Source organism: Musca domestica, unplaced genomic scaffold, assembly GCF_030504385.1.
Source record: "Musca domestica strain aabys unplaced genomic scaffold, Musca_domestica.polishedcontigs.V.1.1 10, whole genome shotgun sequence".
NCBI classification, from domain to species: domain Eukaryota; kingdom Metazoa; phylum Arthropoda; class Insecta; order Diptera; family Muscidae; genus Musca; species Musca domestica.
In genome coordinates, this window is record NW_026712115.1 from 8,624,507 (window position 1) to 8,696,595 (window position 72,089).

At 33.7% G+C, this 72,089-nt stretch overlaps 1 long non-coding RNA gene across 1 annotated transcript; it reads right to left on the reverse strand.

Annotated features, from left to right (window-relative positions):
- Window positions 1-2,406: 2,406 nt before the first annotated feature.
- LOC109613543 (uncharacterized) lies at window positions 2,407-44,404 on the reverse strand. Its single transcript, XR_002195058.2, has 4 exons — window positions 44,212-44,404; window positions 43,871-44,151; window positions 26,646-26,705; window positions 2,407-2,814 (listed from the first exon to the last, which is right to left on the reverse strand). It is a non-coding gene; the product is annotated as an uncharacterized LOC109613543 (long non-coding RNA).
- Between the last annotated feature and the right edge of the window lie 27,685 nt (window positions 44,405-72,089).

A 72,089-nucleotide genomic window follows, 5' to 3' on the forward strand; every position in this document is an offset into this window, starting at 1 on the left:
AGGTCGCATTTATTGCCCGATCCAGATGAAATTTTGCAAAGATCTTTTGTTTGGCCCAAGGACGAACCCTATTGAAATCGGAGATAATCGGTCAAAATTTAGATATAGCTCCCATATATATCTTCGTCCGATTTGCCTTTTATTGTGCACCAAAGGATTAATATCAGCCCGAATTGTATGGAATTTTGCATATACACCCAAATTAGGCCTGAAAATATGTATGCCAAATTTGATCGAAATCGGTTCAGATATAGCTATAGCTCCCATATATATTGTTCATCCGATTTGTTATTTTTGTCCACCGCTTCCGTAATATGCACTATGCAACAACAATATTTGGGGAAATATATCAAATACAGCTCAGAAATACATTTGCTAAATTTTATCGAAATCGGTTCAGATTTGGATATAGCTCCCATATATAACTTCGTCCGATTTACCTTCGATTGTACACCAAAGTCTAATATTTGTCCAAATGGGATGGAATTTGGTACTTACGACCGAATTGAGTCTAGAAGCTAGTATTTCAAATTTGGTGAAGATCGGTTCAGATATAGCTATAGCTTCCATATATATTATTCATCCGATTTGTTATATTTGTTACCCACGGTTCAGATTTGGATATAGCTCCCATATATCTTTATCCGATTTCAAATTAATTGTGCACCAAATGGGCAATACAATTCCTAATTTAAAAGATACAAATGCTTCGGCATATTTAGTCCTTTGAATTTTAAATTATAATTATAATCATAGGGTGTATGATTGAATTCTCCCATAAAAACTTAAAATTGTTATGTGGAGCTCTACTTAATTAGCAAAGTGGTGTAGGGTATCATAAAGTCGGCCCCGCCCGACTTTACGACTTTCTTTACTGGTTCTGCCTACAATTGGGCTGCCATATAATGTGAGCTGTATCGTGATTTCAATAGACAGACGTACAGACAGATAGACAGACGGACATCGTTTAATCGATAGAATTTTATGCTGATCATGAATATATGGCCCACGACGAATATTTAGGGATGTTACAAACGGAATGGCCTCATTTTCAAGGTGGAAGGTATAAAACTCCGCTGAAAATCATCAAAATACCGAATATAGGGAGGTACCGTTATATCAAGGCTATACGAAGACCTGGACCTGCATAGACAATTTTCTGCCATTAAAAACTCTAAATACGAAATTTAAAACAACTCCAGTGGATAATGTAGCTAAATCATCGAAATACCAAGTATTGGGAGGAACCGTTATATGAAGGCTATGCGAAAACGTGTGCCAGCATACGCAATTTTTTGTCATAGGTTGCAGTATCCATTATAAATACGAAATTTGAAACAACTCCAATGAATAAATCGTCAAAATATCGAAAATCGGCGGGTACCGTTGTATGTGGGCTAAATGATATTGTGGACCTATATAGACATCATCAAAGGAGGGTACCGTGGGACTATACAATAGTATAGCGATGGACCTGTATAGACAATACTCTTCCAGGGGGTAAAGTACTCCGAAGGAACTCCTTTTGTGGATTTTCAGACAATTCCATTGAAAATGTGGCTACAATCTTCAAAATACCGAATGTGTGTGTGGGGGCTATACGATATCGTGGACCGATATAGCCCACCTACGAACTTGACCTGCCTGCAAACAAAAGACTGATCTGTGCAAAATTTTAGCCTCCTTTATTAGATTTGACTTTTGATTACATCAAATGGGCAGACGCACGGACGGGCAGGGCTAAATCGCCTTAGAATTTTACGCTTATAAGGAATATACATTGTTATGTCTAAAATTATTATTTCGATGAGTTACAAACGGAATGAAGAACTTAATATCCTCCACACTATGTATGATATGGTGGTTTAATTGTTCAATAAACCTTAAATAAAAGCCAATAAATCTAATACGAATGTGTCAAAATTCCATTCCATAATATCCAATTAAAATAATTCCGCTATACCATGTATATGAAATGATTTTAAACAAAAAAAATCGTATTTTATATGTATTTTTTATTCATTTTTCCGTTGCTGCATATTCTGATTGACATTATTATATTCGGTACTTCTCATCGACTAATGAATGGACGATAAACAAATTGCTTACAATCTATATGTCGTAGTTGTTCTCTACGGGTCTGTCAATCTATTCACATTATTTTCAATGTTCTTCTGTTGCTGCTCCTCCAGCTGCTGCAACTCAATCTCGTTTGTTTCGTTTCGTTTCCAATTCAATTAGTTTTGTTTTGCTGCGATACAACAATGGCTAATAAAAATTCCCCAGCGTATTAATTTGTAAACTGTGAAGTGGAAACAAGCATGCAGCAAAACAGAATACAAACGAACGAGAGAAACAGCGAAATTTGTAATCAGATTGTTTTACATTTTGATTGATATTCTCAAATGATTATTAAAATTTTATTACAGCCGTATTTGGTAAATGAAATGTCACATTTGTTGGCATTGATGTAATTGCATGTGAGTATATGTATGTATGTATATGAAGATAGTTTTTGCAATTTTTTTTTACCTACCATTATAAGATGGGACATGGCCCATAATGGGTTGGTAGGTCGATTTGAAATGAGAAACGATTCGTCTGGATTTAAAGTTATTTTGAATTTTCCAACCAAATTAGATTTTTTGAAGCAGATTTTGCAAGTTCAGCTAAAATTCAGCGACATGTGTATCGGTGTTTTGAACTTCGGAATTTGGCACGTTCCCCTATCTTCAACACTTTTGGACATTTTAGAAATAAGTTTCCTCAGAATCCGTTCATTTTAGATATATAACTTTTCTGTGTTATCATTTCCTAGAAATGGGTACATAGGTTTTTTAGCTTTTTATTAAAATATGTTTAATGTTTGTTTCATTTAATGTTTTAAAATATGGCTAAATTGCATATATTTCGCATTGATCTTAATATCGAATTGCATAATTTTATCTCTTCTCCCATTCTATATATATTCCCACCATCTATACTAAATTTAGTAGCATTTAGTACAGTTCTTACACTTAAAACACATTTCCATAACCTATTTAGTACACTTATAGTCCGAAACCTAGTCTTATCTCAGCCTTACCCACCAACATTGACCCACATGTAAAATTTCAAGATTCTAGCTTCATCCGTTTCGCATGGGCGTTGATGATTCAGTCAGTCAGTTATTTCACTTTTGTATCTCAACACTTCACACCAATTCTGACTTCAACACCAAAATTAAGAAATATATCTCTGTACAATCAATAGTAAATCTTGTGTCATTTATCAACTTTTGTATTCTTGTAATGCTTATTCCCGAAAACAGTTCCAAATTTCAGGACTATAGGTTTGGCCGAAACCAATTTGTACCAAACTTAGTACCATTTGGTGCACATTTAGTACCAATTTCCAAAAGTTCTTATATAACCCAATCATAAACTCCTACAGTAATTTTTATTCTAAATTTCAGCAGTACGGCCCTATTTGTTGACCCTTATCCAAATAATACCTAATTTAGTACCATATAGTACACATAAATACGAATTTCCAAAACTTTCCTACATACTCCTATCCTATTCTTAAAATTTTTCAAAACTACCTCCATACCATAATCATACAATCCCATAGAAATCTTACTTCCAAATTTAAGCTCTATCGGATCACCACAACTCCTGCCAACTTTTGAACGATTTAGTAACAAAATTTCCAACACAACCTGTATCATACAATCGAATAGAAATCTCATTTCTCGATTTCAGGCTTCCAGCCCTACCGGTTCAGCCAAAATGTATTAAATCTAGTACACATATGTACGAATTTCCAAAAATTCCCACATACGTCAAACATACAATCCCATAAACATAATATTTCCAAATTTTACAATTCCAGCTCTACCGATTCACTCAATTCAATTTGTACCAAATTTAGTACCATTTAGTACAAATAAGTACAAGTTTGCAACACAACTTGTATCATACAATCCAGTAGAAATCGAATTTCCCAATTGCAATATTTTGTTCAGCCAAATCCAAAATGCACCAAATTTTGTACACATAAGTACGAATTTAATACACAAAACTTCATTCATACCCCAACCCTACGCTCCAACAGTAATCTTAACTCCAAAATTCGGGATTCCAGCCAGATTTAGTACACCTAAATACAAATTTTCAAGACTACCTTCATATATTATTCCTATACTCCAACAAGGATACCAGCTCTATTGATTTACACAAATTGTACCACATTTTGTACGATTTAGTACACATTTCATAATTTCCTACATCACTCAATCGTATTTCCAAAGTTATGGATTTCAATTCAACCGGTTCACCCAAAATTTAAATTGTACCAATTTAAGTACCATTTTGTACACATAAGTTCGAATTTCCAAAACTACCTAAAAAAGTAATCTTATTTCCAAATTTGTATAGTCCAGTTTGACCAAATTTAATACCATATAGTACTTTTCGTATAAACACTTCCAAAATTGAGTCCTTCGAACCTACCTTGATTCCTATTTCAAATTTCAAGCTTTTAGCTCAAACCGTTCACATGCTACGAAATGGTAGCAAATGTAGTATATTCTAATACTTTTGGTACGCTAAATGCGAATTCTCTTTGTTATATCTATCATACATTCCATCAGTGACCCTCATTCCAAAGTTAAGAGCTCTAGCTCAACTAGTTCGTCAAATGCAAAGGTTGCAATAGTTAGTTCCTTTAGTAACGTTTTAGTAAGAATTTGCAGCTTATCTGACACTTGCGGATCATGAGTGACCCTAAAATTTTAAGGTTCTAGCTCCAGCCGCTTCATCTAAGCGTTGATATTTAAGTCAGTCAGTAAGTCAATTAATTTACTTTTTTATTAATATAGATATTTTGATTGGCTTTATGGAGATGGTACCAATATTGCCCATTTTAGTACCGAGTCTCAGGTTTGGGCAATACGGACTACTTCCTTCCATTTTATATGAGGTATATGTGAGTTTTTTGTTTTTGTGAAAATATTATTTTTTTTTTTTTTTTTATTTTTGGGGGGGGGGTCGTTGTGGTCTAAGTCCCTGTTTGCTTTGCTTCACTTCTAACACACTCATAAGTGATTCGACTGTAAATTACCCTAATATTTATTATCAAAGATATATTGCTCTTCATACAATACATAATATATGGACATCCTCGTTCGCAAACAAACCTTCCATCCATTCATTCCCTGGAATAATGATCTTGATTTCAAAATACTCAAGCCATTTGTAGTCTTTCAATTTCTATTTCACTATCACGACATCATCAATTCTTGCTATAAAATGGCCAACACAACAATGTTGCAGAACACTTAACAGGACCTATATGTAAACGAAAATCCCAATGCATACAAACAGCATCATAAAGCAAATCATCATCAGTTAACACACAAAGGACGACTAATCTTAAAGTATCCATTGTTCTACTTCATCGTCGTCGTCTTCTCATCTCCTTCTACATTTGGGGCTCTTCCTCACTTAACTGAGGAATTAGAGAAAATTGAATGGAATTTAAATAACGTTCGGCATCTTGTTATTTCCTCTCAATTCTCGACTTGTCCATGGTCCACAATTAACAATCTGTAGGTTACATCATTTCATCGTCAATTAGTAGGCCCTTGGAGCAAACGCTCACACACACAGAGATATTGGCCATATAGATATGGATTTGTACGCATTATCTGCAACATTGTAACAAAAAGTATTTCTATAGAAATTATTAAGTGATTTTCTGTTGTCGTCGTTGTCGTTCTAGATCCAAATCGAAATCGGTTGGCAGTAAAATCAAACAAATGTTTGTGGTACATTTTGCTTTGGTTCTTCGCAAAGACAATGTTTGTTTGGTACACTAGGCAGTATCGAAATGAAGGAAGAAAAAAACAATAGTCTTTCCAAACTACAAATAAAACATGTTTTTTTTTTTGAAAAATTATGTTTTGAAAAAAGTATAATAAAATAAATTATGTTCTGACACAAGTAGAAAATTCAGAGAGAGAGAGAGATTGTGGAATAGACTTTTTGTATACGTCCTATGTTAAAATGTTATTTTCTATTCTATTTTAAAGCAAAAATCCCAAAGATTGATAATAGTTGATAGATATAATATCCGCGATGTTCCTTTTCGAGAAGAAAAAAATTCTGGGCGAGAAACATTAAGAAAACTTAATTTGATATAAAAAACAACCTCTTAATATTTGTTCTAATATATGTATAGAAAAAAAACCAGTAAAGAAAGTCTTAAAGTCAGCCGGGGCCGACTTTATGATGCCCTACACCACTTTGCTAATTTAGTAGTGCTCCGCATAACAATAAAAAGTTTTTATGGGGGAATTCCATCATAAACGTTATGATTATAATTATAATTTAAAGGTCAAAGGACTAAATATGCCGAAGCATTTGTATCTTTTAAATTCTGAACCGATCTCGATAAAATTTAGCAAATGTATTTCTGAGCTGTGTTTGATATATTTCCCCAAATATTGTTATTACAGAGAGCATATTACGGCAGCGGTGGACAAAAATAACAAATCGGATGGTAATAAATGCGAACTGTACTTTGTTTACAAAATTACGTGGACAGACGGACGGACATGCATAAATCGACTCAAAATGTGATTCTATGCAGATCATGAAAAGGAACTATGTGTCTATCTCGTTTCCTTTTGCTTGTTACAAACAAATGCACAAAGACATAATACTCTGACCACCTTGTGGTGTAGGTTATAAAAATAAATCAGTAACGAGAGGTCAAAAGTCGGACGGGGCCGACTTTCTGATACCCTACACAACTATGCATATTTACCAGGGTTACAAATAAGCATTTATGTTGGGAATTAATGTGAAGTTGTGTATTTCCAACTCTGAATCGATCTCCACAAAATTTGAAGAAGACTTTTGTACCCCTCTTCCCAAATAACATTACTATAGAGCGCATAATATTTCTTCGAGATAGATTATGTAAAAAAATATATATCGGAGCAATGGATATATTGGAATCGAGGTTCAATAAATGTCGCATTTTCTTCAAGCATAAATTCAGCAGAATTTGAAAAAAATATATCCAATTTGGGTTGATATTACATATTTGGTGCACAATTAACATCAACGTAAATATATGGAAGCTATATTCAAATCTAACCAGATTTCGATAAAATTTGGCAGAGGTATTTCTGAGCTGCATCTGATTTCTAGTGCCAATTATCATTGTCGTGGAGTACATATTACGAATGTGATGGACCAAAAACACCAAATCGGATGTAACACAATATTGGGCTATAGCCATTTCTCAACCGATTTTCACCACATTCGGTCGTATGTGCTTAAATACATCAAATGTTGGCTTACATATATACACCGAAGGACACACCGAAGGACGGACGGAAATGCATAAATCGATTAAAAATACCCTGTACCAAAGGATGGTTTTGGGTACAATGAACATTCATCAGAGTTCCTGATTACCTTCAAATTGTCGAAGTAGTGATCCATTTTGGTTCAAAGATAATCCAATTATTAAGATGTGCAGTTTGCTCGATATCGGATACCCCCTAACACCAACATTGTAAATCCCGATCACCGATTGCACACAAAAAAAAAAAAAATACAGAAGAAATACAACAGATTATGAAAGTATGAATGGATTAAATAGACATAATAGAGGGACCCTTTTATATTTTTTTTTTTTTGTATTTTCGGTTTATTCCTTGGAATCCTTACATTTTAGAGTCACAGATTCTTTGGAATATTACAGGTAAAAGCAGTCAACAAAGAATTAGCAAAAGTAGTAAAATGCACTAAATTTGGAAAAAGGTAAGCTAAGAAATTTGATATGAGAATAAAGTTTATGAAGTAGTTAATTAATATAAGGAAGTTTTTTTTGGAAATTGTATTAAGTGTTACAACTGTACTAAATGTTACAAAATTTAGTAAAATTTGGTTCTGGGTGAATAGAAAAACGTGGAATGTTAAAATTTAGTATTGGGAATATTGGATATTTTGGTATTGGGATAACTTTGTATGTGATGCTTTTAGATAAGGAGTCGAATTGTTACTTAGTTTAATATATGTGTAGGAATAGGGCTGAATTTATGAATTCTTCTCTCAGGGTAACCGTGGGCTAGACAGAGAACATTTGTTGGAATTGCGTGCTACATAGTTAAAGTATTAACTTCGGTAGGAAGTGTAAGAATAGAACTGGAAACATTATATATTTCCATTAGGATCACTGTGGGTGTGTAGCTTTCATATAAGTAGGTCGATTTGAAAATTCATACTACAATGCAGACGAAAAGTACTATATGTTACTAAATTTCATACATAGATCAGGAAAAGAGCCAGAAAAGAGCATTTTGGTATTAAAATGATTGAGAAATGTATATATTTATTTTTTACGAAGAAGGAAGAAATATACAAAGCTAAACATACTTTTGTACCCATTTTTACAAATTTATTTGACAGAAAAGTACGATTTTTAAACTAACTATTTTCGATGTGTATTGAAATAATTCGTTCAATTGATAACATGAAATTAAGAAATAGTGCTCTGTTATTATTGGGAGTAGAAGATTCATCTATATATATAAAAATCAAATGTTGTTTGTTGGTAACGGAATCAGTTGAGAACTGCTGGACCGATTTGCATAATTTTTTATACAAACGTTCGTAATACCCCAAGTTAGGTTTTTAAAGAAAAAAATATTGACCACGCCCACTTTTACGCCCACTATTTCGATTTATCTAAAATCCTTATATTTGCCGAAATAATGAAGATATCGCGTTGAAAATTATTACACGAGATACTGTTGACTTCCCATCAAACCCTAAGTAATTATTTGGGGGCTGAGGAAAGAAAATTGTGTTAGTTACTACGCTTATAACTTAAGAACCGCTGGACTGATTTTACCGATTCATACAAATTCGCCAGGAGACAGGCCGAAAAGGATAAAATCCAAAAAAAAAATCGCGTAAAAATGTGATATATTAATATTTTCATTTTGACTTTTGAAATGTACAGTAGTAATGTTTTATTGTGCATGATTTTTTTCCATTTTGACTTACTTTTTCTAATGTACATTTGTAGTGTTTTTTATACTTTATTTTTGAATTCGAATATTAATACCAATTTATTTAATTGACTTGATTGTTTGAGAACTGAAATTGAAGGCGGGTTACATGGAAGTGTAGTACCGAATTATGTGGTGGAAAACGAAACGGAATAGATGATATCGAAATAGTTTAACGCGTTCATACCAAAGTTAAAAGATAATTACTTTTTCAAAATCGGTAAAAAACCACAAAAAAAGAAAATGATTACAAAAATGCTCAAATAGGGAAAAATGAAAAAAATATTTCATTGGAATCGAATTTTATAATAATAGTACATTCTATCGACAAACTTCGCAAGGACCTTTAAACTTCTGCTGTAAAAACTCATCGAACAAAGTTTATCATATTGAATTCAATCGATTTTTGTAAACAAAATAAAGAATTATTTTCACAATATAAAGGTAAGTTATATTAGGTACTACGCTTATAACTAAAGAACGGCTTGACGGATTTTGACAATTCGTACAATTTTGGATTGGTATCCTGGCAAAAAAATCGCGGTAAAATATGCCAACAAAATGTGAATGAAAAAATCTTTTTGATGTGATGTTTTCAATTTAACATACTATATTGAAATTAACATTTTTTATTATTTTGAATTCTGAAGCATAATATTGAAAATGAAATGAGTGACCTACTTCTTTCATATGACAATAATCCGTCCAACGAGAACTCAAAAAATGTAATTCATTTGGACTACAATCAGGGAAATACTGAATATAAAGGGTGCAAAATGAACATTTAGTGAAAAAAGGATTTATATCCTTCCAGAAATTCTTCCTAAACTTTCATAATATCTTAATCGCTTCTGCAGGTCATGATATATGACCCTCGGTTAAGGGTACAGCCCGATTTCGAGTATAGTTTACATTTTAACCATATTTTTCATACTCATCCCATCCTCGCAAAAAATGATCACGTTTTGGTATAACCATCATACGATTTAAGCAATTTTCCGTGACTTGGATTTATTTTTCATTTTTAGGCCTTTATTTGGTACCTTTGTTTCTATGGGGGTAGAAACCCTCTTCTCACGAAATTTTAAATTTTCGGCGTAGGGTCCATCTTGGACATCACATTCATCCATTGATTTGAATTTGTAACCCCCAAGATAACACCGACGATCTATTATAATTTTTTGCTATGAATGTTTATTTCTATTTAGAAATTACTATGGAGTTATTTTGCTTATAATAAAAACTGTGCAGCATTAAAGACTAAATGTTCGGGTCGGCAACGCGGGCCGGGCCAGCTAGTTGTATATAAATTCCTTTTTCCGCATCGAAATGGGGGGCATTTACAATTTAAAAATAAAAAATAAATATTTTTATACCATCCACCAAAAAAGGTATGGAGGGAATATTAAGTTCGTCATTCCGTTTGTAACTCATCGAAATAATCATTTTAGACTCAACAAAGTATATATATTCTTACTCAGCACAAAATTCTAAGACGATTTAGCCCTGTCCGTCCGCCTGTCCGTCTGTTGTAATCACGCTACAGTCTAAACGAATTAAAATAGGAAGCTAAAATTTTGCACAGATCTCTCAGGCAGGTCAAGTTCGAAGATGGGCTATATCGGTCCACGATATCGTATAGCCCCCATATAACGGTACCCCCGATATTCGGTATTTTGATGATGTTAGCCACATTTTTTAATGGAATTGTCTTAAAATCCACACAAGTAGTTCCTTGTCTATACAGGTTCACAATATCGTATAGCCCCCATATAACTGTACCTCCCGATATTCCGTATTTTGATGATTTTGGCCACATTTTTCAATGGAATTGTCTGAAATTCCACAAAAGGAGTCCCTTGTGGGCATTTTATCTCCTCAAAAAGAATTGTCTATATAGGTCCACGATATCATATATGCCCCATATAACGGTACCCCCCGATATTCGGTATTTTGATGATTTAACACACATTTTTCAACGGAATTGCCTGAAAATCCACACAAGGAGTTCCTTGTGGGTACTTTATACCTCGGCAGAGAATTATCTATATATATATTGTATAGTCCTCATATAACGATACCCCCGATATTCGGTATTTTGATGTTTTTAGCCATATTTTTCAACGGAATGGTCACAAGGGGTTCTTTGTACACAAGGGGTTCTTTGTGAGCACTTTACCCCCCGACAGAGAATTCTCTATATAGGTTAACGATAACGTATAGCTCCCATATAACGGTACCCCGCGATATTCGGTATTTTGATGATTTTAGCCACATTTTCCAATCGTATTGTCTGAAAATCCACACACGGAGTTTTTTGTGAACACTTTACCCCTGAAACGGAATTGTATATATAGGTCCACACCATCGTATATCCCCCATATAACGGTACTCCCCTATATTCGGTATTTTGATGATTTTAGCCACTTTGTCCAATAGAATTATCTGAAAATCCACACAAGGAGTTCCTTGTAATTACTTTACACGCAGACATAGATTTATCTTTCTAGGTCCACAATATCGTATATCCCCCCATATATCGGCACCTTCCTATATTAGATATTTTAAAGATTTTAAAAGAATTTTTATTGGATTTTATAATTTTTTTTTTTTTTTTTTTTTTGAAAATTTTCTAATTTGTTCCAAATGGTGGAGGGTATTCAAAGTTCGGCCCGGCCGAACTTACTGCTTTTTTACTTGTTTTAAATAAAATGTAACGAGCTTGGAATAAAATGTTCGAATTACAAGTTACATATTTCGAAATCATCTGAAAAGGAAGTAGTAATAATAAGTTAGTTTTGGCGAAACTAATTTTAGATATTAATTATAAAGAATTTAGAATTGTTATAATAATCAATGAATGCCAAATGTCAGTTTACAGCAAAACTTGGTACATATATAATAAACCAAGTTAAGTTACCTTCTGACTCTTAATTTTATTTTTACTTTGCCTCAATAGGATTTTAATTCAAACAAGAATAAGAAAATTTATTCTTAAACTTTAAGATATGCGATTTTATTAACGTTCATTCAGTTTTCTGTTGCAATGACAGGAAATGCTGACGGCCAAGCTGTAGTATCGCACCACTCATCAATGCAGATGCCGAAATGACAATGCTAATATTCACATCAATAACCAGACAGGATATAACATTCTTCGATGATGGTATTACATATGAGTAGGTAAGTAAAAGAGCAATACAGGGTGGTGCAAAATAAAATATATAACAAGTAAGAAAATTTTCTTTTAAATTTTACTTCCGGCCTCTCGTTTCAGCAACCCATTTTACTAAATAGAAAACTAAATTATTCAAGTTGTACAAGTTCTCATCACTACCAGTAAAAATTAGCAACACGAAAGCATAATTGTTGCAATGTCTAAAATGCATTTGTTCTAAACAACTCAGTAGATTTGGATCTCTTCTATTATCTAATATACTTTTAGATCTCTACGTCTATTATATCATCTATGTCTTTAAAATCTTGTTAAGTTTGTCTAAACGATTGCCTTTGGAGCTTGAAAGAATAAATACACATTTCCATCTCCTTAGAGGTCACCCTGTATGATATTACGATAATATATGTGAGGGCTCGATTCGATTTGCCCTTATGCATGTCTAACGATAGCATTGGATTATGACAAAGCTTTTGGGACACAACTATAAAATAAACGAGTATGGGGAGACACTTTAAGTCCCTTAAGTGCAAATAGCAATAGAATGGTACAAAAAAGTGGTAACAGTGCACAATGTCATGGATTTGTATAAAAAAAACGGATACCGTCAAAATATTTTTCATGTCGCATTTGACTAAGACGATTAAAGAGTTGGCGATATATTTCAAAATACTTAAAGAATTGTGAAAATTTGTTAACATTTTGAAAGTGCCTGATATTTGACATGGACTCGATTGGTTTCAATTGTGTGATCAGGAAAATTTTTCTGTTTTTGGTTCATTTGAACCCCTAATTATTTTGCGATTATTTCCAAATGCAAGAGCTTCAACTGTATTGCCAAATTTAGACAAATCTTCTCTACGATATTTGCTTATATTCGTCAACGAAATCAGCATAAAAAGACTGAAGTTCGCCTTTTGTGTATTTTGGATGTAAATTATTTTCAGCGTTTCGGTAGAATGGAAATATTGTTATTTTTTCATACAAAAGTAGTGGTCCATTCAACCCGCTGTCCTAAACTCTAACTTCATGCCAGATTTCGTGTACTGTGTATTTAGATTTCTATTTGTGACCTTTATAACAGCTGCAAAATCAGATACATTTTTAGTTGTTGGTCCGTTTCAACCCCTAAATATATTGCGGACATCTGTGAAAACAATATGCCTAGCCCTTCTGAGCCTAACCCTACCCTTGTGAAAATTTTCGTGAAGATCGGACGATAATTGCAATCTGTATATAATTACCCCAACCTGTGTTGTAAGGTGAAAAGTTATTACAAAATGTATACTTCAATATTATAAGTCAAATTGAAAAAATCGCATGCGATAAAAAATCTGAAAAAATTAAAAAATGTCACATAATATACTACAAAATCTATATAAACATCATTATTGGCATTTTTTATGCGTTTTTTTTAGATTTTATTCTTTTGTGCTACGAGGGCATTCTGAATTGACAAAATTTGTCATCGGTCCAGCAATTTTTGAGATATAAGCCATCTAACTAACATCCCTTTTCTTGGTATATGCACATTGTATATATTTCGCTATATATGGCCGATATATTAACTATCGGCATCTACGTAACGGTCAGGATTGACCTGTCCGTCTATTTGTGATTTTGCCGGGATTAAAAATATTCCCGATTTAATGGAAATTTTGACTTTTATTTAACACAAATGTTATGGTCTATTTTACCCACTATATATTACCCGATGGCCATCAAAATTGGAAGGCTTCTGCCCAGCCCAAAGCTCTAGCCCCATGCTAAATTTCGCGTCGATTGGTGTATAATTGCGACCTGTAGAGCAACTGCAAAATTATGATATTTTTCAGTTTTTGGTCATTTCAACCCCTAAATATTATGCGATCATCTCCAAAAGAAATGGGGTTCTATTCTGATCCTAACCCCACCTACATTTTGAATTTCGTGAAGATCGGGCCATAATTGCGACCTGTAGAGTGATTACAAATTAACATGGACAGACGGACAAACGGACAGGCGGACGGACGGACATACATAGCTATATCGACTCAGCTCGGCGAGATAGGAAGATCCATATATACTTTCCTATGTGGGAAACCAATATTTCGTGGTGTTACATATTTTTTGGCGCAATCAAACTTATAATACCCCCAACACATAGTGTTATACCCTACAACAAAAATATCTATTGTAGGACGATATCAGGCATCTTTGGGTTTTGGGTTTTTGGAAATTCGTACGAAAAGAGTACATGAGAGTATTAAAATGTACTCAAATTTGAATACGTTGTGTTGGGTAATTGAATGAGCTAGGATTTTAAAATTTGGAACGAAAGTCACTCATGGAATGGATTTTTTGAAATTCAAACTTTAAGGTTACGAAAGGTTCTAAAATGGTACTAAATTTCTAAAATGCTACCATTCCATATTATGGGAAGGGATAAAGCTTGAATTTGGTATGAGAATGAGGAAAGTAAATTTGATATATGAAGGTGGTTTCGGCAATATATACTAAGTGAGCGAACTTTACTAAATGGTACGAAATTTGGAACAGTTTGGTTTAGGTTGAACAGATTAAGCTGAAATTTTGAAGTTTTGTTGGTTGGTGGTAGGTTTGGAAATGTGTAATAGAAGTGTATGAGAAGTACTAAATAGTGCTATATTTGGTACAATTTAGTATTGGGTGAAGAGGCATTGCTTGCAATTTGAAATTTTGTATTAAGGTCGCTGTTCGTGTGTAGCCTTGCACTATAGAGGTGGTCTTGGAAGTATGTATTATAATTGTACGAAAACTATTAAATGGTACTCGATTTTATCTTGATTGAAGGGATAACGATAGAATTCTGTAATTTAATTTAGATATCAATGTTGGCGTCTTTGGTTAAGATATGGACATGATTTCGGAAATGTTTACTATAATTGTTCGAAATCTACTGAATGGTAATGTATTTTTAAATTGGGTGCAGAAATGGAACTAAAATCCCGAAAACTGTTAATTTAGATATAGATGTGGGCTTAAAAAATGATTATACGCATTTCGTTTTTCGAAAATACTAAATATTTCGAAATTTAATATAGAGGTATTTGGTGTTGCGATCTGAAGGCGGTTCTACAAATGCGTACTATAAATGTTCGAAAAACACTACATTAATCACTGTTGTTGTCAAGGATGAAGAGATGTAGATATGCGTACCAAATGCTACTAAATTCGGTATTGGTTAAAGGGATAGGGCTGAAATTTTGAAAATTGATAATTCTAGGGTTTACATATAGAGGTGTAGAAATAGTTTTGGACAGAAAAATTGGATGTGGGTCCATTGTGAAATAGTTAAATATTTTCCACGGTAAACTTCAAAATGAAAAATTTTGAAAACTTTTCGGTATAAAAGGTAAACATTTTCTTTCCGAGAAAGAAAAACTTGAATTATGTATATTCTTACTAAAGATTTAGTACCATGTATGAAGTTTTCATTAAAAAATGTGGTCAATTTGAACAAATTGTGCATTTTGAGTATTAACCAAAGACATAAAATGGTAAAGACTAGACAAAATGCATTTTGAGCAAATGGTTTGTTCCTATACTCTCTAGATAACAGCACATGACAGGACCATGTTAATATAATAACCCTATTTATAGATCAAAAAGGCAAACAAAAGATTGAAAAATTTAAAATTTTGGTTTCAAAATTCTATTCCATAGACTTTCCCAGTTAATTGCATATTGCCTAAGAGGTTTAAATAGCTTAACATTGCTAACTATGTTGTTACGATATCGAAACAACAGAGGTATTTTTACAGGGTTGCCATATCTTGACTCTGTCTTGTCCCATCTTTATACTTCTATGTCTTTGTATTAACTAATAAAAGAGCACCTAAGATCGGCAGGGAACTTTCAATACCTTCCACGATTTAGAAGGCACCTGAAAAACTTAAAAAAATGTCGTCAAAAAATACGGTTCAAGTGAAAACCGTTATATGGGGGCTATACGAAGACGAGGATCTGCATGTCATAGGCTATAGTATCCATCAGGACCTTAAAATACGAAATATAAAGCAATTTCGTTGAATAATTTCGCTATTGTCATGAAAATGGCGAAAAAATGGAAGTGCCGTTATATGTGGGGTACACGAAGACGTGGTCCTGGTTTAACAATTTTTTGTCATAGGTTGTAGTATTCATTAAGACCATCAAATACGCAGTTGGTAACAATTTCGGTGGATTATGTCGCTAAAATCATCAGAATACCGAATATCGGGAGGTACCGTTTTATGGGGACTATACGAAAACGTGGATCGACATGACCAATTTAAAAACTTAACCTGTCTGCTGTCCTCTATCTGAATTGACAGACACACAGACAGACGGACATAGCTAAATCGACATAGAATTTTTAACTGATCGAGAAAAAATATACTTCGTAGTGGACCTACTGGGGGGGGGGGTACCAGAAGGAGTAGATCGATATCTACCATCTTCACATCAGATCTTGTGTTAGCAGAAATAGTGGAATGTGTGAAGTTAAATATAATTCGGCTGCTTATTTCGATTTTTATGAGAGACATAATTATTCAAAATTTTGACCCGTTTTGGGGGAGGTACCAGAAGTGGTGGTCGAATATATTCCGTTTTCATACCAGAGCTAGTGTTACTAGAAATAATGGGGTGTGCGAAATTTGAAGAAACTTGGTCTCTTATTTTACATTTTTTTAAAGTTATGATTATTCCAAATGTTGACCCTTTGTGGGGGAGGTACTTGATGGAGTGGGCCGATATTGTCCATTTTTGCACCCGACCTAGCACTAATATAAATAATAGGATTTGCAAAATTTTAACAAAATTTTATGAGGTAAATTATTCTCTATAGACATTTTGATGTTTTGTAGGGGAGGTATCAGAAGGGCATGGACCGATATTTCCCATCTCTGAACATGATCTATGTTTGACAATAATATTAAGATAGACCAAGTTTTGGTCAAATGGGATAACGAGAGTTTTCGTGTGCACCAGCCAGACAGACGGACGGACAGAAATGGATTTGGTTCAATGGGGCCTATGGTGTGAAACCATTATTTCGATGAAGCACTTTTCGGCAGTATCAAATGATATATATCCTCTTTAACCATTTGGCTGAGGGTATTTGAGGATTTTTGGAGATATCATAACCGCATTCAGACATAAGAATTGCTTCCATTTTCTGGAAGTCTTTTTTTTTTCCAAATTATTATTTGTTTGTGGTGTCCGATTGGGACATCTGAACCAATACTGTGGAATCAAGCCATTTTTGATCCAAATCCGAATACGGAGTTGTGTTTTTTAACGACTCCGAAAACAAATTTCTAATTATTCTTTGAAAACTGTTAGTTATTCTACTTCCTCGTCGATTTATATTTATATTGGTCTGAAAAATTTACCTTTTTTAACCCACATATATGCTGAATAGATGACCCTCAACGTACTATAAAATTGGAGTCCAACCCGTATTTCTAAATCTTGGACCTAGAATAAAAATATATATATTTTTTGTTTTTTTTTTATTAGCTTCAGAAATATGGTTAGAAAGGGTATTCAGGGTGAGCTAAAAAAATGCAACGCCATAATTTCTACATTTTTTTAAATTTAATGAAAGAAAGCACAAATGTCGGAAATAGAATAAGTTTAGATTTGTTCGAATCGGTTATCTTTGGCACGAATTATGGCCTTCAAACGGCCACGTAGACAATCTTCTGTCATAGGCTGTAGCATTCATTACGAACTTCAAATGCGGAATTTAAAACATTTTCTGTAAGTAATGTCGCTAAAATCATCAAAATACCGAATATCGGGGGGTACCGTTATATGAGGGCTATACGACAACGTGGATCTGCATGGCCCATTTTCAATACCAAAAGTACTGCAGGCATAACATACATTGAGTAAAATTTTATCAATCTACTTTAATTCGTTCGGAAGCTAGAGTGTTTTCTACTGACGGATAGACGGACGGACATCACCAAATCGACATAGAATTTTATGCTGATCAAGAATATATATACTTTATGGGGTCTAGAATGTATATTTCGAGGTGTTGCAAACGGAATGACAAACTTAATATACCTTCATACTATGATGGAGGGTATACAAATTACCCTATAGAAAGAGAGATGACCATCCGAATAGTCAAACTTTGCAAAGGCTTACATTTCAATCAGTGATGATAACTAGGGAAGAGTGTTTTATAGGTAGGTATATGAGGCTAAATATTACTAAAAAACTTAGTAGAAATATTTTTTTAATAACAAATCATAGCGGATAACATTTTTCTAAAACATTGGAGCCCTTTAAAGACATGAACTACTCACCTAAAACCATTAACTTTATCTGGACATTTTAAGCTACTTAATTTTTATACCCTCCACCATAGCATGGAGGGTATATTAAGTTTGTCATTTCGTTTGTAACACCTTGAAATACACATTTTAGACCCCACAAAGTCTATATATTCTTGATCAGAGTAAAATTCTATGGCGATTTAGCGATGTCCGTCCTTCTGTCCGTCTATCCGTCTGTGGAAATTACTCTAACTTCCGAACGAATTTAAGTAGGTGGATAAAATTTTACCCAAATGTATATTATGTCTGGACTGGACCTTTGCTCAATACGAAATTTCGATCTTTATGCGCTCCCATTTGAATGAAGTAAACATGGCATTACCCATTTTGAGTACTCACAACCCATTGTGCCGCAGCCGTTCCAACGACAATAATTTCTGTAATCCCTTTGGTGAGTTTTTGATGTGAACGGCTGTTCGAGTGTTGGTTGGAGAACAATTGTCATTTTCATATTCAGAGGATATCTTTTCACAAAACTGCTACTACTGGTGGTAGTGGTGGCTGGTGCACTGGACCATTCAATTCCTTCTGTCCGTCCCCCCATCTGTCTGTTTGTCTCTCAAAGTGTCCTAGTGTCTGACTGTTTGTCTATCTGCCAGCATAAATTCAGTTTTACATTTTACATAAATGTCACTCAAATATTTTTATTGCACTTGATGATGATACTCCTAACTATTTAGGATGTTGCCGGTCGGCTGGCTAGCACAGCTCAGACAGTCATCCTGATGGACAATACTCTTCATTTGCTTGACGCTGCTTTTTTTACTATGCTTTGAGCAGGGCGAAGCAAGATAAAGAAACAACAGCAACAAACAAAACGAATTAATTTAAACGCTACAAAGGAAGCTTTGAAAATCAAAAGAAGTCGAAGGAGTAGAGAATGCGAAGAGAAGAAGGAAGTTGGCATTTAGTAAGGGGTTTAGTATCGTTATCGTTACTAATATGATTTAGTTTAACTTAAAACGGACGCAATTTTAAAGATACAAGTTGCATTACAATAAATTTTGCGTTATGGGAACAAGTTGAGTTTAAGTTAAGAGGAAAGAGGAGGGAGAGAGGGCAATGCAGTATAAGTAAGGCTTATTACTTATTAAAGACATTTTAAATTATAAAGCAGAGATGGTGAGCAAGTGGGTTGCTAACCAGCGATCAATCTCATTACCATGTAATGGATTTATTTAGTATACATGTATTTAGGCAAAATTAACTGCTTACGAAACAGCATACAACCCCCTATATATTTTGAAAATATTGGAATTTAGAAAACTGGAATTATTTGGCCTAGTAATTTTAGGAATAACTCCTAATATTTTAATTTCGATGGAGTCCATAGTCTCTTTCCTTCTGCTACGAACAACATTTAGTAGACATTTTGGATAATGACCCGTTGTCATAAGTGGAAGTCCTCTACTATAGGATATATTCCTGACAGCACTCTGACTGATTCTTTTTATTATTTTTAAAACGCTCTGTCGAATCTCGAAAGTAAGCCATTTATTTTGGAAATTTAAGGTTACATTTGGCAATGTAAAACTTAACTTAACTTAGCTATACATGAAAGAGTAATGAAATAATTAACTAACTGCACGAGGATCAAACTTTGTGTGTAGGTGTGATAAGGCTACAAAAAGTACTAAAATGTACTAAAAATTTATTACTTTGTATTAGACAATCGGAATGAGCTAGAATTAGAGTCACTGATGGAGTGCAGGATAGATGTTCCAAAGGGTTTTTGGAAATTCGAACTTTAAGGTTACAAAAAGTTCTACAACAGTACTAAACTTCTGAAATGGACCATTTGGTAATATGTGAGCGGATAGAACAAAAAACTTGAAATTTGGTATGATAATCAAGGTTGGAAACTTAGTTTGATAAATATAAAAGTGGTTTTGAATATGTGTACTAATTGTGCGAACTGTACCAAATTTGGAACAGTTTTAGTTAAGGGTGAACGGACAAAGCTGGAATTTTTAAATTTTGTATTTGGGTCCCGGTTAGAAGCAGGTTTGTGATAAAGCAGTGGTTTAAGAACCAATGTACTACAAGGGCACAAAATGTACTAAATAGTACAATATTTGGTACAATTGGGTATTGGGTGAACAGTTAGTGCCTGAAATCTGGGAATTGGTATAAGGGTCGCAGTTTATGTATAGCCTGTACATATGTACGTGATTTACGAAATGTGTACTTTATTTGATGATGAAGGGATGAATTGGGTGAAGGGATAAAGCTGCAATTTGATGTTGAGGTCTCTGTTGGTATCTGAAATTGAGACTTGGGAAATTTATATTATAATTGTACAAATACTAAGAACTAAATTCTGTTAAAATTTGTGTATTAGGTGAACTGATAGTGCTTGAAATCTGAAATTTGTTGAAATCTGTTGTTACATGCAGGTGGTCTCAGACATATGTACTAAATTATACGTAAAATACTGAATGGTACATAATTGGTATTAGGGAAGGGACAAAGATTCTTAAATTTGATATTTAAATTACTGGTGGAATCTGTGTTTGACATTTGGCTGTGGTTTGGAATTGCGTTCTCTATGTGTACAAAAAGTACCAAGTGGTATTAAATTTGGTTTTGGGTGGAGGAATAGGGCTGAAATTCTCAAATTTGATATTGAGGACATTGAGGTTAGTATATGTGATTGAGGTATGGAGGTTGCTGTGGAAATGTGTAATATAACTGTACGTGAAGTAATAAATTTGGCATTAGGAAAAGGAATAGACCTGAAATCCTGAAATTTGATATAGATGTCACTTTTGTTGTGTACTATAATTGTTCGAAAGTCCTAAATAGTTATATGTTTGGTACAATTTGGTATTGAGGGAACAGATAGTGCTTGAAATCTGAAATTTGGTAGCGGTTCATGTGAATCCTGGACATATGGAGGTGATTTCGGAAATGTGTACTTCAATTGCACGAAAAGTACTGAATAGTACTATATTAGGTCTAATAGAGATACAATATTGAAATTTGATATTTGCATTAATGATGGTATCTATGTTTGGGATTTGGAGGTGGTTTTGAAATGTGTCCCACATTCGTATCAAAAGTACTATGGTACTAAATGTGGTATTTGGTGAAGTGATAGGGCTGAAATCCTCAAATTTGACATTAAGGTATCTCTTGGTATTTGGGATTGAGGTATGAAAGTGGTTGTGGAAATGTGTACTACAAGTGTACGAAAAGTACTAAATTTGGTATGGGGTGAAGGAAGAAACATGAAGTCCTGAAATTTTGGTATAGATATCACATTTGGTGTCTGTGGTCATTGGAATTATGTACTAAATAGTACTATATTTTGTACAATTTGGTACTTAATGAACCGATAATGCTTGAAATCTACAATTTGGTATTGGGATCGCTGTAATATTTGGTCTAAAAGATATACAATACTTAAAATTGATATTTAGATTACTGCTAGTATCGATTTTTGAAATTTGGTGGTTATTTGTAAATGCATCCTACATTGGCTCGAAAAGTACTAAATGGTACTAAATTTCGTATTTGGTAAATGGATATGGCTGGAATCCTTAAATTTGATATGAGGTATCTGTTTGTGTGTGGAATTGAGATATAGAAGTGGTTGTACTAATGTGTACTATAATTGAACGAAAAGTGACAAATTGTACTAAATTTGGTACTAGTGAGGAATATAGCTATAATCCTGAAATTTGCTATAAAAAAGTACTAAATGTTACTAAATTTGGTATTGACTAAATACATAGAAACTGGAATCCCGAAATTTGATATTGAGGACACTGTTGATGTCTGGTGTTGATTTTTGGTGGTGGTTTTGTAAATGCGTGCTATAATCGTTCCAAAAGTAGTAAATGACACTAATTTTGAACCGCTGTTGGCGTCTAGGTTGAAGAGATTTAGGCTGTGTTGGATATGTGTACTAAATGTCACTAAATTTTGTATTGGTTTAAAGGATAAAGCTAAAGTTCTGAAATGTTTACAAATGGAGGTGTTGAAATAGTTTTGGACAGAAAAATTGAAAATGGGCCCATTGTGCAATGGTTTTACTAACATTATCCTCGGTAAATTTTGAAGACTTTGCTGTAAAATTTAAACATTTTTCTATTATTTCTACGAAAACAGAAAAGTTGAAAGACTTGAGAAAATCTAAAAGGCTTGAAGGTCTAAAAATTTTAGTACGATGTATTATGTTTCGATAAAAGAAAACTGTGAATCTGAACAAAAATGAGCATTTAAAATTTTAAAACGAAATTCTAGAACGAATCTAAACTTTTGAGGTGGACTCTTCGCTGATGAAGTAGCGGGCTCTTAGTAGTAAAATATAAAAATAGCAACCCTCCAAATTACATTATTAAATTTATTTATTATATTTAATAAATTCTACCTTATATTTTCCCTAGTTTCAAGGTTCCTCCCTTCGTTGAGCAAGACAAATGGTCATTTTACGTAATCCCCTCCCCCCCCCCCCCCCACACACTTACAATCCCAATTCCTTAAAAGGGAATAACAAATTTGTTCATATTCTTATCTAAATAATTAATAATCCTTACGATTGTGAACATTGTATCCTTCTATAATAAGTTAGACGTATGCAAGCAATTTTGGGTGGAAAATGTATTGCTGTAAGCCACAACAGCGCAACAAAGTTGCTTCTTTTGCAAACAAAGAATTTTGACGTTTATTCCGGTGCAGGTTTCTGTTTTGGATTCCACTTCAAAAACAAAAAAGAACAACAAGTCTATACACCAAGGGGGAAGTCTCAATATAATACCAAAGCATTGAAAAATTGCTTTGAGATGAACATCACACTCCGGCACAGCCACAGCTTGATTGCATTTAAAAAGATACAATATTTCTAAAACAAAGTTGCAGCAATATTCAGTTTTTGTTTCTTCTTTTTTTGGTTCGAAGGTACTGACTGTTTGGTGTCTTTGTCGAGAGGGCATTCAACACACACACACACACACCAATGCACTACAAAAAATGTTATGTCCGTACCAGAATTGAATTGAATTTTAAAAGCATTGAGTGAGTTATTCTTAGCCTGGTCACTCTTAGCTGTTATTATTACACCAACAAACTCCCCTCCATGTCAGGGCTTCTTCTGTTGCTCCTCTCATCGCTTGCTGTTGGTGGTGTTGCAGTCAAAGATTTATAATTAAATATGAACATTACCTACCTGCAAAAACAAAAAGCAAACCAAAACCAAGAAAAACAAAACGAAATCATGTACAACACGTAGAAGGAACAACACTGAATTAATTGCAACTTAATTCGTGCTTTGCCGCAAACGAATTTGTTGGCCAACAAATTTGATGGGGTTTGATGGTGAAGGTTTGTTGTGTCTCTTTTGACATCGAACTTTCAGTGTTTTGTTTTTGTTTCCTTTATTTTTGGAGGGTGAATAAATATTTTGCCACATAAAGATTTATGTTTTCTTTAGAACTTCTCAAATGTATGGCGTAACACTTTTTGTTATATAAGCGGGACAAGAATATAAATCATCTGAATATTCTTAAGAATTCAATAGAATTGTCTGGTGATTATGATTTATTTGATCATTCTTTAATAATATGTTATTAACATAATTTTTTGAGAACAAAACAAAATATTATCCTCATTTCTGCAGAAATATAAAATGTTGTTATTGTTCAGTAGAACATAAAGAGTAATATACTTGACATGTTTTTTTTTAAGAAAATCGACAATTTTCATGTACACAACCAAAAATAAAAGAACAAAAATCATACAGTCCAACAATAAGGGACCCTACACCACTATGCACATTTAATAGATCTGTCTGTAACAATTTAAAGTTTATTTTGGGAATTTGTACCAAGTAAGTCATCATTGAACCTTGTGAAACCTCTAAATCTAAATGTCATTGTAATAGAGTGTATGTTATGATCTTTTTAGGAGGCATACATATAAATCGGAATTTGATCGGAAATTGTCTGACTTTATTTTTTGGTGATATGATCCAAAATTGAACCTAATAAGACGAACGTATTTAACAAATGAAACATATATATTTTTTAAAAAATAGCTGTACTATTCCTACCCTTTTAGTATCATATTCAGGCCTGCTTAAAACTATATTAACTTTGAAATCTTTGTAATCTAAAATACACAATTATATGCGATCCATACAAAATAGGATATCAATATTGACTTTTTTTGACAGAGTGGAGTTATATCCTTCAAAAACCTGAATCGTCAGTTTGACTCGAAAAATGGAGGCTGTAATTGAAAATCTTTTGCTTGAAAAAAAATCCTATTAAACATACAGATCAGGTTGCAGCGCCACATAAATGTTTTGCTGGGCTTCAGATGATTTCTGATTATAGCAAATTTGAAATGTGTCAATCTCTTCCACAAGAAAAATTTCAATTGTTCCTATACTTCCCATATCTCCAAAGATGGTGAAAGTACGAAAAAATAGACACCTGACAGCTAGAATACAATATCGACGAATTCAAAGTAGTTCTTGAGTGATCGTTCATTTCTTTTTCGTCTTCCTGCTCCAGATACACGAAACAACACGAAACTTTTTATATATAAGTAAAAAAGCTGTAAGTTCAGCCGGGCCGAGTGGTGGCGGGTATCAAAAATTTGGCAATTTTCCAAAAAAAAAAAAAAATAATAATATCCGTTATAAAATACCGAATGTATCCGTTATATTAGGGTCTATAAGACGACGTGGACCGGTACAGGCAACTTTTGTCATAAGCCATTACAATATTCAAATGCGAAAATTGCAAACAAAAGGTGAATAATGTAGCTAAAATCATCAAAATACCGAATATAGTAAGGTACCATTATATCGGGGCTATACCAAAACAGGGACTTGCACAGACATTTTTCTGTCGTAGGCTGTAGTATCCATTAAGAACTTCAAATACCAAATTTGAAAAAATTCCGGTGAATAATGTCGCTAAAATCGTCAAAATACCGAATATCGGGATGTTCCGTCAAATTTGGGGCTAAACGAAGACGTGGACCTGTTCGGACAATGTTTTTTCTTAGGCTATGGTATCTAATACTCACTTCAAATAGCAAATTTGAAACAATTCCGGTGAATAACGTCGATAAAATCATCTATACGAAGACGTGAACCTGCAAATCCGATGAATAACGTAGCTAAATTTATCAAAATATCGAATATTGGGAGGTGCTGTTATATGGGGCTATACGATGGCGTGGACTTGCACCGACAATTTTCTGTCATACGCTGTCATACTTGAAACAATTCCGGTGAATAACGTCGCTAAAATCATCAAAATACCGAATATCGCGATGTTCCGTCATATGGGAGCTAAACGAAGACGTGGACCTGTTCGTACAATATTTTGTCTTAGGCTATGGTATCTAATACGAACTTCAAATAGCAAATTTGAAACAATTCCAGTGAATAACGTCGATAAAATCCTCAAAATATCCAATATCGGGAGGTGCCGTTATATGGGGGCAAGGTAAATTACAGCAAATGCAGACATGGAAAATCTAATTTGAAATGATATACCAAAATACCAAAAATAGGAAGGAACCATTATATGGGGTCTATACAAAAAGTGGACCTACATGGCTAATTTTTAATACCAAAAGTCCTGCAGACACAATATACATTTGAGTAAAATTTTATCAACCTACTTAATTACGTTCGTAAGCTAGAGTGATTTCCACAGACGGATAGACGGACGTACATCGCTAAATCAACATAGAATTTTATGCTGATCAAGAATATATATACTTTCGATTTACAACTGCACCTGGTGCATTTATTTAACTAATGGGGCTTGACGTATTCAAGTTATATATTTAAATTAAGAATTATATTTGTATACGTAATAGAAATTTCAGGAAGTATTCATCGGGAAAATGCTTTTTATTGAGATACTTTTCGATTGAAATGAATTGTAAATATGTAAACATATTTAAACTTACTCTATAAAAACACATGTTTTTGTTCATCGATGCGTGCAGTTTCATAAAGGAAAATATTTTTTAATTTAAAAGATAAATAAGAAATTGTACTTTGTCAATAAATCTGACTTACCCATGTCATCATGATTCGTATCTCGAGAATGAATGATGATAATATTTCACAGAAACTCACCTGCAAGAAACATTTTTTAACGATTACTAAATTTTAATTTACAACAAAACAAGTGCAAACATTTTACTCATACGAAAAAGCTATGCTTCCCAACTTCTTCATCAGTCATTGACCCTTTGCGCTTAGTCCCTTGCTCCTTGCTTTCCTCCTGTGTCCATCCAACTAATTACATTTTCATTGTCCATGCAATCAAACCATAAAAATGACAAATAATGGCTCAAAAGGGATGCAAAACAAAAGCAATTTAAGTGAAACAAGCCGCAAGGCTACTTCAAAGGCTACTTAAAAACATCAACAAAAACAACAGCCATAGCCATAGCCACAACAAGTGCTGCCACCACTACACCAGCAGTAGCAACTCCGACAAGAATAATTAAAATTTTGTTAAATTAATTTGAACATTTGCTCCCTTCTTTTATTTACGTTCGAAACCAACAAAACTAAGCAACAAAAGTGCCAAGTCCGGAGTTTCTTTGAGTGGAAGCCTTACATCGGAGACTTGCAGTTTGAGCCATCACCTCCTTATGCATGTGCTTGGGTTGGCAGTTGAAACACCTCTTAAAATCCAAAAGTAAAGTACAACAATTGCTATAGACTGACTGACTCGACATTGCTTTATTCATAATTGCCAGTCCCCCTTGTCAGCCGTTCGCCAGATAATCACATAAAATGTTGAAACGTTCATTTAATTTTTATTTTGTTCTTCCAAGTAACTTTAACAATTAAATAGTGTTTCAAAAGGTGTTTTTTATGAGGCTATCATCAAGCAGGACTATACAACGACACATACATAAGCTGGTCTACGAAACATTGAATTGGGGACGTCTTTAACGGTTGATTATATACAACTCACATTTTACCCGAATTTTTCCAACTTTCAGTTCTAATGGCGACCTTTTAACATAAAATATAGGTTTACTTTGGCACACATTTTTGCACTTCTTTAATTTTTTTAAAATAAATTGGACAAAATCTCTAAGCAAAACCTTCATATATCGTACTAAGTTTTAAGCTGCATCAGTTCGATAAAACCTCCTTCATATTTAAGTTTTTCTTTATCGAAAAGTGTATCTTTCTTTGGTTGTTAAGTTTTCTGAAGAACATATTAGTTAAACCATGACACTATGGTCCCACATCCAATTTTTCTGGCCCAAAATTATTTAATGTTTTTATAATAAAAATTGGCCACCATCATATCTAAATCCTTGAAACCTACAGAGGCCTAAATATCAAATTTCAGGATTAAATCCATCCAAATCCACCTCATTCTCTCAAAACTATATACCAACAGTAGCCTCCAGACACCAACAGAGACTTCGATACCAAATTTCGGAATTTCATCTCTGGCATTTTGCACTTCCGTATATTCTTAGTACGCATTTCCAAAACCAACTCCTTCTCTCGACTACAGAAGTAAACAGTGACATCCATATCAAATTTCAGAATTTCAGTTCTATGCCTTCAATATTACCAAATTTAATAGCATTTAGTTCTTTTCGTACAGTTAAAGTACGCATTTTAAGACTAATCTGATAATCCTCAGGTACCTACATTGACCTCAGTGTCAAATTTCAACATTTTTGCTCTTTAAATTCCCCATTACTAAATTTAGTACTTTTCGAACAATTATATTACACATTTCCAAAACCACCTCCATACCTTAACCATATGACACCAAAAGTGGCATCTATATCAAATTTCAGGATTTTAGCCCTATTCTATTCTATTTAGCCCTATCTCTATGGTATTGGGTGAATACCAAATTTAGTACTTTCCGTACAATTTCCACACATTTCAAAAATATCCCACACCTCAATTCCAAATACCAAAAGAGGCTTCAATACCTAATGTAGTTCTATTTAGTACTCTTCGTAAACTCAAAGTACATATTTCCAAGTAAATTAGTCTAATCTCAAACACAAACACCATTAGGGATCTATATATCAAATTTCATAATTGTACCTTTATTCCTTCACTCAATATCAAATATAGTACCATTCGGTACTTTTCGTACAATTATTGTACACATTACCGAAATCACCTCCATAAGTCCGGGCTGCACATAAACAGCGATCCTATGATTCAAGGACTATATGTTCACCCAATAGTAAATTGTATCAAATATAGTACCATTCAGTACCTTTCGAACAATTATAGTACAGATTTCCAAAATCACATCTTTATCACAAATCGACCTTGAACGGAGACCTCAATACAATATTTCAAAATTCTAGCTTCATCCGTTCCCCTAAAACAAACTGTTCCCAATTTAGTAACATCTAATACAGTTCGCACACTCAGTACACATTTCTAAAACCACATTCATATACAGGGTGAGATAAAAAATCTGCAAAAAAAGTCAAACGCCATAATTTTTACATTTTTTTTAAAATTTTTTTGAGTGAAAACAAAAAATGTCGGAAACAGCATAAAATTTTAGAATAAGTTTCTATTTGTTAGAATTGGTCATCTTTGGCACGAAGTATGGCCCTTAAACGGCCAATAAAACCGTCACACGCTGCCCGAATGTTGCTCTGCGGTATTTTGGCAGATTCCCGGCTAAGCGCTTGCTTGGGGTGATCGACACTTTGGTATTTTTTAGTACCAACCTTGCTTTCCAAAATACTCCAGACACAATTGTCCAACGGATTGGTATCCAGAGATTTTGGTGGCCATTGTATGCTGAAATGAAGTGAGGCACCTCATTTTGTAACCATTCTTGGGTGGCACGTGCTGAGTGCGATGGTGCTGAGTCTTGTTGGAATGTCCAAAGCCTGCGTCCAAAATGTTTGCGTGTCCAAGGCTTTAATACACACTCCAGAATATTTTCGCGATAATATTCGACATTTATTCTGATGCCACGGTCGATTGATACGAGCGGAGAGCGACCATCGGCTATTATGGCGGCCCACACTGTCACCATTGCCGGCGCTTGAGTTCTGGTGACCAACCGAAGGTGCACATTTTCAGCTGACATCTCTGGCAAGTAAATACGATCATTTTGTTTGTTTCCAAACTGCTGGACAACGAATGTTTTCTCATCGGAGAATACCAAATTCGGCAGTTCACTACTTTTGGTCAAGCGAAGCAACTCTTTAGCTCTTTTGAGTCTATTTTCTTTTTGTTGTGGTGTAAGTTCTTGCACTTTTTGGAATTTCAATGTCTTAACCCCAAGCTCATTTTTCAATATTTGCCGAATGGAATATTGCGATGTGTTGAGCTCACGCGCCATTTTTCGATCAAGTCGCTTCTTTACTCTTCGAACCATTTCTGCTGATGTTGCTTTTTTCTTCCGTTTACTTCTTTGATTTATTCACATTCAAATGCTGGAGTGCTCTAATTATAGCCACTTGTGGTTTTCCAGCCAAATATAAAGAAATCACGCTATCATGCTTAAATTCCATCACGAATAACTTTTTTTCTGGAAAATTGTCACCAAAATGCTTTGGTACGCTTGTAAACAATATAATGAGCTGTCACTGGAATATCTTTAACAGCTTCCGGACGAGTGGCTTATAAATGACAGCAGTCTGAAGTTGGTTGCATCTCACCCTGTATTACTTTCCAACATTGTTTCTCATGCCAAATTTCATGTTTTGCTCAATCAGTTCACATTATACCAAATGGTAACGTTTGAGAATTATGGTTCTATTTTAGAACTTTTCGTAACTGAAATGTTCGAATTTTCACAAACCCTTTGGTATGTTTATCCTGCACTCCAAATTTTTAGCACATTTTAGTACTTTTCATATCCATTAAGTACGAATTTGCAAAAACCCAGCCTTATTACACGTCTACCCATCAAGACTGATCCTCGTGCAAACATTCAAGATTCTAGTGCCAGCCGTGATTCTAGATTAGTCAATCAGTTATTTCACTACGCTCTCGTTTACAGATATGGATGTATATGTCTATATTTCGAAATTAGACTAAATCCCATAATAGTCGGTTTTCACACGAAAAAAAATGCATTTATTATATTTACCAGGGAAAGAGCAGAAATATCCATGATTTCGAAACAAAATTACCAAAAAAAAAAACTTTCATAAAGATATATTTTCCTATCAATTGTTCTTTCACAGTGCAAAGCCGCCCACTACAGTACTATCTGTACTATCTATGTTAGAAGTTTCAACCTGGGCTATTGTCCAGTCTTTCAAACTAATATATATTTTCTAGTTTCACTTTCTTCGGCATTTCCCTTTATCGTACAAATGCTCACTCTCTTTTACGTGCTACACGTCATCACTTGTTAGTGGCAACAAATGTTTAAAGTCACCTAGGTTGTCTGCTCAACTTTTGCTGTCGTTTATTTTAACAACAAAATGCTGTAAACTCTAGCTTCTTGTTCTTGGAGATAGCAGTGGCTAGTGGAATATGTTTAGCTCTTTGTATAATCATTAAATTTCCAACTTTATATCGCTAATTTATGCACACATAAAATGTACAGCAGCGACTACGTTTTGCTGGGAGCCCTTTTAAATAACATTAATAACAATATTCTACTTAATTTATGGAAAAATATATTTTATCTATTTAAGGTGTAAGTCTAAACCATGCAATTGTTTTCTAAGTGGCATAAATTTATTTTTTTATAAAAAAAAACCAAGAATACGTTCAAAGCAAAAGTATGGCCAAAAACTGGTCAATATACCTCTCTGCTGGTTTATCGGTTTAACCGACCAAAGTCGGATCGATTGGAAAATTCAGCAGAAATTCTTTCCGCTTACGTACGTGAAGATAAAACATAAATATGCATTTGGAAGGAATTTTGGTATAAAAAATCGATATCACTCGATTTCTTTTTTTATAGTGGTAGTTGCATTCTCTCGAATTTGAGGAGTTTCCCCCCCTGCCGACTGTTTTTTTTTAGTTTTGGTCATACCATTGTTGTATTTGTATGTACAGGATGAGACGAAAAACCAGCAACCAACTTCAGACTGCTATCATTTCAAAGCCACTCGTCCGACAGCTGTTAAAATTATTCCAGTGACAACTCATTATATTGTTTACAAGCATACAAAAGCATTTTGGTAACAATTTTCCAGAAAAAAAGTTAATCGTGATGGAATTCAAGCGTGATAGTGTGATTTCTTTATATTTGGCTGGAAAACCACAAGTTGCCATAGTTAGAGCACTCCAGCATTTAAATGTGAATAAATCTTTTGTATCTCATACCATCGCTCGTTGCCGTGATACTGGTAGCGTAGCCCGACGTCAAGGATGGGGACGGAAGAAAACAGCAACATCAGCTGACATGGTTCGAAAAGTAAAGTAGCGACTTGATCGAAGCCCGCGTCGCAGGGGCCGAAATATTGCTCGTGAGCTGAACATATCACAATATTCCATTCGGCAAATATTGAAAAATGAGCTCGGGATAAAGCCATTGAAATTCCAAAAAGTGCAAGAACTTACACACCAACAGAATAGACTCAAAAGTGCTAAAGAGTTGCTTCGCTTGGCCGAAAGTGGTGAAGTGCCGAAATTGGTTTTTTCCGATTAGAAAACATTCGTTGTCCAGCAGTTTGTAAACAAAAAAAGTAATCGTGTTTACTTTCCACAGAGGTCAGCTGAAAATGTGCACCTTCGGTTGGCCACCAGAACTCAAGCGCCGGCAATGGTGATGGTGTCGGCCGCCATAACGGTCGATGGTTGCTCTCCGCTCGAATTAATCGACCGTGACATCGGAATAAATGCCGAATATTATTGCGAAAATATTCTGGAGGGTGTATTAAAGCCTTGGGCGCGCAAACATTTTGGCCGCAGACATTGGACATTCCAAAAGGACTCAGCACAATACACTCAGCACGCGCCATCCAAGAATGGTTACAACATGAGGTTCCTCGTTTAATTTCCAACGCACAATAGCCACCAAAATCTCCGGATACCAATCCGTTGGACTATGGTGTCTGGAGTATTTTGAAAGGCAAGTTTGGCACTAAAAAATACCAAAGTGTCGATCATCTCAAGCAAACGCTTCAACGAGAATGGACTGAGGTATTTTGCTCAGAGCAACATTCGGGCAGCGTGTGACGGTTTCCTTGGCCGTTTGAAGGCCATAATTCGTTCCAAGGGTGACCAATTCCAACAAATCTAAACTTATTCTAAAATTTGATGCTATTTCCGACATTTTTTGCTTTCATTCAATAAAATTGAAAATAATTCCATTTGACTTTGTTAAAGTTTTTGTATCTCACTCTGTATATACCGAATTTTAAACGATTTTCCTGAAAAATGTGGCTAAGACTACCAGAACATAGGGAAATATTGATACATGGGGGGTATAGCGAAATGTGAACCGGAACAGGCAATGATTTTCCACAGGAGGTAGAACCCGTTGCAAACTGTAGGTACGAATATTAAACCATTCCATATGAAAATGTGGCTTAAATCGTGGGGAGGTTCAGTTATATGGGAAATATAAGAAAATGTGGACCTATATAAGCAATGTTCTGTCACAGGGGTTAAAACCGTAAAAAACTTCAAGTACCGAATTTTGTAACAATTGTGTTAAAATATGTGATATACAGGAAAACGTGGACTTATAAAGACAATGTTTTGCCACAAGAGGTAGAATAAAATCTTGGAACCGAATAATAAATCATTCCGTTTAAAAATGTGGTTTAAATTCATAAAATACCGAATATAAGGAGGTACAGTTTTATGGATGCCCAAGTTTTAGACCCAGAAAGTATGAGATCGAAAAAATTGCCAAATTAGTTGTCGATCCTTCAAGATCAGCATAAAAGCCGATCTGAAGTTGTCAAAGTAATCCGTATGTTTTTCTTCTCTTCCCTTCAGGTTTGTTTTTATGGCAAACCTGTACCAGAACTGTATTCACGTTATATGGGAGCTATACGATATCGTTGATCTATATAGATAATTCTCTTCCAGGGGTTAAAGTACTCAAAATAATCTCCTGGTGTGGATTTTGAGACAATTCCTACAATCATCAAAATACCGAATATCAGGAAGTACAGTTATATGGGGGCTATAAGATGAGTGTAGTTATATAGATAGTGTTTTACTGCAGGAAGTAGGACCCGTTACAAACACTAGATACTGATTCTTAAAATCGGATTCAAAATGTTATCAAATTGTCAAAATGTCGAAGATCGGGGGGAACTGTTACATCGGGGCTCTACGAAAACGGGGGCCGACATAGCCCATCTACGTACCTGCCTACTAACAAAATACACAATTAGTTCCAAAGATTGCGTGGTTACAACAGACAGACGGACATCGCTAAATCGACATAGAATTTTCACCTGATCAAGAATATATATACTTTGTTATGAGTATTTCGAGGAGTTACAAACTGAATAACATTGTTAATGTAACCTCCACAGTATGGTGTGGGTATAAAAAAAAGGAGAACATCTTAAATCTAATAGAACATTTGTATGGTGGCTACATCAAAATGCGGACCTCTACGGCCCATGTTCAATACCAACCTAAACCTGTGCTCATACAGGTAAGTACAATAAAATAACACCCATGAACTTACAAAATTGAATTTATAATATTTAAAAAATTGTTAAGCTGTAGGTTTTAGTAGCTTTTTAGAATTTGCACTGAATTATACTACTTACACAATTTTTATACCCACTACCATACATAGTATGGAGGGTGCATTAAGTTCGTCATTTCGTTTGTAACTAATCGAAATAATAATTTAAATCGCGCTAGAGTCAAAACGAATTGAGAAGGGAAGCTAAAATTTTGCACAGATCAGTCTTTTGATGGGCTATATCGGCTCACGATATCGTATAGCCCCCATATAGGGGTACCCCCCGATATTCAGTATATTGATGATTGTAGGAATTGTCTCAAAATCCACACCAGGAGTTTCTTTCGAGTACTTTACCCAATGAAAGAGAATTATCTATATAGATCAATGATATTGTATAGCTCCCATATAACGGGAATCTAGTTCTCGTACACGTTTGCAATAAAAAACTGAAGGGAAAGAAGACAAACATACGTATTACTTTTCCAACTTCAGATCGCCTTTGATGCTGATCTTAAAGGATCGCCAACTAATTTGGCAAGTTTTCTCGTTCTCATACTTTCTGGGTCTAAAACTTGGCCATGTGGAATTTGTTAAGAACGACCCAGGTTAGGTCTTGCTCAATTTCCGACAAATATTTTATAAAGTACTAATCTGACCAGACGACCTAATTTACCAAATTTCTTTTTAGATTAGCCTCTTGGACTCTTCATAAATATTCGTAAAGATTTTGATATATGATGGTATAAAAGCCTAATGCAAACTTTCCTTATCACAATTATATTAAAAACTCAGGATTGATTTTTTTTTTTACCTTAGTGTAAACGGCGAAAGTCTATTCATGCGCTTGTTTCTTTTTGGGTAATTGACCTCAGAATGCTGATCGAAAGTCATTGAGAGTTATTCTGGAAGAAACGGGCTTTTTTTAAATTTTATCTTGTAAAAGAACATGCCGCTTTAATTTTAATTTTTCCCATCTTAAAAATCATTCCCAGCAAAGTTATTCCCCTTTCAGATTTCATTAAAATTAAAAAAAAAACACGATCCACATTATACATGTATAAAGATAATGAGAAAATCCACAACCTTTTTGTATACATTTCTTAATAACCCACCAACCTAAACGTACATACCTGCGTATGTTTGTATGTATGCTGTTAAAACTTCACAGACTCCTTCTTAATAAATTCTCTTCTTAAAATAAACCCTTGCCATGTCGTCAACATGTTCTAAGGTGTAGAGCTTTCAATTTTGCTTCGCGTTAATTCGCATTTTTTTCTCATAATGATTTTTATTATTTTTCTTTTTTTCGGCCCATTCTATATTCAGATGGGCATTCTTATTTTTATCTCACTGAAATGGGAGGAAATTCTATTTTTAGTCAAGGTAAATTAAACAGAAACCCAAAAGAACGAAAAAAAAAACTCAACTAAATACAAATATTTGCCATTTCTTAAGTATTTCTCTTCAGGTGGTGTCCACGCTTCTGCTGGCTATGATGTTAGGAAGATGCAATGCCAATAACCTTGCCATAGTTTGGAATAAAGACACTGATGTGCATGCAACTTTATTGTTCTTGTTGGGCTTTTAGGTGGATTTTCATTTTCATTTTTCTTTTTTTCGTTATCGTTAAAGTGAGAACAACTGAATAGCTTAATGTGTAAAACAATGTTGAGAGAGAATGGATGGACCTTGTTAAGGTAGGCAAATATTAGCATATTTTTAGCAAAGGCTAAACTAAATTGGGATATAAAATGTTAATGGTCATCAAACTTGACTAACGAAGTTGTCTTTGCTCGTAAAAGGGAGATGATGTTAAAAGCAAATGGCAGCTCACGTTTATAGCTGGATCCTAATTGCGATGCAACTGATTATGACTTTAATCAGCATTCCTATTAATGAAATCGGAAGATTGCAAGTTCTGCCATGACTCATTGGAATTTTTGTCAAACAAATCTTTAACTTAACAATTATCGGGCTTGAACGTTACAAATTGATTCGAACCATATCGATAACATCATCTGACCTTTTTTGAAAGATATTATTTGAATTTTGTGAAATAACAGTCGATTTCACGATCAAACAATAATATTAAAATCTCATCAAGACAGTAAGTCAAAGTTATCAACACCATTTCGTTATTAATATTCTGTCGCTCCAATAACCATTTTTGACAGTTTGCAGAAATCACAAATTTTGAATCGCAATATTGCCGTAATACATTTCAATCAAAATGTCATATCTCAACGAATTCCCCTATTCCAAGCGAACAACACCAAAGGCTAAGGGCAACGTGTAGTGGTGTAAGAAACTAAAACAACGAACAATTGGATCGTAATAAATGACTACCCCCCGCACACACACTTATCTGAGAACTTTGATTTTTAAACTCCAAACATAATAATACACCGAAAATAATAAATTAATACAAAACGAATATGTCGTCCATACTCAATCCCGGATATATTCAAGAAACTAAAGAAAACTAATGTTAATCAAGAAAACTAATATAAGGGGCTTGGGAGTGGATTAAATCAAATCAGATGAGAAGTGTAAATCAATTTTCTTATTTTAATAGCTTATCGAAGACATTAAATTATCAATATAATTCTACGTTTTGATATAGCTCTAATACAAAGATAATCTCTGAATTTATTTATTGCAATGGTCTTGGCCATATTTTCCCATCATTGGGCTCTTACTTGGGTTTTTAAGACCTAGAAGACTTCTTCACAATAAATTTCAATGTAGGTCCATGTTGTGAAACATATCTCAAAATATTGATTTTGGCCTTAGAATGAATTCGAAAAAGAACTACATTTGTATACCCGACAACACTATATGTTATGTTATGTTATCAAAATATTGGTTCTGCCCATAGGATGTTATATATGGAACTACCTCTCCTAGCTACGGTTATGGTCAAAATAGGTGAAATAGACCATAACTTTTTTGAAAAAAAAAAATGCAAAAATTGCCATTAATCCGCGGAAAGGTGACTTCTGACCTAATTTTATACTGATGCCCAAGATATCGCATATATACCGAAATATATACAATCTCGTACATCAAGAACGGCTGGGCGGATTTTGACAATTGTCACCTATTCAGAATGGCTTTTTGGCAGAAAAGAATAAAATATAGCCAAATACGTTAATAGAAATCTGAATATTTTTTATACCATACATCACATTCTTTGTGCATTTGTTTGTAACATGGAGAAGGAAGCGAGATAGACCCATAGCTACTCTTGAGGATCTTCTTAGAATCACTTTCTGAGTCGATTTGCGCATGTCAGTCCGTTTGTCCGTCGGTCTGTCTGTCCATATATTCTTGTGAATAAAATGCAGCCTCCATTTGTTATCCGATTGAGATTAAATTTTTCAAACTATAATTTTTTTTCTCCAAGGACAATCCTATTGAAATTGATGAAAATCTATCCAAATTTAGATAGAGCTCCCATACATATCCTCAATCGATTTCGGATTAATTGCACACTAAATGGCAAATAAAATTCAGGCTTGAAGCAAGTACATAAAATTTGGTGATAATCGGTCCAGATATAGCTCACGTTCGTAAGATGCACCACACAATAATGATATTTGATACCAGATATCAGATATAGCTCAGAAATACCTCTCCAAATTGTATCCAGATCGGTTCAGATTTGGATATAGCTCCCATATATATCTTCAACCGATTTCGGGTTAATTGTGCACCAAATGACCGCCCGAATTCAGTCTATAAGCAAGTATATTAAATTTTGAGCAAAAAAACGGTTTAGATATCACATTCGTAAGATGCACCCCACAGAAATGATATTTCGTATCAGATATAGCCCAGAAATACCTTTGCTAAATTGATATAGCTTTAGCTCCCATATATATGTTTCATCCGATTTGGTCTTTAAGTCCCTCACATTCGTAATATGCATTCGACAACAATGATATATGGTACCAGATATTAAATAGAACTTTGAAATACATTTGCCAAATTTTATCGAGATCGTCTAAGATTTAGATATAGCTGTCATATATATCCTTAATTTGATTTCAGGTTTATAATGAATTATACAAATTTCGTTTGTTCGGAGGCTCACACTGAAATTCGTCTTAGGGAAGATTTTGACATAAAATCGAAATGTGTGAAATTCGCAATAAAAAACGTAAACACATAAATTGTGCTTGCCGTACACAACTTTCGACTGTAATTTTTAAAGTAACTCTTAAATGTAGATGTATGATTTATTCGGAGATTCATGGAGAAATTTTCTGTAAAATATTTATCTTTTTGACACCTACGAAATTGTATTTTATTTTGATGCATCAAATCAAATTCGAGTTCCTTTGGCAGAATTGATGCAAAATGTTTCTTGATAAATAATGGAAATACAGATTTCCTTTTACTGCTATAGTAAAACTTGACTATGAATGAAGTACGACTTTAACCCTAACATGTGCTTTAGTATTTATGGATTCCAGCTGTTTAAGTAAGATTTAGTACAATTTTATGAAAAATGGTTTTGTAGAATATTTTGATTTGTTATAATCCCGTTTAAAGGGAGAAGGTGAACATATTTAAGAAGGACCAACCTTTGGTGTCCCGCTTGACGGTTAACATTTTTGATAAAAAATAATGTTCGTATTTTCATACCCTCCAACTTTGAAATTAAATTTGTCATTCCGTCTGCAACACCTCTAAATGTCCGTCATATACGCCATGAAGTATATGTTCGTCATTAGCAAAGTAGATTTAACGATGTGCGTCTGTTTGTTTTTCCGTCCGGGTGTCTGTTGAAATTAAGATGCACCCCACATAATTTGACTTAGAACTTCAAAATAGTTTGTACTATGTCTGGGATTGTTAGTACATTTAACAATATTTGTTTATAGTCCATATATAACGATATCTTCTGATATTCGGTATTTTGATATTCGGATTTTTGGAGTAGCCTCCTTGTAGGGGTAAATACCGAAATTCCGTCGAAAAATATGGTTACATATATTTTTCGACGGAATTTCGGTATTTACCCTTACAAGGAGGCTATTCCAAAAATGGACGGATATGGCATTTTCTGTTCCAATGATGCTGAATGAAATTTAAAAATCTCTATCCAATTTAAAAGCTCTACCTTAAATATTGAGAAAAATATCTAAAACTATTGGGTTTTCTTTGTATGTAGCCAAAATTATATGAGGCCGAAACCCCCAGAATTCCTTTGGCGTTTTGATTAATAAGCGAGCACTATCAAATCAGCTTTGCATTTTCACAACACAGACTGGCTATTGCACAGTGAAATTATAAGTAAACTTGCAGCGAATTGAGAAAAAATGCTAAAATTTCCAGAAATAAACAAGGTTTTTATTAACAACAATGGATGCTATTTACAAAGTACACAAATTTCTTTTGTTCAGAGACTTACAATGAAATATGATGTAGAATATTTCTCATTTGACTTTTTTAAGTATGAAGGGAGATTTTGAACTGATGGAATATGTTTTAAATTAACAGTAAAAATTCCTGGCGTTTAGATAAGATTTACGCTTCCTAGAACCTATTTATAGTAGAATTTTATGACAAATAATTTTGTGGAATATCTTGACTTGCTACCATCAGTTTTTAACTATATTTAAAAAAGACTCAATTAAATCCCATTGTAGACACGCTTGGGTGCTAACATTTTTAACTAAAATATGTCTCGTATTTTTATCTACAATTTTGCGAAGAAACTCCCTCACAAATGATCAAAATTTTGAATAATTATAACTCTTATAAAATGGTATGTCTGATTGTCTTTAAATTACACACATCACAACATTTTTATTAATCCAAGGTCTGATGTGAAGATGGGATATGTCGGTCCACTTCTTCTGGTACCTCAACTACAAAGGGTTAAAATTTTGAATAACCAAAACGATCATAAAATCCGAAAAAAGCATCCCGTTCTCTTCGAATTACACACATTACAATATTATTATTAAACCAAGGTCTGATGTGAAAATGATATATATCGGTCCACTCCTTCTGGTACCTCACCTAGGGTCAACATTTTGAATATCCGTGAAGCTCATGAAACGCATAATTAACATCCGATTCCATTCGGACTTGATACATCTCAATATTTTTTCTGGTACCTCCCTCACATAGGGTTCATGATTTTTGAAAAACAAAACCCTCCCTCAATGGTTGCGAAATAGGCATCCAACTCTCTTCAAATTTCACACATCCAAATATTTTTCCTAACGCAAGATCTTAAGATGATAATATATGTCTACCAACCTCTTCTGGTACCTCACCCATAAAGGTCCACTATTTATTAAAATTATCGGAATTTATGATTTCGCATGAAATTGGATATAAATCTTCGATTTTTTTCAAATTGTGCACATACCAATATCTTTGTCGGTATTAGATGGAGTATGAATGTGGAATACTTCGGTCCGCTATATCTGTTACCTCACGCATATTTCTATATAGGAAGGAATGAAGTGTAGGAAGTAGTCGGAATAGTCCAAATCTGGTTGTAATATTTATATCAGTCTTAGATCAGATACGAATTGGTCAATAGTGGCCGACTACTTCGGAACCTCCCCCATAAAGGGTCAACAGATTGAATAATCCGAACTCAAGGCAGACGGCAAAACCGACTATTTCACTTGTTTAGCACTACCTTCATCATACGCTGAATACACCCCCGCCCCCCCTCATTATTAAAAAAAATAATTAAATTGTTCGAGTTCAAGGTCAGATTACTTGCATTGAACTTAAAAAATTTATTCAATTTGGAAATATTTTTATCTTGCATGGATCAAGATCGAAGATTGGTCATATCAGTCCACACCTTCAAATACCTCCCCCAAATGCAGGATATCCAGTATAAAGATGATATCGATATATTCCTGTTAGTGCCACCACCACTAATATACTGCTGGCATCTCCCTCATAGAATGAAGATTGGATATGTCTAACTATCCCCTAACTTGTCCACATGTCTAAAACTCTCACCAGGGAATCAGAAAACTCACAGAATACTCAAACAATGGAGGAGAAATTCTCCGACATTTTCGACAATCCGAAATTCCAAATATGATTTCAAAATATGTCATTAGATCAGCGTAAAATTTTATGATCGTATTTTTTATCCATCTGTTTCAAAAAGATACTTCGCAACTTGAAATTTTACGCCTATATTATATCGTCAAAAAATGTTTGCTATTTTTTGAAGATTTTAACTCTGCTCACCCTAAGTACATAAATCACCTATTTCTATACTGAATTTTTTTTCGTTAAAGACCCGCTCAATAAACCAATAAAATAATTCTTACCAGTGTATCGCTCCGTTGTGACCTTTAAACTAAAATTCGGCACAAACATGATGACAGTCACCAATAAATTGAAATAAAAAAGGAGACTGGACATAAAGAAACCTTAAAATAAATTTAAGCCGAGCCAAAAAAAAAAAAAAAACTAGGAACCAAATAAGCAATCAAGAAAACATTTTCTACCCTCAAGGTAGCAACTTTGCCGAAAAAAGACGCCAAACGAGACATTGCCGCATTTCAATTTGATTTAACGGCAACATCACAACGACGGCAAGTAATCTACAAAAGAATCATTGGAAATAAGACAACTTCGCATCAAAGACTAGCGAAGGGAATAAAAAAATAAAACAAGATTGACTTTTTCTTCTGTTTTACAAGTTTAGTTTTCTATTTTTTTTTTTTTCATTTTCTTTTTATTGCAGTGATCATCATCATTGTCGTTGTTGTCAAATTGATCACGAATAATATTATTTGTCTGGTAATATAGTTTGGTTGGTATTTTGGGGAATGGACCCGCAATAAAAGTTGCAAAAATTAATGCAGATGTACAGAATGGGAAAATTCGTATAGAGTCATAGCCGAACGATTTTCCGAAGTGTTTACAAATTAACATGCAACGAAATTTTGGGATACATGATAAATTATGGATGCTATTGCTTTATATAGAGGCAACCGAAAATAGTGGACGTTCTATCTTACATGCAGGGCTTGTATATACCAAACCTATCTTACATCAGGAGGTACCATTATCTAAGGTTCACACAAAAAATTGGAAGACATTTTTTGAAGAAGTGTAAAATTTCAAGTCATTTTCAAGATGTGAAAAATTTCCTAATATATCCGACTGGAACTACACTATGCGGCAGAATTCAATTCTTTCAATAATTACAGAGAAAATCCAGCAGATTGTGAAAGGGTTTTGAAAGTTTACATCATCAACACCAAATACCAACATTAAAATAATTCCATTAAACAATGTAACTAAAATCATGAAAACACCAAATATATGGAGGTAAAATTATATTAATTAATTAAAATTAATTAAATAAATTTGAAAAAATTCCGGAAAAAATTTGGCTAGGATTGTGAAAATAACGAATGTCAGGAGGTAAAGTTATATGGGAACTATACTTGGATTTATATGGTCAGTTCTCTGCAAGGATGTTTCCTACTGGGAACACAAACTGCCAATTTGCAGAAATTTCGAGTTAAAGTTATGACTAAAACGCTTCGAACACCTTAAATCTGCCTCTACAAATGAGGGCTATACCAAATGTGGACCTATATGGCCATTTTCAAATACCAAAAGTCCTGTGGACCCAAACAACATATTAGTAAAATTTTATCAACCTTTATTTCGGTTGGAAGCTAGAGAAATTTCCACAGGCAGATAGAGGGACGAACATGACTAAACCGACATAGAATTTTGTTGTGATGAAGAATATATATTCATTGTATGGTCAAAAATGTATATTTCGAGGGGTTACAAATGGAAAAATAAACTTAATATACTCGCCATACTATGGTGGAGGTTATAAAAAGATATTACGAAAAGTATGCCGATGCTTCATTTACATGAAATCTGAGGGATATATTTTGGGGTTTTATATTAAAATCTTAACCGATTTCAACAAATTTTCAAAAATCGATTTCTATGCTGCAATTGGCACGTTGTACCGAATATTATGGTTTACATTCATATTGGCTTAAATGAAGAATGGTTTCCTTCCCACAGAAATTTAATTTCCTCTTGATAGTCCAAAGATGACTGACTGACCAACATCACCTGAGGCACTTGAAGGTTTTCTTCTGCCCAACTAAAATTGGCCCATATTGCACAAATACAATTGCAAAGAAATAACAACAAACTGAAAATGGCAACTACGAAACAAGAAACAATACGAAAGAGAAGAGAAAAAACTACACCCGAATCTCCATTTGAAGCCATTTAGCCAACTTATTTTACGTTAGAAAACAAATTAGCTTCAAGTAATATTTGAAACATTTTGCAATCTTCATCTCGTCGTTTCAATATCTTCAGATGATTGTTATGTTTGCAGATGTACAGAGAGCAGGCAGGGGAAATGTGGATAGCGTTGGTAGAAGATGGAAATACAAAATGGTAAATAAACAATAACACTTCTGTCGTAAGTCGGGTTAAAGGTTACGCTGGTGAATAGCAGCGCCCCCAATCCATTGATAGTTGACTGCTTGGCTTTTTGTCTGCTGATGATTGTTTGTATTTTTTATGCTTTGAACTGCAGTCACTTCAATTGTTTGGATTAAAATGGCCAAATACAAATGGTATTTTGTTCCTTACTTGTATTACTTACTTGCATGCCGGCTCGGCCAATGCTTCTCTTTGTTTAAAAACTAATTTATCATAAATGATCGCGCAGGCAACAAAAGAATTTTTTCGAATTTGAGCGGCTAGTTGGAATGTACACTTATGGCCCAAACAAACAACACCAGCAACAAATTATTTTTCGTTTGCAGAGATTTGGGTGCAGCCAGCTCATCTTCTTAGCGGTAATTTGTAATTATCAGCCGTAAAACCAAAATTGAAAGTATTCGCCATTTCAATCAATATTGAATTTTACGTTTTCCATTGTGGCTATGATTGAGTAATAACATTAAGAAACTTTTTTGTGGATTTCTATGAAAGTTTGCTTACCAATGGAGGTCTCCTAAATATCCGGGTTTAAATGAAAATCTATTTCAACCTCGATGACATGGCGACAAGCAAAGGGTTTGGTAGGCTATTATTCAATTTTAATCCGCTTATCTCCACAATACATTTTTCGTAATTGATTTAAAAATTCAAATGTTTTTTTTAATTATTTTTCAAATTGAAGTGCTGTATGAGAACTGAATAATTCTGAAATTAAATTCAATTCTTGTTGACAATATAAATGTAGATTGCTTTTTATAATTTAATGAAATGTGCAAAGTGTTAAGGATAAGCAGTTTTATGATTATGCAATTGACATCGTCCAAACTGGAAACTTTTCCCTCCTCCATGCTATTGAGGGTATATGTCCGCGATTATTATCCATATAAGTTTACGTTTTCCTTTAGACGACATATAACTATACCTCCCAAAATCTATATTCTGATGATTTTCGTAACATTTTCTAACGATATTGTTTAGGGTATGCAGAGTTTGTAATGGGTTCTGTCTTCTGTGGCAGAAAACTGGTGGAATAGGCACATGCTTTCTTATATAACCCAAATAACGGTACCTTCACTGGTAACAATTGAAAGTGGACCCAATGTTCAATCCTGATACTTTTATCTTTTAAGATTTTCTCTCATCATGGAAGTATTAAAAGTCCACGGCGCGGTCCGGAACTTTCCGCGATTTTACTCATTGTTTATTGAGAATAGGCCACATATTTTCGCATTATAGTAAAGCTCTCATCTGACGCTACTACCCGATTAAAGGTGTTATAAAGAGTTTCGTCATACTTTTCCACCAAATTGCCCGTGAATCCGATATTTTTATTCCTAATCGAGAGAAAATACCATGGCAAATAACTTTTTACATAGGTCCTTGTAATATGTTATAGCTTTCATACAACAGAACTTCCAGTTATTCGATATTGTGATTTTTTTAGCCAGTTATTTTAATAGTATTATATGAAAATTGTAATGTTTCCTATCCTAACATATTTTCTGTTTAAGTACAGGTTTTCATATAGCCGCTATATTCGGTATTTTGATGAACGATTTTTCAATGGAATTTTTATAATAACCGCTTGAATACTTGGTCCTAGCACTCGCATACATATTTTCAAATGTGTTACTTTCCAAAATTTAGGTGGTATTAAAAGTTCTGCTCGGCACAACTTAATTGCTTTTTTACTTGGTCAAAGAAAATGTAACTTATTTATACCCTACACCACACTGCAGCAGTAGCATTAGTTTGTTACATGGGAAAGGAAGCGATGTAAACCCATAGTTCACGATTTATTGTGACCAAATGGTTAATATTAGCCCAAATGGATTGGATTTTGGCACATGATACCGAATTCTTCTAGGCTGAATTCGGTATCATGTGCCAAAATCCAATCCATTTTGGTACTTCAAATTTGGTGGAAATCAATTCATTTATAGATATAGCGCCCAAATATATGTTTTGGGGCTTACTTCCCTCACAATCGCAATATGCACTCCAAAACAATGATATGAATGTTATGCTATGATATATGAATGTTATCGATATCGGTTCAGATCTGAATATTGCTTCCAGAAATATTTTTATCCGATTTCACAGTTATTGTGCACCAAATATAAGTTAGATCCCTACGTGATATGGTATCAAAAAAAATTTGGATCAACGTGATCCTTACGCGACACTTTGTCAAAAAGGGCTCGCGATTTAATGTTATCCTGTAAGTTGCAATTATCGAAATTGCACTTACCGCTGTCTTTTATTACGCGTCACTTTATCAAAAAGGATCGCGGACTACTTTCGATCCTGTAAGTTGCAATTATCGAAATTGAACTTACTGCAGCTTTTATTATTAAAACCACGATTTTTCTATTTATTAAAATCAACTTTATTGGTTGGCTGCTGATCAAAGAGTGTCTTAAAAACTACATTACAATATTCGAGTAAGAATTAAATTTTAAAATTAATTTGCCTATTTAACAAAATTATATTCCATGAAATCATGCCACTCTGTTGTTTAAAATTTAGTTGCTGTTACCAAAAACAATTCTTATTAATTTCGTCTACACGCGTAAAGCATTGCATGGGTTGACGAAGTCAACTACCAGAAATGCATTTTTTGGGTTCATTAAAATTAATCGGAATTTGATGTTGGGAAAATATTTGGAGCAGACAAACGTCTGCAATGCAGATTCATGAGAATTGATTGCTTTGGAATAATTATTAATAAAAGAAACTATACTTTATTGGATTAACAACTTACTGTGTGTTAACTCCTCCCCCTTTAAAAACGATTGTCCCCAATCGTTAGAAATAAGGTAAGTCATCGACCTTTTGTGGTCCTGGTACCTGCACTGTGTTTCGAGTGACTGGGACCTGTATTAATTCTTGGCTAGGGGTAACTGTATGAACGAATATTTTTTGTTTTTTCTTTGTTAAAAACCCAATTATCAATAAAAATATAGCAAAAATCGAAAATAAAGAAAAAAGGGTAAATTTAGTAACAACTGATTCTGACTTGAGTTCATGGATGGATTTAGTATTATTAATATGCAAATAGTTTAACATTTCCAAAGATAAAAGATTTATGAATTCATCTTCGTCGGGTGTTTGCTGTATTGCTGGTGGACTAATTATTGAAAATGGAGCTTCTAAATTTTCGTAAAATTTGTCATTTATACGCAGCGTGACATTTTGGAATTCTATTAAAAATGTTCCATTTAAAGATTTATTATTTACTGTCCCACTAAAATCATTAAGAAATATAATACCCGGCGAAATAGTTTCTATCTGAGGAATATGATACCCGTGAGTAATTTGACAAGATGAATTCATTCCGTTTAGTAACGGTGGGATACAAGTATCGTTGGAAATATCTACTAATTGGTCCCTTTGAAAAAATTTTACATTTTTTGTCATTATGCATTTATTTTTTACGCCATATATGCTACTATTACTTTTAATAATTTCATTAAATTTAATATTTATGATTTTATTATTTCTTTTTACAGGTTTTATCAAAAAATTTTGATAGTTTTCTTTACTAGTTAATGGTATTTTAATAATATATAAAAGTTTTTCTTGATTATACATTACTTTTAGTTTTGCAAATTCTAGGGCTTCTTCTATTGATGTTACAATAATATTATCGTTTTTAATTTTTTCTAATGCAATTGTCATTTCTTTTTTATTTAACAAAAATGTGTTTACAATATTTAACTTAGCCCATTGTATTCCAAATTTAATATTTGTTAGTTCTTCTTTTGTAAATCTTAGTTTTATTTGCATGCTGAATTTTTGATAGTCCATTATGAATGGGTACAAGGTATGATTGTGTGAAGTTAAAAAGGTGTGTGTTGCTTTGTGAAGAAGTGTAGTGAAATGTTAATGTTCTGTAAAAAGAAATATATAAAAATGAAGTCAGTTTTTGATGTTGCTTTTATGTACTATTTTTCCTGATTCTATAAGTATTGTTGTAGTGTTATTTTCTTTTACTATTTCTTTTCTAAATCTTGGAGACAATTTAGTCCCTAAACGCTTATGGATTTTTACATACATTTCATCACCTGGGTCAAATTGTTTGATTGGTTCTCGTTTTTTATTATGATTTTTAAGGTCAGTTATCTGTTTGTCTCGTAATCTTTGGATATTATCTTGTCTCGCTTTGTCATACATTTCGGGGTCTATGCTAACTCGTCGTCCGAAAAATACTTCGAGTGGTCTTTGTCCTGTTGTGCTATGTATTGTGTAATTGTATTCATAAATTGCTCTATCTAAAAGTTCTATAAAGGTAGGATATGTCCGTTCAGTTCGAAGGCAACGCATAATTTCAGCTAAGGTGGAGTGAAATCGTTCAACCTGACCGTTCACAACACTCGTATAAGGTGGAGCTTTGTAGATTTCTATATTCAATTGGTCTTGTAACATAAAAATTATTGAAGCTGAATTAAAAGATTTCTCATTATCAAAAATTATAATTTTTGGAACACCGAATAAAAATATTAATTCTCGTAAAGGTTCTTTTACATGTTCAATAGCTCTTGACATAATAATTTTGCCCTGTGCGTATTTTGAGAATTTATCCAACGCTGTGAGGACAAGTTTATTTTCCGTTTTAAAAATATCAATATGGAGGATTTCTCCAGGATATGAGGGTATTGGTGTTTCCCTTAATTCAGGTTTCGGAGGATGCCTGTCATATTTGTTTTCTTTGCAAGTAGTACATTGCTTGACGATTCTGTTAATTTTACTGTTCATACTGGGAAAATAATATTTTTCGAGAATCTGTATTTTATTTTCTCTGGCATTTCTGTGAGCTCTTTTGTGTGTGCTGATAATTATTTCATCCTGTTGGGTATTGTCTTTAATATCTTCTACTTGGAGGCTAGTAAATCTAATACGATATTTTGCAAAGTGTTGTGGAAAAATTTCTTGAATTTTTCCCATTAATGTTTCGGGTGCTTTGATGCCATTTATTACAGAGGGATTTAAGTATTTTTTCAAAATTTGGATTAGCTGTTCAGGGGTATAATCGGTTTCTGGAAGTGTATGTCTGTGGATGGTTGGGAATACAATATCAAATTTATAGGAGTTTGTTGCGTTAGGGTCAAAGATTATTTGATTTTTAAAAACGTTTATTGGAGCTTCGACACTATAAATAAGATTATGTGAGGAACTATCGTCACTATGCGTCATTTCCGACATAGAATTAACTTGCGACACTTCAGGCACTCTGGAAAGGGCATCTGCCACTTTCCTGGTTTATAAAAGAGTTCATAGTCATATTCTTCCAATATGGCTTTCCATCGCTTCATTTTGCTATTGTTGTTTTTATTACTTAGAGCATAGGTGAGTGGCTGGTGGTCTGTGTATATTTTCACTTTTGCCGCTCCATATAGAAAATTTCTAAGACTGTTAAGGGCCCATATAATAGCAAGCATCTCCTTTTCATTCGCAGCGTAATGTTCTTCTGCTTTATTCAGAGTTCTTGATATAAATGTAATGGGCTTGTCTCCTTGAGACAAAACTGCTCCGAGAGCATAATCTGAGGCATCAGTTGTTAGCTCGAAGGGCTTCTCATAATTTGGATAGTATAACAAAATATCTCTTGATATTAAGGAATTTTTTATCTTTGTAAAAGCTTCTACCGCCTTTGCATTAAACTCTATAGAAATTTTAGACGATTGTCTTTTCGATATTCGACCCTCTTCACCTCTCAAAAGTGACGTCAGCGGTTTTGCCAATTTTGCATAATCTTTTATAAAACGGCGATAATATCCCGCAAGGCCTAGGAAGGATAGAAGTTCTTTAATAGTTCTGGGTTGTGGAAAGTTTGCAATAGCTTCCACTTTTTTGGGGTTGGTTTTTATACCTGTTTCGGATATTAGAAATCCGAGAAATTCTACCTCTTGTTTAAAGAAATGACATTTGTCCAATTGGACTTTCATATTAGCTTCTTCTAAAGTTTTGAAGACATTATGAATATCCCGAATATGGTCATCTTCAGATTTGCTGTATATAACTATATCATCGATATATACGTAGCATATTCTCCCTATACGTTCGCGGAGAATGTCATCGAGAGCTCGTTGAAATATCGACGGCGCATTTTTTAAACCAAATGGTAAGCGAGTGAACTCGTATTTACCATTATTTATAGAAAATGCAGTTTTTTCTACATCAGAGCTTTTTAATGGAATTTGGTGGAATCCGCTTTTTAAGTCAAAGACAGAAAAGAATTTGCTATTTCCTAATTTTCCTAAAACATCGGATATCTCAGGAATTGGATATCTATCTGAAATTGTAACGGAATTTAGTTTTCTGTAGTCTATGACCATTCTATATTGTTTATTTCCCTGGGAATCAGGTTTTTTATCAACTATCCATACAGGTGAATTGTATGGTGATCTTGATGGTTGTATGATTCCATCGCTTAAAAGTTTTTCTACTTGCATTTCGACTTCTCGTTTTAATGAAGCCGGGTAAGGGTAGAATTTGGTATACACTGGAGAATCATTTGATGTACGGATCTCTCCAACTACTTTGGTTGTGTAAGTTAATTTTTCGTCTGGCTCTGCGAAGAGGTTAGAAAATGTATCTATTAAACAATTCATGGCTTTCATTTGCCTGGGGTTCATATGGTCATCTCGTAATTTTATAGTATTTACACTTTGACTGGCATGTTGCTTAAGTTGAACCTTCGTATGCTTGCGAACGATCATGTAATTTTTATTTGTGTAAATAACTGCGTCTAAGGCTTTTAGACTATCATTACCTAGAATGCCATGGAAGGATTTTAGACTAGGCATTAGATAGAATTTAAGTTTGTCGTCTAGTTTGAAAAGGTTTATGTACGTGTGTGATGTGATTTTTACATCACCTGCAACAGATTTTGCAAAGAATGGAATTTTATTTGGAATTATTTTTTTTACTAAGTCCGGTTGGATGTAGTTTTTACTAGATCCCGTGTCTATCAAGATTCTTAAGATTTTCCCGCTCTTCGTCCGACACTCAAAATATGGAAGCGAAGAGCTTGTCATTCTAAAAAATGAATGTCATCAAGTTCGGAATCTGCTTCATAGTTTGGTATATTATTTTCTAGACAAGAGTCATTGAAATAGTTTTCCGGATCTTGGTCGTAATTTTGTGGTGTATGTTCTTCAGAATAATCTTCGTAATTAATGTTGTCGGGCTCGAATGTATCTCCTGTATCTGTATTTATATGGAATGTTCGTTGGGCTTTCGGTGGACTAACGTTTTGTTTTGACGGTGGATTGGGTGGTCTTTTACCTAAGAATTGGTTTTGAGTTGGTCTATTTGCGTAATTGATTTGTTGCGATCGAATACTGCGATCAACATCCATTGGCTCCGCTGGCTTTGGTGCCGTTGGGCGTGGTGGAGGCTGTCTTGGGTGGCCGAAACTTGGAATACCCATGTTATAATTATTGTTCATTTTAGGAATATTTTGTGGGTTAGGTATGTAGGCTATGTTTGGATTGAACTGATGTTTGTTCCTTTGAAAATTATATCTTTGAGACGGAGTTGTTTGATAATAGCTTTTTTTAATTGGTTGAATATTTTGATTTTGGGCATGGTTAGTACGGAATTTTTGGTTTTCTAATTTGAGACATAAATGAAGAGCCTGGGGTAAATCCGCTGGTTCTCTCATTCCTAGTAATCTTGGTAGGTCGCCATTTAATCCTCTTATAAACGTATCGAGGGCTTTGCTCCTATAAGTTTGTGTTAGTAGACTTAGAGCCTCATTTCCAGCTTCTAAACCTCCTAGTTTGTTCAGTATTAAGGATAGGTGTGAATAAACTGCCTGATAAAATTCCTGTACTGTGGAGTTCCCCTGAATTAGACCTGTCATCTGGTATTCTAATGTGGATACATCTCGTTTGTCGGCATAGTGTAGAGTAAGGCACTTGGAAATTGCTGGCCAATCTAAAGGAGTGTTGTATGACTCCAATGCTATGTCCGCATTACCTACAATTTTATTTCTAATTATGTTCAAAATACCGTAGTACTTTGGAGTACCTTTCAGGTTTTCATATATTTTTAAAATTCTTTCCACGCTCTTTCTCCAAGAGTTAAACTCTCCTGGTTTCCCTGAAAATTCCCTCAGACATTTGACAACATCGGGGATCTTATCTAGGTCACTTATACTGCCTACGTGTTCCGCGTCAATGGTTTGATCGACTGCGTTTGTCTGAATTGCGTTCGGATTTAATGTAGCTTGTAGTACGTGAGGTAACTGACTATTGACTATTTCTAATATAATATTCCTAAGGTCTGTTAAGTTTATCTGTCCTGGTTCAGGTCTGTTAGATTGGTTTGGGGGATGGGAACGATTTGGTGTAGGTGCGTTTAGAATTGGTGGACGGACTAGGTTGTTAGGATTTGCCATTTTATTTTAAAAATAATTCTACTCAGATGCAATTTAAGAATTATTTATTTTTAAATTTAACTTTTGTATTTTTTACAACGTTTAAACGAATTAAGTTTCTTTTTAACAAGGGTATTGAAATTGTATTTGTATTTAAGTATAAAGTGCTTATTTTTTTAATATAGTTTACAAATATTTTGTATGTTTTATGCGGCTATTTTATGTCTATTTATAATTTATTATAAATATAAAAATAACTTACAATAGTAATAGCAGGTTTAAAGATGTCATGTTGGTAGGTCCTTCTACTGTAACGATGTTATTGGTCATCTATTGTGGGGCTCAAAACTTTGTTGATCCTTTTCGTAGCTGCAAGATTTCTTCTTAGATTGGGATGTTTGTGTTGTGGGGTCACAGATAGCACTTTTTAAGTTCTTAGTTTTATAGAACAGTTTTTAATGTATTTTGGAAAATTATTTTTTTTAATTTTTTTTTTCAACCAATTTTTGTAATTTTGTTTTGATGTTTTCACCAATTTGCAAATTTATTTTTTTAAAATATAAAAAATGTTTTATTTTTTTCAACACTCTTCGTATATTTATTTTGGAAATATTTTCATTTTTTTCAAACACTTTGTATTTTGGTTTTTGGTCATTCACAGATTGTGATTTTTTGAGTTCACAAATAAGTTAATTTAGATTTTTTTTTGTAAATGATTTTTATGGGATTCGTATCCAACTAAATGTTAATTACTTCACTCATTTTTTTTACTTTTTAGTATACGTTTTTCCTTTAACAACTTAATAATTACACTTGGTGTTTTGACACTTTATTCGAGTTATCCTTAAAATAAAAGCGTATTTTTGTTTTGAATCGGCTTTTTTTTAGCTTTAGTAAAACTTTTGTTTTTTTTTTAACACGTTTTGTCTGTCTTCAACAGAATTTTAAAAATTTCACTTGTTGTTTTTTTTTACATATCAATGTATGTTGTCCTTTTAAAAAATGTTCTTATTTATTTGTTTATTATTTATCGCGGGTGAAGTGGCTAGCGTGCAACGCGTCCTTTTCCCAATTTGTACTAAGGGGCCGTTTCTTCACTCTTTACGCGACACTTATTCGCTCGGGCGCCAGTTAGATCCTTACGTGATAAGGTATCAAAAAAATTTGATCCTTACGCGACCCTTTGTCAAAAAGGGCTCGCGATTTAATGTTATCCTGTAAGTTGCAATTATCGAAATTGCACTTACCGCTGTCTTTTATTACGCGTCACTTTATCAAAAAGGATCGCGGACTACTTTCGATCCTGTAAGTTGCAATTATCGAAATTGAACTTACTGCAGCTTTTATTATTAAAACCACGATTTTTCTATTTATTAAAATCAACTTTATTGGTTGGCTGCTGATCAAAGAGTGTCTTAAAAACTACATTACAATATTCGAGTAAGAATTAAATTTTAAAATTAATTTGTCTATTTAACAAAATTATATTCCATGAAATCATGCCACTCTGTTGTTTAAAATTTAGTTGCTGTTACCAAAAACAATTCTTATTAATTTCGTCTACACGCGTAAAGCATTGCATGGGTTGACGAAGTCAACTACCGGAAATGCATTTTTTGGGTTCATTAAAATTAATCGGAATTTGATGTTGGGAAAATATTTGAAGCAGACAAACGTTTGCAATGCAGATTCATGAGAATTGATTGCTTTGGAATAATTATTAATAAAAGAAACTATACTTTACTAGCTGGCCCGGTCCGCGTTGCCGGCCCGTAGTTTTAGTCTTTAATGCAAATTTTGCATAGCATAATATTTCACAAATCTAGCTCATAAAGGTGAAAACATTTTAATATAAATATTGATTGGACTAAATTGAAATAAATAACTATGGAAGGAGGGCAAAATAATTTCTGAATAGTCAAAGTTAATTACGCTTTTACACCCATTACCATAGCACCTCAAGTGCGCATTAGAGTCCCAAAAAGTCTATGTTCTTGTTCATAGTAAAATTCAATGACGATTAAACAATACCAGCGTTGTTGTCCGCCAATTGGTAAACATCACTATAAATTGGCGATCCTGGGGACTATATGGGGACTGTACCAAAATATTTACGTATGTTGACATTTTTCTGTAAGATTCTACGCTACTCACAAAGTAGCTTAAATACAGCAAATAATGGCCAAATCAGTTGAAAAACGTGGCCAAGACCACGGTCACAGCTGAAATCAGGGATACATTTATATAAGGGTTATACCAAAACCAATATTCTCTTGGGGGTTACAAATTCAATAGAAAACAAAATTTTCTTTTCTGACCACCAATTAGATGTGAAAGTGGACTTGGGGGTACTCCAATGTGGGGACTTTACTTAAATAAATTCCTATGTGGCAATTATCTGTATGATGGCTCCCTACCCCAGGGTAGCATTAATACAATTTTTAGCCAAATCAATTAATGAATGTGGTCAAGACCAAAATGGACCCTACTCTGAAAATTTCAAACTTTATGCGAAGAGGTTCTCTACCTCCTTAGAAACAAAGATGCCAAATAATGGCCAAAATATTTAAAAAGTGACCAAGACACCAAAAATAGCCTAAATCATACGATGGTTATATAAATATGAAATCGGGTTGTACCCTTATCCGTGAGTTATGATCGATATCATGACCTGCAAAAGCGGTTTAAGGTATCTTGAATGTTTGGGAAGAATTTCTGGAAGAATAGAAATCCTTTTCTTACTAAGAGTCCCATTCGCTCTACTATTTACCACCCTTTATATTTGGTATTTTTCTGAATGTACATTGGACGGATTATTGTGACAGGAAAGAAGTAGTTCCACGCTTTGAAATGAGCCCCATTAGGCTTTTCCGTAATTTTTGTTTGTTCAAATGTGTTCGAATCTTCCAGTTGAACCACGATGTCGGCCCTGGAGTTGAAAGGTAGGAGTCAGTTAACATCGTATTTCCCACTTATTTCATTTTTTGCTGAAAATTTGTATATAGTGAAAAATTATTCTTTATTTTGTTCACAAAAAATTTACTGAATTCAATTAGATAATACAAATTGAAAAAAAATTGACAAAAGAAGAATAACACATTGAAAAAATCTTCAATTTGTTCACTGATTTTTTACAGCAAATATTTAAAGATCCTTATATAGTTTGTCAATAGAATGTACTTCTATTTTAAAATTCGATTCCATTAAATTATTTCGACATCATCTATTCCGTTTCCCACCACATAATTCGGTACTACACTTCCATGTAACTCGCCATCAATTTCATTTCTCAAGAAATCAAGTCAATTAAATAAATTGGTATTACTATTTGAATTCAAAAATAAAATATAAAAAAACACTACAAATGTACATTAGAAAAAAGTAAGTCAAAATGGAAAAAAATCATACAAAATAAAACATTACTATTGTACATTTCAAAAGTCAAAATGAAAATGTTAATATATCACTTTTTTACGCGATTTTTTTGGATATTATCCTTTTCGGAGAGGAAACAATTCCGAATTTGTATGAATCGTTAAAATCAGTCCAGCGGTTCTTAAGTTATATGCGTAGTAACTAACACAACTTTCTTTTATATATATAGATTGAATTAACAACTTACTGTGTGTTAACTTATATAATATCTGTTGTTCCGATATATATATATTCTTTTACAGGGTTGCCCATATTCGACGGACCTTTGGGCCCATTCCAATCGACGAGGCTTGTCCGCAGGCAACATTCTTTGTGTCAATTGAATTTTGTACGGGAACAAATGCAAATCAATGCGAATAATCCGTTGTAAAGTGGACCGAGCCATGCCCAACTGCTGAGAACGGCGTTTTTGGGATGTTCTTGGGGACCTCTCAACACTGGCTCGTACGGCAGCGATATTCTCGGCCGATCGCCTTGGTCGACTTTTATATGGCCTCTTCGGATTAGAAAGAGCCTTACCAGTCGAAAATTTTTCGTATAAACGCTTAATGGTGTTCTTAGAAGCCGCACATCTCACATTTTTTAATGTTTTAAAAGCACGTTGAGTTTTCACAATTGACTTCTTGTAAATTTCAACTATTTCAGAGCGCTCGCGTGGCGTATTGGTTCATGGTAAAAATCTGCTTGGACTGACGCTTCATACGCGGTATGTCATTAAGCTATGTGACATCTCTGTCAAAAGTTATGGCGTTGCCAGATAGGTCCGTCGAATATGGGCAACCCTGTACCCTTTACCATACTATGGAGGGTATATTAATTTTGTCATTCCGTTTGTAACTCCTCGAAATACTCATGTCAGGCCCAATAAAGTATATATATTCTTGATCAGAATGTGTGTCTGTCTGTCCGTCTGTCTGTCTAAAGTTTGGTGGAGGGTATTCAAAGTTTGGCCCGCCCGAACTTACAGATTTTTTACTTGTTCATTATATGAAAGCAATGCTATTAATATGAGAGGTCAAAATGCCTTCGTCAAATTTGGTGTAAATCGATCCTGAGTTAGATATACCTCCCATAATTAGTTCCCTCTTATTCCAAATTGTAACTGCTGTAAAGACACAACACGAATTAAAAAAGTTCCATAGTTGGTATTCACGAAAAATCTCAGTACTTTACATAAATTTCCAATATATAAACGTTTATTTTTTGTGAGCCAGTGAAAATTATTTGGGTTATATTTAGAACATTTAAAAATATATGACTACTTTAAAACGCTACCACATTTCCAATGCTTTTGTTTAGAAGAAGAAGTCTTGGTATAATAAATATAATATATGGTATAAAAAAATCTCTAAAAAGCGGAGTCCAAATATTCCAACTGTAGTATTAAAGTGCAGAAGCTACACATTAAATGTTTTAGTTCCTTTTAGAATTACCTAAAACCCCGTATTTCCGCCCGCCTACCCTACAACAGATACCAACATACTTTCACTATTAATAAGTATAGAGTTGATAAGTCATCCCTCATTTATAATTTTTAAATATAGAAATTTGGTGATTATATCCGAGATCCGGCTTAAAAAACTTACCTGGCTTCAAATTATTTTACCAAGTCGTACCTGAAAAATTAAATAAAGTTTTAATATATATGCACACTATTTTAAGAGGTAAACGGTAAATATAAGGTAAATATAATATATGAGTTAAACGCATTCAAGAAACCAATGTGGCAAAAATATTGGTCATGTATTTAGGATGGTGAAGAAGATCATAGAAAAAATTCCATCTTTCCAAATACCATTTAAAAGATTTATTACAAGATTTACATAAGTTAAAATGTTGTACTGGGATTTGGTCTTTTATCAGAATTTGAATTCTTTAAGATTTTAAGCCTAGATACCAAGAGGAGTCGATTTTTTCCCACCTTCAAACTCTGTTTAAATTTGATATAATTATTACGATGTACAAAATTGATGTGAAATCGGATACTATCTTGAGAACTTAACGTGCCCACCATCCGGACAGAAACGACTCCAAATCTCTGGATGGATTTCGACTAAACAGATCAAAATTATTGTTTTATTTATTTATTTATTTTTTTTTTTTTTTTTGTTTGATTGATAAGCAGTTACAAAGAAAACATTAAATCCGGCCGGGCCAAACTTTTAATACCTTCCACCATTTATTAAAGAAAACATTTTTATATAATAGTATCTGAATTCAAACGACTAATGACTAATTGACTAATGCTGTTAAATTTAACAAGCAGTAAAGGAAGTCTTAAAGTCGGGCGGGCCGACTTTATGATACCCTACACCACTTTGCATATTTAGTGAAGCTATTTGCAACAAATAAAATTTTTTATGGGGAATTTGTGAGAACTACGATTGTAGTTATAATATAAAGTCCAAAGGAACAAATATATGAGAGGAATATCTTCCTCTGAATCGACTTCTACTAAATATGCCAAGGCATTTATGCCTTTAAATTCGGGATTGTATTACCAATTTGGTGTACAATTAACTTCAAATCGGATAAAGATACCTATGGGGACTATATCCACATTTTAACCGATCTCGATAAAATTCGGCAATGTATTTTTGAGCCGTTTGTTAATATATTCCCTCGAATATCATCACTACGGAGTGCATATTGCGGCTGTGCAGAACAAATTCAACAAATCGAATGAACAATATATATGGGAGCTGTAGCTATATCTGAACCGATTTTCACCAAAATAGACATACTTTTTTCTAGACTCAATTTGATCGTAAGTGCCAAATTCCATCCTATTGGGGCTAATATTAAACGTTTTGTGCACAATAAAAAACAAATCGGATGAAGATATATATGAGAGGTATATCCAAATCTGAACTGATCTCGATGAAATTTAACAAAGGTATTTATGAGTTGTATTTGGTATTTTTCCCCAAATATCGTTGTTGCAGGGTGCATATTACGCCTGCGGAGGACAAAAATAACAAATCGGATAAAAAATATATATGGGAGCTATTGAATTGAGTCTAGAAGCAAGTATGTAAAATTTGGTGAAAATCGGTTCAGATATAGCTATAGCTCCCATATACATTGTTCATCCGATTTGTTGTATTTGTTACCCACAGCCGTAATATGCACTCTGTAACAACGATATTCAGAAATATTTTTGCAAAATTTTATCGAAATCGGTCCAGATTATATCCAAATCTTACATATATCTTTATCTGAGTTCATTTGCACCAAATGGGCAGTACAAGTCCGAATTTAAAAGATACAAATGATTCGGCATCTTTAGTCCTTTGAATTTTAAATTTTAATTATAATCATAGCGTGTATGATTGAATTCTCCCATAAAAACTTTTAATTGTTATGTGGAGCTCTACTAAATTAGCAAAGTGGTGCAGGGAATCACAAAGTCGGCCCGGCCGACTTTAAGGCTTTCTTTACTGCTTTTTAGACAAATCCGTGGAAAAATGTGGCAAAATTCATCAAAATACCAAAAGTATCGGAACGTACCGCTATATGGGGCTATAAAAAACGTTATGATATAGCCCATTAACCATTGTAGACGGTATTAAGTTGTTGGTCCGGCTAACCTTATTTTTATGTTTTTAATGAGTTGTATACTTTTATTTGCGGAAAAAACTTTGACTAAAAAAAAGACGTTTGGTGTGGTTTGAAATTATAACTTGCTTTCTTTATTTTTCACTGGCTTATATACTAAAATTCTGTTTATTGCTGCATTTTCGTTGTCGGAAATGCAGCAGAAAAGAAAATACAGTTTTAAGCTAATATTAATATTTAAGTAAACAATTCTTTGGAAATTTGTCTGGAATAAAATGTTGAATTGCATATCAATATTTTAATAAACAATTCTTACAAATAAAGTATTAACGAATATTTATTCTTTGGAAATTTATTTTATAAAAATGCTGGATTTGCATATTAATATTTTGGTAAACAATTCTTTGGAATAATAAAATGTGGAACGATTCTCATTAAGGGAATAACGGGAGACACTATCGTTGAGGGGAATTAGTAGTTGATACTATAACACCCCCACCGCTAGTTTGAGGCTCCGACGAAACTATATTATTTTTATTCCATTGTTTATAATATTTTCATCTTTTAATTGTACACTTGTTACGTATGTGTTCTTATTCTTAATGATGTGTATAAAAATAACTAAGATACAAATTGATACAATAATAGAGACATCAATGCCTAAACTTATAATTTTTGTGTTCTTATCTTTATACAATGCTTGTTTCAATGTTTCTTCATATTCTATTTGTTTTAAATATAATGATTCAATTTTTATATCGGCTAGAGTTGTGTTACTATTTTCTTTAATTTTTGTTATTAGGTTTGGTAGGATAAATTTATCGTGTATTTTTATTTTAATATTCGTAAAAGTTTTATTTAATGTGTTTATTTCACAATTTTCGAATTTGATCAAAAAGTTGCCGGTAATTCTCAGTTTGGCTTTGTTACAGTTATGAGTTATTTTATTGTTAAAGTTTTTAAGAATTAGTATTCCCGGAATGATTTCGGTTACTTCTTGTTTATTTGATGGTTGCATTTTACAATTAGCTTCTTCGAATTTTAGTATGTTATTTAAGCAATTGTCTTCGATTTTAATTAGATTTCTTTTTAGGTTATCTTTAATGTAAGTACTGTAAACGTTACTTTCTAGATCTATGAGTACGTCAGAATAATTAAGCTGTATGGATCTGTTATTCTTATCAGGGATTGGTACGAATGTTACCATGGATAGAGGATCTTTTGAAAAATGTGGAATGGAAAGAATTATGATAACGTTGTTATCGTGGAGTGCTATGGTTACTTTAATCTTGGTGTAACTGTCAAAGTCTGTAATTAGGTTAAGTTCGGTTTGAGTAAGAATATCTGTAGGAATTATTCCTAGTTTGCTGGAAAAGATAATTTGTCCGATGTCATCCACATGTTGCTGTAAAAGTGAGATATCGTTGTTGATCTGGTATATGTGTTCTATAAAGGTTATTTCTTCTTCCATGGTTGAGATTTTATTCCCTATAATATTTTTGAGTTTCGTTAAGTAGTTTCCAATGATGTTCTGCTGGTAATTTATGTGATTGGTTATATTCTGGATTTGAGAGTTCATTATATTGCTTATATATGTTAAGTTATTAATTTTGTCTGTTAAATTGTTATCGTTCGCTCGCAGCAGCTGAAAGGTCTCATTAATTTGTTTTTCGTCGTCGCTGTCCATTGTGCCAGCAATAATTTTTAACCCTTTACCTAGGATATTTAAGAGAGCCCGTTTCTTTCGAAAATGTGGGTTGAGGTTTTCTATTTTTGCGTTTAATAGCATAAAATTTTTGTTTACTGTATCTAGTAACCTTTTTGATTCGGTATTTGATGTTTTTAAAATGTCAATATTAGTTTTGATCATTTCTAATGTTCGTTCGTATTCTGTGGTGTTTATTATATGTAATATCTTGGTATAGTGTTCAATGGTTTTGGTTTCTCCTGTCTTGATTGGAATGTAACCGTTATTGTTTGATAGGTCTTGTATGTCGAGGGTTTGGGCCTTGGTTGCTGTAGTAAATGCAACCATTATTATGATCCAGTTAATCATCTGAAAGGGGATGGTAATTATCTAGATTTTGCTTTAATTTTTGGGTTATTCTTGTCTTGATATTTCTTTTGAGGTCTTATATGTGCTTTGTAATATTTATGCCCTGTTTTTGTGTTTTCAATATGATCTTCATCGACTTTCTTAGATTCTATCTTTCTGTACCTCCTATGATTTTTACCCCCTCGAATTTCTCTTATATAGTTTGTACCTTCCTCTATCACTATATCGGTTCTATTTTTGTTAAGTTTATTAATATAGTTATTTTTCTTCTTTAATATTAGATCATGTATTTCGGGATATTTATCCTCATGTACTTTGCCATTTATAAAGTCTATAGGTTTGATTTGTGTGGTGCTATGAATAGTATTATTATAAAATCCAATGATACGTGATATTTTTTCCTCTGTCGTTTCGTCTTTGGATTGTTCGTCATGTCGTAGTAATCTTAAGTGTTCGTTCAATGTATTGTGAAGTCGTTCGATATCTGCGTTGGATGTATGGTTACTGTTTGATGTGTAGTGTATATTAATGTTCTCTTTCCTTAAATATTCTTGAATCGGAATGGCTTTAAATCCTAACTCATTGTCAACAACAATTTTTTCTATTCTTCCAAATGTGCTGGTATATTGCATTAATTTTGATTTAAACTCTATCCATGATCTTCCATTAATTTTGTATGCTGTGGCGTGTTTTGAAAATTTGTCAATTATAGTTAAGTAAAGTTGTTTCTCTAGTGTATAGAAAACGTCTAAGTGTAATATTTCTCTGGGTTTTGTGGGTGTTTCTGTTAGTTTGTAAGGTAGTCTAGGTGGTCTTCTGTCATACTTTTCCAATGTGCATATTTCGCAATTGTTAATGAACTGGGTTATCTTTAATTTAAGTTTGGGGTTATAAATTTTTGTTTTTAGTTCCTCGAACACTACCTGAATTCCTCTGTGATTTTTGCTTAGATGTTCTTCCTCAATTATGTTTGTTAGTTGGAGTTCGTCTTCTATATCGTCTAGTTTCTTAAAAGTCCTGATTAATTTGAATCCGTTATTATTTGAAAAGAATTCCCTACAAGTGTCTCTGAAAGTGTCGTAAAATTCATTGTCTATCATTCATTTATTTGTGTTGGGTGACAGTGGGTTTTTAAAATCATAATTGCATACTCTTTATCTAGTTCTTTTATTGTTACAGTTTTTCTAATATTCTGAAAGATGTTTTCGGTTTTTATCCTTGCTGATCCGGAATGAATTTTTTTTACGATGAGTTGGTTTTTAAATAAATTTATAGGTGAATCGCTCTCTTTAAGAATGGGTTGGATGTTTTCTAATGAATTGATCTCAACAATTTTATTTTCGATCCTTGATAATGCATCTGCATTACTGTTTTTTGTTCCCTTTTTGTATTTAATCTCATAATCGAATTCTGACAACTTGAGCCTCCATCTGACTAGTTTTGAGTTGGGTTCTTTAATCGAAAAGAGCCATGTTAGTGGTTTGTGATCTGTCTCGATTATGAACTTGCGTCCGAAAAGGTATGGGCGAAAGTATTTTGTGGCCCAAATAATTGCTAGAAGTTCTTTTTCTATCGTACTGTAATTGATCTCGTGATCATTTAGGGTACGACTAGCATAGCAAATCGGGTGGTTATCTTGAGATAGTATCGCTCCAAGGGCAAAGTTACTAGCGTCTGTTGTTAGGGTGAATTTCTTAGTAAAGTCGGGGTAAGCGAGGATTGGGTCGTGTATTAGTAAGTTTCTTAGCGTATTAAAGCTTTCCTGATATTCTGGATTGGATATGTTTATTTTGGCATCCTTTTTAAGACATTTTGTCATGGGTTTAGCTATTAGCGAATAATCTTTTATAAATTTTCGATAATAACCAGTCAAACCTAGGAATTGTTTAATTTGTTTAGGTGATTTGGGGATGGGGAAGTTAACTATGCACTCGATTTTTTTTGGGTTAGGTTTTATACCTTCTAATGTCACGACATGGCCAAGGAATTCAGTTTCCTTTTTTAAAAATTCCGACTTGTCCAATTGGACCTTGAGGTTGGCTTCTTGCAAACGGTTAAAAACAAGTTTTAATGAATTTATGTGTTCCTGCAGTGAGGTGGAAAATATTATCACATCGTCTAGATAAACCAGACAGATTTTGTTGATATAGTCTCTAAGGACGTAGTTCATCAACCTTTGGAATGTCGCTGGGGCTGTCTTTAGCCCAAACGGCATTCGTAAAAACTCGTAATGGCCTCCTTCTACACTGAAGGCAGTTTTATGGATGTCCTCCTCTTCGATTTCAATCTGATGAAATCCTTTTGCGAGGTCAAGTGTTGTAAAATACTGGCATCTTCCCAGTTTGTCGAGTATTTCGTCAATGTTAGGTATGGGGTACTTATCATCGATTGTAACTTCATTTAATTTACGGTAATCAATGACAAGTCTCCATTTGTTCTTCCCACTTGCATCGGCTTTTTTTGGCACAATCCAAATAGGGGCAGAATAAGGCGAATTGCTATGCCTTATTATATTATTTTGCAACATTTCTTGTATCTGTCCTTCGACTTCTCTTTTATGTATGTAAGGATATCTATAGGATTTACTAATTATTGGAACATTGTTTGTTGTCCGAATTTTATGCTTTATAACGTTGGTAAAACTCAATCGAGTATTTTCTTGGAAGAAGATTGAAGAGTATTTTTTTATTAGCTGTAAGAGACATCTTTTCTCTTCAGAATTAAGGTGTTGTGTCCTAATTTGTTGTTCCAAGCTATGATATTGCTTCATATCCCTGGTATCATCGCCTACCTTCTGCGTGGGCATGATTTTACTTAAATTTTTGTTATATTGTTCTTCAAAAAATATTGGTTTGTCATTTGTTTCTTCTCTATTTTCGCTATTTTTATTGTCAAAAAGTATTGGCATGTCCTGTCCGTTTATTTGTATGGAATTGTTTTTATAATTTATGCAAGTATTGTATGTTTTAAGTATATCGTTGCCTAGTAATCCATCATAGTGATTGTGAAATTTTAAAACATAAAACTCTAACGCATTATTAGTTATATTAAATTCTTGAAATGCTGGAATTACTGCCTTTTCTGTTATGGTAACTTGGTGTTGGAGAGTTTTAATAACAAGAGGTTTTATTTGGTGTATCCATTTCGGATGACAAATTCCTGGATTAATAATTGAATTAGTGGCTCCAGTATCCACTATCAGTCTCAAATGACCTAACTTGGTTTTTACCATTATATATGGTAATTGCCTGTCGAGGCTCTGTCCTGAAAATTTTCGGCTGTGCCTATTTCCATGGGTTCAGGCTGATTTCTAGTGTTTTGTCTGTTTGCATGGAAAGGGTTTTGGAAATTTCCTTCGTGGTTTGGGAATGGTTGTTGGTAATTTCTTCCTTGGTTTGTGAATTGTGGTTGGTGATTTCTTCCTTGATTTGCGAATGGTGGTTGGTGATTTCTTCCTTGGTTTGGGAATGGTTGTTGGTAATTTCTTCCTTGGTTTGGGAATGGTTGTTGGTAATTTCTTCCTTGGTTTGGGAATGGTTGTTGGTAATTTCTTCCTTGGTTTACGAATGGTTGTTGGTAATTTCTTCGTTTACTAGATTGTGCATTGGTCTGTGCTCTATTTTCATTGTTTCCGGTGTATGCGTAGCCGGCTTGAAATAATATGTCCATGGCCTGTTCCAAGTCTCCTGGGTTCCTACAGAGCAGGATGGATTTCATAGGCTCTGGAATTTTGCTTTTAAAAATGTTTAAAGCGGTGCGTTTATTATTAATCGCACTTTGCCTAGTTGCTTCACCTTCTCCTAGTATAACTACCAGTTTGTTGTTTAGTCTGTGCAATTTGTCCTTTACGTCATTATAGAAGTCTAGTGTGTTCGTCCTGAAAGTCACACTCCTTAGTTCGTCGAAAAGTTCTTCACTAGAACGTCTGTCCCCAAAATTGTTTTGCAACATGTTTTTTATGTCAGTCCATGAAATCGCGTGGCAGTTTATCTCAATTGCCTGCCTAGCTTTTCCTTTGAGTTTGGACTTTATAATGTCGGAGAAAAGTAATTGGGACAATTCGTCGTATGTGCGTAAGTGTGGGTAAATTCGGTCAACGAGGGTAGTAAAAGTCTGTAAGTTTTTTGAATCCCCATAGAACTCTGGTAAGTTGTTTAAGTATTTTAGCGGGTCTATGATTAGTCTATTAATCTGATTTTCGGCCTGTTCTGCCATTTTAGTTATTAATTTTCCTTTATATTTTGGGTTATAGTCCTGTTTAGTTTTTTTTTTTTTTTTTTTTTTTTTTTTTTTTTTTATCTACGTCTAAAATATTGTCTGAGTTTCTTTCTAAAAATGCGTCTGTTTCTGCTACTTCTTATGTCACGAATGTAATGTTCTGTTCTTTCGTCAGTCAGGTATCCATCATTCGATTCAATCCCTGAGTCAAGTTCTAATGCTGTCGACCCGTTATTAGAGTTTCTTGGTATGTATTCAAAGTCTGATGGGTACTCTGATAATGAGTCACTATCACTCATTGAAATGGGAAAGAGGGAGGAGAGGAAAAAAAAAATTTTCAACAATTGCTTGTAGGGAATTATTTTCCTACACGATTTTTTCACAAAGGTATGTTAAATATTTTCTTATAAAATATACAAGTTATTCTTAATTATAGATTTCTAGAGATAGTCTTACTTTGTAATTTGGTTGTTGGTGCTAAGGATTGCAGGTTCACTTTCTTCTTAGTAGTAGGGTCTTCCACGGTGCAGTTCTCGGCATGAACTGTTCCTTAACTTATTGGTTTGTTGGTAATGTTATTTCTTTACAATATTGCTCCAATAGTTGCTGTCGAATTTCTTTAACATATTTATTTTGGTATTTTGTTTTGTTGTTGTTGTTGTTGTTTCTTTGAAGTTTATAATCCACTGAAGGAATATCCTTTTTTTTTCACTAGGTTTCCTTCTGACACCAGGATGTTCACCAAAAGGATAGATCTTTATATCCTTTCTGGTTCCACTAATATTTTTTTAGTCACAGGGATATTTCTTAATATCCTTTTTACTTTTTTCCTTCATAAAATTTGTGTATCCTTTAATCTTATAAAGGATATTTCGAATACCGCACTAAGGGTTAAAATCCTAGTTCTATCACGCACAATAAAATCTGTTTTATTATTTTTATACGTTGGATAGGACTTTGCGGTATCCTACCGACTGCGCCACTTTTATTTGCGGAAAAAACTTTGACTAAAAAAAAGACGTTTGGTGTGGTTTGAAATTATAACTTGCTTTCTTTATTTTTCACTGGCTTATATACTAAAATTCTGTTTATTGCTGCATTTTCGTTGTCGGAAATGCAGCAGAAAAGAAAATACAGTTTTAAGCTAATATTAATATTTAAGTAAACAATTCTTTGGAAATTTGTCTGGAATAAAATGTTGAATTGCATATCAATATTTTAATAAACAATTCTTACAAATAAAGTATTAACGAATATTTATTCTTTGGAAATTTATTTTATAAAAATGCTGGATTTGCATATTAATATTTTGGTAAACAATTCTTTGGAATAATAAAATGTGGAACGATTCTCATTAAGGGAATAACGGGAGACACTATCGTTGAGGGGAATTAGTAGTTGATACTATAACATTGTATCAGAAACTTCAAATAATTGACAGGAGATGACATGAAAGTAGGTCAGTGTTGCAGTGATCAAATTTAACTCCCGAGCAATAAAATGACTTACAAGGGTTAAATGAAAAAAAAAAAACAATACAATCATTGATTTATATTCTGACTTTTTACAACAAAATGATAGGATTGACTTTGTTGAATTGAATTCTAATCAGAAATATAAATTATGTTAGACCCATATGCCACATTAGCAACAATTGGTGTAACATAACATATATACACCATTCCAAAGTAGAAATTATACAAACATCATTTTACTGTCCTTACCATGCGGGATGTATCTCATAGACTTGTAAGCACAGAAACGTCAAACGATTTATGTGATAACATGAAACATATTTCGTATTTTGAAGCGAACATTTTTCGAATTTGTTAACATCTGTTCGAATGATTTATTCGCAAACATGATTGAAATACAACTTTCTATTATTTGCTGATGACTTTAAGCCAACATTAGTATGGCATTACCTCTCCCCTCTCTGGTTGGTTGGTAAAATCAAAAGACTTAAGATGCAAACTTGATTCCCAATATTTCTAATGACCCACAAACGCAGAAGTGTTGATCAGCCACAAACAACTCCACAACAAGTCACAGACTATTATAACAGTAAGCTACTGCTTTGCCTATTGAACTTTTTAGTTGAAACCAAGACTATTTGTGCAGACTTGTCCAACCAAACGCTAGAATGTTGAATATTCAGTTAACATTTGCTTGCTTTGCCAAAGAAGCAGCAGCAGCAACATTTAAATAACATTTATATTATTTAATGGCATCATCACCGACCAACCAACAACACTGAGAAGCAAAATGCCAATTGAGCATCGTGCGGCATGCATTCGCTATTTCGATTTGGTATTTTTAAAGATTTCCCCCAAAAAAAGACACCGAGGAAAAGCAACAGCCAGCTCAAATCAACTCCAGCGTTATCATGTAATCGATTTTGAGTTATATGCTGCAAAAGTCTAGCGTTAGCGTCGCATCTTCTTTTTATGGATGTTGCTTGTTTCTTTCTAATTTTGGTGATTTCAGTACTCTTTTGATGGGTTTTTGGCCTAACTTGTAATTTCAACCAATTTGGCAGGTAGTGTTTGTTGTTTCAACAGTTTAGTTGTAACCATCTATGATCAATTGCGGTATGGTGCGGGAGGTAATGCGATGAATCCATCTGCCAGCCCGACTTAATAATGTTAGATTATGTAATGAAATGTTGAACTTTATAAACGATGCCAATTACATCTCCTCGCCAAAGTTCAAATCTTCATTGGTAAACTTTCACATCAATCACTTTAGCTGAAGTCTATAGTGAGAAAGATAAAACGGTTTGGTGGCATAATTGAGAATCGATTTCCCAAAATCCATCCATTTGAAAACTTTATTGATAAGTCTCCCACAATCAATAAAAAACGCTTTTAATGTCATCCAGCCTAAGAAACATTCCATCTAACACTGAGGTAAATAGAGTGTCTCAATGATTTCATATTTCTAGGTACTACAGTTTTTAAACCAACTTTATCTCTAGCCCATGCTTACTTCAAATTTTTAATTGGTTTCCATCAAAACCAGTCGCCACCGAGACTGCAAGAAAAAAAATTCGAACAAAACTCCAGATTTGATCAAATTTCATCATATTTTTCTGTGGGGTAGGCGAATGGCACATTTGACAGTAGTTGGTTTTTTTTATTGTTGTCATCGTCATGGTTGTTGTTAAGCCTTTTCATGTGTTCATTGACTTTGTTCCGAAATATGGACAGAATAAATTTAATACCATTGGACAGTTTACAATGGCCGGGCATCGATCGAATTTCATTTTTGTTTTAATGACGAAATATTTATCTAATTTTTTTGTGGAGAGGTTTTATGTTTACATTTTTATGAGTAAACATTAAGGAATTCATAAGAGTTAATATTCAATAAGTTGCCAAGGTATAAAGCCCTGTGTACAACATACATAATTCGAGATATGGAACATTCAAGGTCATTTGGATTAAAATAAAGTCAAAGCAAGATAAGTTTGTGGCTGCGTACATAATCACAGTTTTTAACTATGTAATCGGTTAAGATTTGGATATATCTTTCATATATATTTTCGGCCTATTTTACGTATCAATTTCAATGAAATATGGAAGTTGTGATGGAATTTGGTGTAAAAGTAAATTTTGTCAAATTATATTGAAATTGGTATTAGACCAATAGTAAAAAACTACACACCAATTTAATTGATAATACGATTATTACGGGGAAGTATATTTCAACCTCGAATTCTCTATTGCAACCAAAATGCCACTTAACTTCTAAAGATGCAGTTTCCTGCACGCTTAGCATTTGCTATGAATTTAATAAATCCGAAGGACAAAACCTTCGTATATGCGGACAAAAGTTGGCAGAAGAATACAGATACAGAAGAATATGTGATAATTTTTGGAAAATTTTGAAATATGCGTGCAATACCGAAGTTTACCACTTTATGTTATATTGGGGTGTACAAAATCTGGATTAAAATTATTAATGGTTATTCATTAATAATTTCCACTTATCGTTTGTTTTATCGTAATAATTGACCATTACAATTTTACCTTTTTGTTTGGGATATATCAGAAAGAGTCCACAGATTTCTATCTTCTTCACACCAGATCATCTATCAGCTTCATACCAAATCCTACAGGGTGAGATGAAAAAACTGCATCCAACTTCATTCCTAAGCCACTCGTCCGTCAGCTGTTAATATTATTCCAGTGACAGCTCATTATATTTTTGACAAGCGTACAAAAGCATTTTGGTGAGAATTTTCCTGAAACAGTTTTATTCGTGATGGAATTCAAGCGTGATAGTGTGATTTCTTTATATTTGGCTGGAAAACCACAAGTGACTATCGTTAGAGCACTCCAGCATTTAAATGTGAATAATTTTTTTGTGTCTCGTACCATCGCTCGTTACCGTGATAGTGGTAGCGTAGTCCGACGTCAAGGAAGTAGACGGAAGAAAACAGCAACATCAGCAAAAATGGTTCAAAAAGTAAAGAAGCGACTTGATCGAAACCCGCATCGCAGTGGCCAAAAAATGACTCGTGTGCTGAATATATCACAATATTCCATTCGGCAGATATAGAAAAATTAGCTCCGGGTAAAGTCATTGAAATTCAGAAAAGAGCAAGAACTTAGAACGTAACAGAAAGAAAATAAAATCAAAAGAGCTAAACAGTTGCTTCGCTTGGCTGAAAGTGGTGAACTGCCGAATTTGGTTTTCTCCGATGAGAAAAAAATTCGTTGTTCAGCAGTTTGTAAACAAACAAAATGATCATGTTTACTTGCCAAGGAGGTCAGCTGAAAATGTGCACCTTCGGTTGGCCACCAGAACTCAAGCGCCGGCCATGGTGATGGTGTGGGCTGCCATAAAAGCCGATGGTCGCTCTCCACTCCTATTAAGCGACCGTGGCATTAGAATAAATGCCGAATGTTATCGCGAAAATATTCTGGAGGGTGCAATAAAGCCTTGGGCATGCAAACATTTTGGTCGCAGACCTTGGACATTCCAATAGGACTCAGCACCATCGCACTCAGCACGCGCCACCCAAGAATGGTCACAAAATAAGGTTCCTTGCTTCATTTCCAGCGCACAATGGTTCACCAAAATCTCCGGATACCAATCCGTTGGACTTTTGTATCTGGATTATTTTGGAAAGCAAGTTTGGCACTAAAAAATACCAAAGTGCCGATCACCTCAATAAAATTTGAAAGAAAATGTAAAAACCATGGCGTTTTTTTATCTCACCCTGTATAAGTATTGAAAATTGTGATACATTGTGGTGGATTTGCTAAAAGGAATGGACCGATATCTATCATCTTCACACCAGATCTTGCGTTAATAAAAACAATGGGATATGTCAAATGTCAAGAAAATCGGATGCTTACCCCACATTTTATGGGCGTTTTGTTATTAAAAAAATTTTGACCCATTAATGGGCGAGGTGCCAGAAGCAGTTCAACGATATATTCCATATTTACACCAGATTTTGTGTTGGAACGCTTATTCAGAAATAGTACGCCTATATATCACATCAGATCTAGTGTTATCAATAACGTTGTGACATGTATCTGATGCTTATTTCAGAAATTTTATGACAGTTCCATCAGATCTTATGTTAGATAAAATTGGAATGTATGAAATTTGAATTTGGTAATTTCCCTTTAAATTGTAGGCACATTTCCTGATATAAACTCTTGATATTTAGCGGGATTGTAGTCAAACTGCAATACTGCTATTGCTTAGGATTGCGGGTTTAAAAAAACCTTTTGGTCCATTTAACCAGGTGTATTCTTTGTCCTAAAATTTTATTTATTTGAAATTTTGCGGTTTGAAATACTTGGTGAGATAGGTAAAAATATGGTAATACCCATCTGAAGCAATAAATTCGGGTGTGTGTACCCATATTAACGCGGCCCCATTTTAACAATTTTTTGGTTGCATTATTATTTATTAATTATGAAGAATCTCTAAAATAATCACATGCATTAATGTAGAGAAACATTTCTGTCACACCTTCCAATAAGTGTGGGACCACGGTGCAGCGCTTTCAAAAATTAGTTGGAAACAGCGAATGAAAATGTTTGTTAACCCACTAAATTATAATTCTCCGTTGTGAAGACGTATATCTATAATTATCAGGTGTTTCTATTTTTGCATGCAAATTGAAATATGAGATACATCGATCATATATAGGTTCTGGCTTTGTTAAGGTAAAGTTTGAAAGTTTCCGACATAGTCGGATATCAGTAACATTTGAGAGATCAATTTATCACAACATTTGTTGAAAAATATTAATATAGATCCACTTTTTGATATAGCCCCATACAACGGCACCGCTTTACTTAGGCATTCTTATGGTTCCATAGCCGAACTGACTATTATTTAGCATCTCGAGTACTTATTAACAAAAAATGTCCCCCATGAATATTAGAGGAATTGTAATCTACTATTATTAACAATACAAATATTTCAGTTGGTTCTTCAAATGTTTGTATCTTCCAGACTCTTCGATATGGGGCATTGCATGCTGCCCATATTTCTATCAGTTGAAACATTGTATTCATAGGTTACATACATCTGCACATAGATATGTAACACATTAATTGTAAAAACTTTTTTGGCATGATATTGGCTAGTCGGTGCCAACAATGCGGTCTGCAATGCAATGCAATTTAATATCTCAATGCAAAATTATGAAATAACAACAACTACGACAACTGCAGCAACAAATTAAACGAGGTGAAT